Here is a 70,671-nt window from a genome sequence, read left to right as displayed (position 1 = left end):
CTTCCTCACCTCAGCTTTTGCCAGGGGTTGCTGTAGCCTGGCCTGGCCTGGCCCACCCCTAAATCCAGCTCAGGTTGGTGGGGGCTAAAGCCTATCCCAGCCCAGCCTGCACCCAGTCAACAAACCTGGCCCAACCCACACTTTGTTCTGATGCTCGGATTTGCCATTGGATGATGTGAACTAGCCCTGCCTGATTTGCCCCCGACCTGCGCCAAATGTATGCTGCTGGGTACCGTTCCCTGGCCTAGTCTGGGCTGCTCCTTATTGTGGTTCTTGCGCCAACCTGCATGGACTGTGTCCCAACGGAGGAGTTTCCCAATCTCCTCCATCAGAACCTCTCCCAATGCCAGATCTCGCACACATGAGTGGGTCCATGGATCAGCCCTACTCAGTCTACTTGCTTACCTAGGAGGAACAATGACCTTTCCTGATCGGCCTTCAAACCATTCCAGTTATTATTATTAAGTGTTACAGCCCAGTCTAGCCTAGTCCACATGGAGACACAGCTCATACCCGACTCATTAGGAGCAAAAGCCTAGCCTAGCCTGTCCTGCACCTACTCTGGTCCTCCAGAGTACCAGGTGGTGCTGGGGTCTTGCCCAGTCCAGTGCACCCAGCCCCAACTCACACTTGTGCCAAGGTACACTACAGCCATAGCCAGACAAGAATGTGTCTCCCATTCCATCCCTGTGCTTACCAGTGGGAACCACAACCCAGCCAGGGTGTCTCCTTAGCTCCCCAACCAGGTCTGTTTCCAGCTATAGATCTTTCATGTATCAGTGGTTGCTCCAACCCAGCTCACCTGTCATGACCTTTGCCTTTGGATGCTATAGCCTGGCCTGACCCAACCTATTCCAAGTCCCACCACTCACTGATGAGTGCTAGAACCTGGCCTTGCTCCATCTGTTCCCCTCCAAGGATCATGCATCCTGGTAGGTGTGGCAACCTAGCTGAGCTTGACCTGTTCTCCAGCCTGGTTTCTGCTCTTGACAGTGAGGTAAGGTTGACTCCGCCCTGCCCAGTCACCCCCCTCCAAAACCAGCCCACACATTAGCCAATAGTTGGAGATGCCTTCCTCTGGCTGCCCAACACCCAGGCATGAAACACATGTTCACAAGGAGGAGCTGTGACCCCCTAATAGGTTCCCCAAGTTCCCAGGCTCCCCCAGTCAGCCTACTTCCTGACCCAGAGCTCTTATGCTTCAACAGGTGTTAGGTGCTTGCCCAACATAGCCTGCCACTCCATCTTGGCCTTTCTATGAGCTGGAGGATGGTGCAACCTGGCCCACCTCATACCCTGTGGTAGGATGCACGTGCGGGTGCTGCAGTTTGGACCTGCCCAGCCTGTTTCCAACTCCAGCACCCATGAGTGTGGGTGGATTCCAAAGTTACTCCTAGCTCAGCCCATCACCACCCCAACCCTTAAGCTAATCAGCGGGACTTGCATTTCCACAGGGTTGGGCCCATTCATCCCCTCCAGAATCTACCCCTAGACCTGGTTCCCTCACATGCTGGTTGGTGTCATGACCCTTCCCAATGTGACCCATCCCCTGTTCCAACAGTCAGTCAGGTACTAGGATCTAGCCCTGCCAGACAGGCTCCCAGCCATAGCTTTTGTGTGGACTAGCATGTGGCAGTCAATAATGTTCTATGCTAACAGCCCATCTCAGGACTCCCATATGGGCTGGTGAATCGGTCTGACACAGATATTATGGACTCTCCCCTCTAAACCACCAGGTATCAGTCCCCACGCTTGCCAGCAAGTTTAGTGACCCTGTCTCTGGGAGTCACACAGGATTCTTCCCTCACCTGCACTCACATTGGCCTTATCCATGGATGTACCTTGGCAGCAATTACACACCCTAAAAACCCTAGAGCTCACCACAGCATGGCCAGCAGGTGGAACCTGGCACCACTTGGCACTCTGGCCTCCCAAAGCCCAGGACTCGCTCACTGCATGGCAGCAGTGGCCATGGCCTAAGTCCCAAGCATTGGGTCTGATCTGGCTCAGGTACTCTCAGCAGCTGAGGGCTCCTTTCACCCAAGCCCTGCGGCTGAACACCTCACAAAACTTTTAACCTTTAAAGAAGTAGAAGAATTTTTTAAATTAATTTGTTGTTTTTATTGAAAAATCACATTTACGAAGAGAGGGCGAGACAGACAGATACCTATCTGTCTTTTAGGAATCCATCCACTGATTCATGCTCCAAGTGGCCAAAATGACCAGAGCTGGGTCTATTTGAAGACAGGAGCCAGAGCTTCCTCTGGGTCTCTCAGGAGGATACAGAATCTCAAGGGTTTGGGCCATCCTCCACATCTTGGCTTCGGATCAGCTCAGCTCTGGCCATTGCAGCCGCCTGGGGAGTGAATCATCAGAGAGAAGATCTTTCTGTCTCTCCTCTTCTCTGTATATCTGACTTTGCAATAAAAATAAATAAATCTTTTTTTTTAAAGATTTATTTTTCTTATTATTATTTTTTTATTGAAAAGGCAGATATACAGAGAGGAGAGACAGAGAGGAAGATCTTCCGTCCGATGATTCACTCCCCAAGTGAACGCAATGGCCGATACTATGCCAGGAGCCAGGAGCCTCTTCCGGGTCTCCCACGCGGGTGCAGGGTCCCAAGGCTTTGGGCCGTCCTCTGCTGCTTTCCCAGGCCACAGGCAGGGAGCTGGAAGGGAAGCGGGGCTGCTGGGATAGAACCAGCGCCCATATGGGATCCCGGGCGTGCAAGGTGAGGACCTTAACCACTTGTACCACCGCACCGGGCCCAAAATAAATAAATCTTTTAAAAAAAACACTATATACACATTCCAAAACATTTTTTGTGTCTAAATGCTTTTATTTATTACCCTTTCCCAGACAATTTTTAAAGATTTAGTTTAAATCTAAACTTTTATAGGTTATTTCCTTAAAACCTTGGGAATAGAAATATTAGATTGGAGAGTGTGTACATTTCTTGGGTTCCTGATATACTATGTTTGTTTATAACCATTACATCAGACTTGATGATCTTTTCTCCTTCAGGTATACTCTGGATAATGATGTCCTAAGCCTGGAACAGAGGAAATTTTATGAAGAAAATGGTTTCCTTGTCATTAAAAATCTGGTGTCAGAGGCTGATATTGAACGTTTTCGGTACAGTACTGTTGTTTGTTCCTTGACAAAATATGTGCCGTGTCCTGGGAACCGAGTGATGGCCAGCTTCCACACAACCAATGTTGGTGAATGAGTGGGTGTGTTAGGAAGTAGGAAGAGGTGCTGGGCCCAGACTGGTGGCTTGGTTCTCAGCCTTCATACCCACTGCCCCTGGTGACTCCATTTGCTGTTACTGCCAGCTTCCATCTGAAGAGTGGCGATCATAATCAGCTGATGTCCTAGCATGGCGGTAAGGAAGGGGTAAGGTAGTGCACCAGGGAGTGCTCTAACCAGGGCCTGGCCCACGGGAAGTGCTGCCCTAATGCTGGCTGTGCCACCAGCAGTGCAGAATTGTCTTATATGGTTTTGCTCAGATGAGGAATGTTTTCACTCTAGTGGCAATGAGGAGGCTAGGACTTCTGAGTTGGTCATGGCCCCTGGCCATCATCAGCACTATCCTGCTGGAGGACTGAGGCCAACACAGAATAGGGGTGGGGCACCCTGAGATCCACAGATCCCTGCCAGGCCAGACCTGGCAGGTGTCGGGAGGCAGCGGTCCTGAGGGTATTTGCTGACATTCTTTTTCTAGGATGGAGTTTGAAAGAATCTGCAGGAAGGAGGTGGAACCAGTGGGCTTACGGATAATGAGAGATGTGGCCACTGTGAAATCAGAACACGGTGTGGGGGAGAAAACGATTTCAAAGATCCAGGACTTCCAGGAGGATGAGGAGCTCTTCCGGTACTGCACCCTGCCAGAGGTCAGAGACCACCCTGCGCCTGCACGCTGTGTTTTGTGTGATCTGAGTCGCTAACAAGCACATGGCCAGGAGGTGCAGGCTTTACTGCCTCCACCCTCTTCTGTGTGCAGCTCTCTTTCAGGGTTTAGTGGCTCTCTGGATTTTCATGGTTGTCACACAGTCCTGGGTGGGGGCTAGGTCACTGCAGGAATGAAACCCAAAGCAGTGCCCTCCCCACACAGCATTATCACACCTGCAATGCCAGGGGTCCCAACGCCATTGATCTTTGATCAGAGAAGGACCAGAATTCTGTGCAAACAAAGGAAACCCCTTCTGGGCCTGGGCGGGGGTCCATTCTTGAGGCAGTGATTTGGACAATGTGTAAATCTGAATTATTTTTTTGGACTGACTTATTTTTATGGGAAAGACTTTTTTTTTTTTTTTTTTTTTTTTTTACGGAGAGAAAGTAAGACAGATCTTCCATCTGCTAATTCACTCCCCAAATGGCAAGAACAGGGGGAGCTGGGCCAGTCTAAAACCAGGAGCCAGGAGCCTCTTTGAGGTCTCTCAACATGGGTGCAGAGTCCCAAGGACTCGGGCCATCCTCTGCTGCTTTCCCAGGCTACAGGCAGGAACTGGTTCAAAAGTAGCCAGGACTAGAACTGGTGACCATACGGGTCACTGAGGCTGCAAGGTGGAAGATTAGGCTATTGAACCCAGCACTGACCCAGTGGATCCTTTTTTTCTTTGTTTTGGGAGGTCTGATCCATAGACAGAAGAGTGAGTTTTTAACATTCATTTCATTTTTAAAATATTATTCTTAAGAATGAGCCCATATTTATGAAAAAAATATCTAAGCAGTACAGAAAGACATAAATTGAATGGCTGCATCCTCAAGTGCCCTGTCACTCAGTAGCTTTTGGTGTGTGTGTGTCAGGGTGACCTTGTCTGTGTGGAGTGACCTTGTGTAGCCTATGACCTGTTTCATAGTACAGAAACATTTAGCTGTCACCTTGTGTGTTTTGCAAGCACAGTGGGCCCCCAACATCTCTCCATATCCATCCCATGCAGGGATGGACTTAAACTAACATATAAATGTGTCCTGATTTGCAAGCTATTTGTTTGGGATGATCAGGAAGGAGACTTTTCATAGAGTTTGGACTTTAGAGCTAGGGTCTGTGAGAAAGCTCGGTTCACAGAGAAGGACTGTGCAGTCATGTCACCCTCCACCTGTCATGTCATGTCCAGCTTCCAGGACAGAGGATCAGGGAAGTGACCCCCTGGACCATCCATGCTGTCCTGTGATGAAAATGGAGGTTTTGCTGCTGGACTGTGGCTGAAAAGCTTAAAATCGGAAGCAGTCCCTGGTCCATGAAGCATTCCCCATGCCTTTCAAGATCCTCCATCTTTCTAAAGTGGGGAGCCAGTGCCTGGACAACCTTGCACTGTCATGAGGAGGCACATGTTACACCTGTGATGGTAGTTGCTGCTTCTTGGATGTGCTGAGAACCATCACCAGCACATCCTGCCCACGGTCTGAAGAATGCTGTCATTTGGCATGCAGTTGAGAAGCAAGCTGAGTTGAAGGAACTGGTTGGCTAAAGCATAGTGCAGTAACAGTACAGTAACAGGGCTTTCTAAAATACAGGTCCAGGTGAGTGCCCTTAATACCAGGCTTCATATAGGAATCAGAAGTGTGAGGCCTGCCTCTTAAGCTTCTTATAGCATTGTGAGTATCTCACACTTGAATTGCTTGTGTCTGTTAGGCATGAGAGAACAGGCTGTATGGAAGGCTATGGAACATGCTTCATTGGTTGGCATCAGACTGAGTCCTAGCTGGCTTTGCCACCTTGGGTGACTTCTGAGTCATATTGGATAACCTTTCAGACTTGAATTACTTTGCTTGAGACATTCTTTTGTTGCTGTTGTTTTAAGATTTATTTATTTTTTACTAGAAAGACAGATTGATATATATAGAGAGATCTTCCATGGCTGGTTTACTCTACAGATGGCCTCAGAGACTGGAGCTGAGCAAATCTGAAGCAAGGCACCAGGAGTTTCTTCCATGTCTCCTACATAGTTGCAGGGGACCAAGGACCTGGGCCATCCTGCCCTGCTTTTCAGGCCAGAGAAAGGAACAGGGTCAGAAGTGCAGCACGGGGACCCAACTATTTGAGCCACCAATTTTTGCCTCCTAGGGTGTGCATTATCAGGAGGTTAGAACTGGAAGTCAAGCCAGGGATGAAACCTAGACCTTGGTTTGGGATTTGGGCATGACAACCAAATGCCCACCTTAAGCCCAGTTTTGCAGGGTCTTTCTTGTGCAGGATTTCCAAGAAGAAAAAGAAGACTTTCTCACTGAGCAGTCCTCCATGTAAGAAAGCCCTCTCAGTGACCAGAGGCTGTTCCTATCTTCCTGCTGGGAGCTTCACAAATGTTTTACTATGTTACTTCCTGTAACATAGAAACAGGGTACATTCCCTGAAGCTCAAAAAAGCCTGCTTAGTTCAAGAGGTTGTAGATCCAGAGACTTCCAGTTTCTGGATCTTTCCATTCTTGATTCATTGTGAAATACTAACTAAACCCTACTAAGCAGTAGGATTTATTGCCCTTGTCCATACTTATGATTTGCCATGAGAATATATTTGTCTTTTCTTTTTTCCCTTTGCCTTAGATTCTGAAATACGTGGAGTGCTTCACTGGACCCAATATTATGGCTATGCACACAATGCTGATAAACAAACCTCCAGATACCGGTAAGGAACAATTCTTGTTGTTGTTGTAGAATTATTTAGTTATTTGAAATAAGAGTAATAGAGAGGAAGAACTTCTATCTTCTGGTTCACTCCTCAAATGGCCACAATGTCTAAAGATGGGCTGATCTGAAGTCAGGAGACAAGAGGCTCCTCTGGGTGCCCCACATGGGTTCAGGGGCCCAAGCATTTGGGTCATCCTCTGCTGCTTTCCCAGGAGTATTAGCAGGGAGCTGGCTGGGAATTGGAGCAGTTGGGAATTGAATCAACGCCCACATAGGATGCTGGCAACACAGTCAGTGGCTTTATGCACTGTGCCTCAGTGCCAACCCCAATTCAGCTTTTCAAGAATCCCAGAGAATGCTGTTCTATGTGTCCACTTTGGAGTGTCAAACAGAGTGTGACAGAGACAAAGGTGTAAGTGTGACTAGCCAGTGTGCGGAAAGGCCCACCTAAGAGTAATGCACAAGGTAGTGTAAGGTTCGAAACTCATGTAGATCTGACCTTCAGTTTCTTGCTTCTCTCTTGACGCTGATTCTCTATAGTGTCATTTCATTTACTGGGTTTCTGCAGGATTAGGTCATTTTTGTGTATTTTTCAGGCAAAGGAGAAGGAATTCTGAGATTGGACATCTGTGTGTTTTTAAAAAACAGTTGATTTTATTGGATTATTTACTCAAACATTTTGTTAATTTGAGAGAGTGAGGGTGAGTATGAGCATGAGCGATCCAGGAAAAACTCTGTGTTCTGTTTCTCTCCCCAAATGCTTGCCCTGCCTGGGCTTGAGAGGCTGAGGCAGGGCACTAAGTGCAGATGCCCATGAAGCTGGCAGGAACTCAGAGACTTAAACCATCATCAGCCACTGCCTTCCAGGGCACAGACTAGCTGGGAAGTGGAGTCAGGAGCCAGGGCCAGCTGTTGAACCAAGGCTCTTTGATGGGGGCCGCAGAAGTTCTCACCTGTGTCTAGACCACCAGGCCAAATGTCAGCCCTTCAAGCATCTTTTACCAGCAGGTTTTGTTTCAGGAAAGAGGACAAGCCGTCACCCCCTGCATCAGGATCTGCATTATTTCTCCTTCCGGCCCAGCAATCTCATTGTGTGTGCTTGGACCGCGATGCAACACATTGACCGGAACAACGGCTGCCTGGTTGTGCTCCCAGGCAGCCATAAAGGCTCCCTGAAGGCACATGACTACCCAAAGTGGGAGGTAGGTCTGTCCTGGAGCGGGATCTCCCTCATTGTTTCTGTTTCCCTAAGCATGCATAATGAGGGGCATACAAATGAAGGGATATTACCTTTCTTCAAGTTGCCCTGAGCTTGGCAGGTGGGACCAGGGAGAGTGAAAAGATGTCAGAGCAAACACCTATCATATTTGCCCCTTGAACACATGTTGGCAAACCAACCAGAGTGGAAAATGAGCAGGTGCTGCTCAGCGTCTTAGAAGGGAAGGCCTAGTTGTACAGGAAGATATAAACCATCAGTCTTGGATATGTGTGATCCAGGTCCTGCAAGTCTTTCTCGCTGATGGATGACTGGAAGAGGGTGAGATTGTTGCTCACCCTTTGGTTAGAGTGCAAACAAAGGTTCTGGGGAGGGCTGATGAAGCATAATGTCCCATAACAAGGAGGCCTGGGTGACTGTGTGAGCATACATAGGGCTAGGGAGCTAAGAAGCTCCATGGGAACTCACACTCATGCTACTTTGGGCCAAGGGATGCAATTGCTGACCAGGTGAGGAAATGAGCCCAACAGACCCACCAAGGCTGGGTTCTTTATTTTGATGTTGACAGACTGTTGTTAGTCTCTAGTTTATGGGAAAGAATGAAGAACCTTTTTTTTTTTATAAAACTGAAGAAGCTTTAATATCTTTTTAAAGATTTTTTTAAAGATTTATTTATATAAGAAGCATTGTTAGAGAGAGAGGTCTTCCATCTGCTGATTTTACTTCCCAAATGGCCACAAAGCCTGGGGCTGGACTAGGCTGAAACCAGAAGCCAGTTGCTTTCCCAGGTTTCTCACACATGTGTACAAGGGCACAAGTACTTGGACCACTGCTTTCCCAGGCATATCAACAGGAAGCTGGATTGGAAGTGGAGCAGCCAGGACTGGAACAACTTCTCATATGGGATTCTGGCAGTGCAGGCAGAACCTAAAGATGCTATACCACAGTGCCAGTCTGAAAAAAACTTAAGTTTTTTAGAAATATTGTTTTATTAATATGCAAATATAAGGTCAAAAGTGGTCGTATTTGTTTAGACATACAGTGAGCGCTTTAATTATTAAAATTTGTTTGAAAAGAAGGGAGACAGAAAGAGACAGATCTTCTGTTTGTGGGTTCACACCCCAAACGACCACACAACAGGTGGGCCTGGACCAGGCTGCAGCCAGGAGTTTTGTCTGGGGCTCCCATGTGTGTAATAAGGGCCCAATGACTTCAGCCATCCTCCACTGCTTTCCAAGAGGTGTGTCAGAAAGAAGCTGGACCAGAAGCAGAGTAGCCAGAACTCGATCCAGGCTCTCTGACATGGAATATGGCTTTCCCAATCATCTTGACTATTGTTCCAAATGGCTGCCCCCAAATCTGCATATTTTGAGCATATAAAACCTGATCAGTTTCTCTCTCACACAACACACACACACACACACCTGTGTAGTCACTGCCACAATCAAGTCAACCATTTCCTCCGCCCCTCCTTGCTCCAGTTAAACAGTGGCTTTCTTTCTGTTAGTGTACCATAGTTAGCACTTTCTAAACATAATAGAAATGTAATCCTGAACGATATGCATTTTCTGCCCTTGGTCTGATCCTGTTCTCCTGGCATGGTTGTTTGGGGAAGCCTTCCTGCGACTGAAAGGTCTTCTATTATGTGGCTGTTTGTGTCCCATGCTATAGATGCTGAGGGAACTGTGGAGTCCTTTAAGCCATGCCCAAGGACATCAGAGAGGTCCGTTAGGGACAGTAGTCTGATCATCTGACGCAGGAAGCGCTGGAGGTGTGGACATTCAGAGGCCCAACAGGCAGAACAGGGACCATTGGCACTTTAGACACAAGATGAAGACTTTGAAGCCTCAGAAGGTGGCTGAGCTGGGCACCTGTTGCTGAGTAGGTGGGAGATGTATGGTCTTTCCAAAGTGGAGGACTACTGTGACTGGCCCTGTTAGTCAGAGCTCTTCTTGCTCTGGGGATGAGTGCTCAGTGAGGATATTACAGCCTGGATCTTGTTATAAAAGCTTGGCATTATGAAAGCATCAGAGCTCAGAATTCGGTTGCCTAATGCAAGGAAGAAACAGAGCAGGCTCTGGATGCCTTAGGCCAGAGGAGACAATCTGCCATGTTTCTGGGGCCCAGCTGGGGTATACGCCAGTGTGGGGCTTCCTAGAGGTGGCAGCTGTTGGAAGGGGAGGAGGGTCTCACTTGTTCAGCCTGGGTCACATATCTACCTGGACCAAGAAAGAAGGGCATCGAGTCACAGGCTCACCACCCTCCAGTAGGCAGCAGGGCATTTGGAGCACCCTTGGGAAGGGGTTGGCATGCTCTAGCCACCCACCCCTGACCCATGAAGACTTCCAAATTGTAGATTATGGTTTTCATTGCTTCGTTCCTTCTTTCCTCATTTCCTTCTTTCTTTTCTCCCTTCCTTCCTCCTTCATTGATTCCTTCGTCCCTTTCATTGACCCATGCAGAACCCATGCATGAGCTCCCAACTGCTGTTTAACTCACAAATACCTGAAATGGCAGACAAGAAGGAACTGGGACCTTAGTCCAGGTCTCCCACACGGGTGGCAGGGACCCATTTATCTGAGCCATCACTGCTGCCTTCCAGGGTCTGCCTCGGTAGAAAGCTGGAGGTGGGTATCAAATTCAGGTCCTCGAGTAGGGTGTGCGTGCATCCTAAATACTAGGTCAAACTCCCACACCAAGACTTTCAAACACTTCTCGCCCGAGTTCCTTTAGTAAAAACAGTAACTAACTTTGAAAATAGTTTTAAACAAACACAATCTTTGAATTTGCTGCCTTTTTTAGCCATAAATGCTTTTGATCAACAAAAACAGAAAATGAGTTTTTTCTTTCTGTCCCCATATTTGGAGAGACAAATTAGTTTCTCAGAGACACTCCTGAGTAATGAAGAAATGACTGAGGAGTTGTGGAAGAGAAGCTGTGCTTGCAGAGCTTGTTAGCACAGTCAGCTGCGGATGCCTGGCAGGGTGGAGAAAGGCAGAGCTGATTGATCTGGAGCTTCCTTTTTCACTTAGTGATTTTTAAAAAAGATTTGTTTTATTTTTATTGGTAAGTCAGATATACAGAGAGGAGAAAAGACAGAGAGGAAGATCTTCCATCTGTTGACTCACTCTCTAAGCTGCCACAACAGCCAGGGCTGAGCTGAGCCGAGCTGAGCTGAAGCCAGGAGCCAAGAGCCTCTTCCGGGTCTCCCATAAGGGTACAGTGTCCCAAGGCTTTGGGCTGTCTTCCACTGCTTTCCCAGGCCACAAGCAGGGAGGTGGATGGGAAGTGGGGCTATTGAGATTTGAATTGACACCCATATGGGATGCCGGTGCATTCAAGGCAAGGACTTTAGCCGCTAGGCTACTATGCCGGGCCCAGAGCTCAGTGATTTTTAACAACAACTTGTGGACCCTTCAAACCTGACAACCAAGAGGCGTTTGCATGTTGAAAGCGTCTTGAAGGCTCCAATTCGATGTGGCTTTTTCCTGGAAGAATGCAGAGGGCCGAAGCTTCCTTGGTGAGCTTGGCCGTTATCACCAATGCCACTGCTTCCTCAGGTGCAGACCCTGCCTCTCTTGTGTGTTGCAGGGGGGAGTTAACAAGATGTACCATGGGATTCAGGACTACGACGAGAACAACGACCGTGTGCACCTTGTCATGGAGAAGGGGGACACGGTCTTCTTCCATCCTTTGCTGGTCCATGGATCGGGGCAGAACAGAACTCCAGGCTTCCGGAAGGTACTCATTCACATTGCTGCCTACCCCAGAGATGAATGATTTAGAAACAAAAATGTTAAGATATGTTACAATTTCACCAGCCTGAACTTTAGTCCAGTAAGTGAGTTAACCAGGAAATAAATTTGTGACCTTTGTGCCTTTTTGGCTGTTCTCACTTGTACTCCAGACGACCTCAGGATCCTAATCATATATCAGTGTCACATGATCTTGGAAAGGCTTGCTTACTCTGGAGTACACAGCCCATGATTTACCAGGCAAGGACAAGGAGTATGATGCAGTGGAGTTTGGAATTTGTATCGATGTTCAAATAGTAACAAGAGTGAACTTAATATTATTGTACTGTTGGGAAAAACAGTATCGATCTAGAACAAATTTAGCAATTCTGAATCAAATGTTCTGAAGTCAGACTGAGCAGAAACCGTATTTATTTTTTCTACTGTTTAGCTTAGCGTTAGAACATTTTAAATTTAAACATTTCCTTCTTGTATTTAAAATTGAGTGATATTCCATCACTGTTCTTGCACTTCTTAATCCAGCAACCCTGTCAGTCCTGTGGGTACGCATTTTCCCATGATAGCAGAGGTACACACTCAGTTACACAGTACACACTCAGTACACACTCAGTTCTGTGGCTCCTTCGGTCCAATGGATCCTTTCAGTTCATCACAAAGTTTCCACCAATCCTTGTTGCTTTTCTGATGTCAAGGGTTCAGGGGTCAGATTTCATCTTCCACTTAGCAGGGTCCAGATTAGGCTGAGGCAAGTGAGGCAGTCTTTCACTGGGGCCTAATTTAAGGGGGTGCGTAAGAAAAAAAATAATAAAATCTGAAAATATTGTGGAAAATAATAAAATCTCTCATCAAATCAGGGTCCCTAACATTTTCCTCTAGTCCCAGTGAATGCAGATAGCCGATCGTGTAACAAGCCAAAGCTGAAATAGGAGAAGGCTTGGCCCCTGCCCTAGCACGACTCTTAGAGTCACTTGAGTGAGGAGGGATGACAACAGTGGTGCGGAATGCTGTGAATCTTTTTAATTCTTCTTTTCCATCTTAAAATTTTGCGGCATAGGGCTTTTGCCCTCTCCCTGCCTCCATGCCCCTCTCTTCCCACATTCTCCCCTGTGTTTTGTAGTAAAATAATCTATCAGGTGTAGTCTTGACTCCACCATTCTGCTGTTTTATGTGGATCATGACACTGTCTGGCATAGGCAGTGGTAGAACATTGAATATTTTGTTGTCTAGGTATATTTAGAAGTTTCATTGGGGGCCTACTTTTATGCAGCAGTAGAAAAGCGTTCTGTTGATTTCATCACGTGAACTGTGCATTGTTCTTCCACAATATTTTCAGTGACTTTAATGCCCTGGAAAATGTCATGACATAGCAATATGGATACAGGAATGCACTTGTCTGTTTTCCCCTGGGGCTCTGTCAGGACTGTGTGTGACACACTGGAGCTTAACCTAAGAGACTAGAGGTGGAAACGCCTCTCTCTAGAAGCTGACTGCATAGAGCAAAGTAGAAAGTCCTCTTTAAAGATATGGTCACCTTAAGATAACTGACTTGTGGTGGAGAAAGTGAGTTGTCATGTTGCTTTGCCCCTGTTGATAAGTTTTTCTAACTGGGAAGAACCATGTAACTCTAACCTTGACCTCGAATGCAACAGTGGACAATAGTTTCAGTGGACTTGGCCTTGAGCATTCCCTTTGGTTTGAGAGGTGGTCTGCCTGATTTTTCTTTTCAAATTGCCCTCAGCTTTTGTGTTCTATTGCCATTGAAATAGTAATGTCTGAGAAGGTGTTGGAACACAGGGAAATACATTGCTTAATAGGACTTTGAGACAGCCACAGTTTAGGAAAATCACATGGAAGAAGTTCTCTCACTTAAGATTCTGTTCTGTTTCCATCTTGTTTTTTTTAAAATTTTCTTTCCTTTGTTTTTAAAGATTTATGTATTTTTATTGGAAAGCAGGTATACAGAGAGAAGGAGATACAGAAAGAAAGATCTTCCATCTGCCGGTTCACTTCCCAAACGGCTGTAACAGCCAGAGCTGAGCTGATCTGAAGCTAGGAGCCTGAAGCTTCTTCCGGGTCTCCCACTCAGGTGCAGGGTTCCAAGGCTTTGGGCCATCCTTTGCTGTTTTCCCAGGTAATAAACAGGGCGCTGGGTGGGAAGTGCAACAGCCGGGATTAAAACCAATGACGATATGGGATCCCGGGGTTGCAAGGCGAGGCTACCATGCCAGGCCCTGTATTTTACTTTCTTAAAGATTTATTTTATTTGGGGCTGACAGAGTGACAGAACAGGATATCCTCCACCTGTTGCCCTGGCATCTTATATGGACAACAGTTTATATTTCAGCTGCTCCTTCCCATCCAGCACCCTGTTTATGCCCTGGGAAAACAGGAAAGGATAGCCCAAAGCCTTGGGTCCTTACACTCATGTGAAAGATCCAGAAAGAAGCTCTAGATTACTGGCTTTGGATGAGCTCAGCACTGACTGTTGCATCCATTTGGGGAATAAACCAGCAAATGAAAGATATCTCTCTCTCTCTGTGAATCTTCCTTTCAAATAAATGAATATTTTAAAAAAAACTTATTATTTGAGACACACATACACAGATCTTTCATCTACTGGTTCATTCCCCAAATGGACACATCAGCCAGGGCTAAGTCAGGTGAAGACCAGAAGCTTGGAAGTCTGGAGTGTGGCAAGAGCCCACATGCTCTCTGAGGTTCATGTGCAGGGAGATGGGTTGAATGCAGAGCAGCCTCACTTGAAACTGCACTCCCATATGGGTATGGGTGCGACACTCTCCTCTCCTGCATTTATACCTTTTTAAAAAGCATGATCACAGCTGCTAAAAATCTTTCGTAAATTTTCAATCAGCCTTTGACTGAGGTCCTAGGGGTGAGAAGAAGCTGAGCTACAAAGAGACTGATTTTATATTGTATCCCATGGAGCAAGCTTTCACTGTGGAAGTCAAATCTGGAACAAAGTGACTAGCCATGTAAAAGGACTCCTGGGTTGGTTGGCTGCTGACATGAATGGGATTGTTTGTCTCAATTTTTTCTCTCTGCGCAGTCCATTTCCTGCCATTTTGCCAGCTCCAACTGCCACTACATTGATGTGAAAGGCACCAGTCAGGAAAATATCGAGAAGGAGGTTGTAGAAATAGTGAAGAGATTTCTGGGAGTAAAGGGTGACCTAAACTTAAAGGTAAGCTTGTAAAAATGATCAGGTGAAGATGTTAAGGTTTTCCCCCAGACTCTTTATCCTCCTCATCCACGCCCCCCCTCCCCCGGCTACCTGGGAAGTACAGCATGCTTGGATTCAGAGCTCATTTCATAAGCACTTCAGAGCCTTGCTGCCCATGACAATGGACTTAGAGTTGGCAACCCACTTGGGCACATCCACCTGCTGTTTCAATGCCTCTGGGAGATCCTACAGTCTGTAGATAACCCTGTTCCATATAGGACAGGCAAAAACAAACATAAGGAACAGTTTTAGGACAAAATGAAGGACAAAACACCACCTCCTGCTGTGTGACCCCAGAATCAGCATCTGTGCATCAGCAAGTCCAAGAAGACTGCCAGAGAACAACTCCCAGGCGAGTTTTTCTTTTGGCCAACTTGCCTCTGTGGGTTTTATGAGAGGCTGAATTTGCATACAGCAGGGATTTAGGGATCCCTATTTATTGATAAGGGCCATGAAACAATAGTTCATATACTTTCTTTGTTGACACATATTACATGTAAATTAATGTTTTCATCTATTGCATGCACACGGCCACTGAAGAGCAATAGACAAATTATAGGTCAAGGCAAAGACCCCAACATCTGTATTTCATACATTCACACATTTTAGCTGACCTTATTTTTTAATTTCTATTGTATCATCCCAAATGCAAGTCTGGCCCTGAAGGATACAGGGTATGATGGCATCTTTGGGCTGCTGAGTACATTGTAGGTCACTGCATGTCAATGGCATCCCACAAACCATTGCTAGTTGGCTCCTGAAATAGCCCCCTGCTTCTTCCTTCAGAATGTGCAGGCATGATGGCCTGTTTTTGCATTTGCTCCCCTCAAAATCTCCTTTTCCTTCTTTTCTGGTAGATGAAATGCCTCACAGGAACAACACAGTCTGTCAGCTGGAACCTCTAACACCTTGAATTTTAAGACAGGATAATAGCAAGAATACATTCAGTCTTCCTTAACTGTAGGTCCTGCATCTATAGATTCAGCCATCCAAAATATATTTTTTAAAAAATTGGAAACATAAAAAAAATTCATGTGTCCTGAACATGTATAACATTTTGCATATTAATGAATATTCAGTGTTACCAATAAGCAGCAAACTATCCATAGTCTCTAACCGATACAGCAGAACAACGGTTTACACTGTATTGTCATTGTAATGATTGTGAATAATGTAAAGGTGATTAAAAGTAATTCAAGCACTGCACTGATTAGATTCAAATTTTATATGCTGCTTGATTCTTGTAGAAGGGACTGGGGCATCCTTAGGATTTGGTGCCCCCTAGGGAGCCAGAGAGACCAAGGTACAGCTGTTGGATGTTCTGTTTAAGGTTTGGCAAAGCTATCTATTAATTTAGTTACCTAGTAAACACTGGTGTTTGGGCTTAGTTGGAAAAAAATAATTCATTTTTTAAAAATTTATTTATTTTTACTGGAAAGGAAGATTTACAGGAAGAAGTAGAGACAGAGAGGGAAGAATCTTCCATCTGCTGGTTCACTCCCCAAGTGGATACAACAGCCTGAGCTGAGCCAATCCTAAGCCAGGAGCTAGGAGCTTTCTCCGGGTCTCCCACATGGGTGCAGGGTCCCAAGGCTTTGGGCCGCCCTCTCCTGCTTTCCCAGGTCACAAGCAGGGAGCTGGATGGGAAGTGGAGCAGCCAGGACCCAAACTGGCACCCATGTGGGATGTCAGCACTTCAAGTTGAAGGATTAGCCAGTTGAGCCATGGCATCACGCAGAGCAGTACTCATTGTTATGATCTACAATATGATTCTCTGTCAAGGATAGAAGCACTTTCATGTTCCTTCTCCTGTTTAATTCTCCGAAACCCAAGGGAGCATGCCTTTCACAACATGCTGTGAAAGACATCCAAGTCCCAACGGTTACCCCAAGATTTATAAATTATAAGGTAAAATTTCAGAGTCAGACCTAATCCTAAACTCATCCCTTCCATCACACACAGCTTGCTAGTTGCCCAAAAATAAACAATTTACAAGGATGTCTAAATTGTTATAATCAAGGAAAAGAAAATGAAAAGAAACAACAGGTAACTCAATAACCCTAGATACTAGTTCTCTCTTTTATGATCTATTCAGGAGTAGAACATTCTAAGTGGTTCCAGTAAGTGGCAGAAAGGTCAGCAGGAAGGTGCAAAGTAAACTGTCTTGGGACCAGGAGACATTATCTGCAATCAGCAGGTGCATCAGATCAACCAGGGCTGACGATTTGGGGCCCCACTGGCTTCATATCACGAGCAGTATTTTACATGTTAGACTAATTGGAGGCTCAGAATATGCTTTATTTTACTTACTAACCAGTATAGCTCTTGTGGGAATTTCCTGCCCTATTTAACCCTTCCTAGATGATGCCTAGGTGAATAGACATGTTCTTTAGACTCATTCTGCTCCACATTGTTTCTAGGATATTTGGATGTTTCGAAGTCGACTTGTGAAAGGAGAACGCATCAACCTCTGAAACAACTACTCACAACTAGAAGGAAGGAAGCCAAACCAAAACCAGGAATCAAAGGAAAATCTTTTCTGTGAGATTCAATCATTTCTTGTTAACAAAATCAAAAATCAAGTAGCAGGAACTCAATTTCAGGCAGTTAATTCTACAAAGCCGTGATGGTGTTGTAATGGAAGTAAAATATTAAAACTAATTAGTATGGTCTTAAGGAAAACTCCCAGAGTTACAACTAGATAATAAAGCTGATTGGTGTATAACCCAGTGTGTTATGTTAGTTTATTTCTCTTTCTTAATTCTTTTTCCTTTAATTTCACTTTTAATATTGTTCACACAGCTGAGAGGGATGCACGCCCATGTGCACACATGCGGATGAATGTGTCTGCGGTGGGCTGGCTGGGCTGGGTCATGCTGCACACTCCAGTGTGGAGGGTCAGGCACAGAGGAAGGCGGCTGGGACACATGTTTCAGTCTTTCTTTCTCCTATGTCCATAGGGGAGGAACAGAGACAGTCCTTTGATGATGCCCTTGAGACCGTGATGTGACGCGTGAGTGATTTTGATAGTTCTGAGAAATTGTTGATTTTTGTTGCTCCAGAGTTGAGAAAATCCTTCCAAGGTTTACTGGTTGACAAATTCCACCTTAGTGTATCCACAGACCCAGGAACATGCTGCAAAGCTCGGCCAGGGGGAACTGTCCATTGTGTGTGTCTTTTTTTTTTAAGATTTATTTATTTTTATTACAAAGTCAGATATATAAAGAGGAGGAGGAGAGAGAGAGAGGAAGATCTTTCATTCGATGATTCACTCCCTAAGTGAGCACAATGGCTGGAGCTGTGCCAATCCAGAGCCAGGAGCCAGGAACCTCCTCTTGGTCTCCCACACGGGTGCAGGATCCCAAGGCTTCGGGCCATCTCCAACTGCCCTCCTATGCCACAAGAAGGGAGCTGGCTGGGAAGTGGAGCTGCCAGGATTAGAACCTGTGCCCATATGAGATGCCGGCATGTTCAAGGCGAGGACTTTAGCCACTAGGCCGCCGCGCCGGGCCCTATTGCGTTTTGCTTTCTGTACTTTGACGAGGCAGCTGATGTTCCCTGCTGGTCTAGATGATCTGGCCATCAAGTGCCCCTGTGTGCATCTGGACACATTGTCCACACTACCCAGGCATCAGCAACTGAGGAGGTCCAGTCCCAATACATGCGCTCCAAGGTCATATCTTGAGATTTTCCCTGTGACCAGGATCAGAATTCAGTGGTTCAGTCACAGAGTCTCTCAAGAAACATCACCTGGAGTGACCTCAGACTTGACTTTTATGTGCACCAGCCAGTGCAAGGTCATGTGTGATCTATCACATGCAGCAGCCAATACACATACCAGCGAGTGCAGCTTGGTACATTCTGCTTCAGCCCCTTATCTCACTCAAACCAATGGATGATGCAGCATGATCCAGCCCAGCCAGCCCACCACAGACCCATTCATCATGTATGCCAGTGGGTCCTATAGCCTAATTGGGGTGACCTCTAAAACTCCCACCAAGCCCACCCTTAGTGCTGCTTTTGTGTGTACCAGCATTTACTGCAACCTAGCATGGAGCCATACTAAATACCATCTGGCTGTGGTGCTGTGGCTTAGCTCAACCTGACTTGTACCAAAAGGTATGACTGCCTTGTCCAGCCTGGCCTTGTTCTAGCCCTGGTTCCTATGTTCACCAGTGGTGGGTATAACCTAGCAGGAGAATGTCAAGTGTTCCTCTACCACATGTTCCCCTCAGTGCTGAATCTTGCACCTGTGACGGGATACCATGATCCAGCCTGACATGACTCACACGCAGTCTTAGCACATGCCAGCTGGCACCATGACCTAACTTGGCTGGCCGGCACCCATTCTGGCTTTCACGCATGCCAACAGATGCAGCACCTAGGTAGCATGGCTCACCCCCAAGACCAGCCCACCCCCAGTCCCAGCTCTTGCAGTCACCCATGGAAGAAGCAATATTCCAGAAAGGAAGTGCCCATGTTCCCCTACCTGGCCCACTTCTAGCCCTGGTTCTTGTGTGTGTGTGAGTTCATGCTGTGGCTCAGTTTGAGGTGGTCCATTCCCTGTCTTGGCACTTGCCAGCAAGGGCTACAGCCTGGCTTAGCCTGGCCCACCCTGATCCTAACTCACGCAGTTGGGTGCAGCAGCCTCTCCCAGCCTTGCCACTGCAAGTCCTCATGTGAACTGGTGGATGTTCAGATCCAACCCAACCTTGCGTGCCTCCTGTCATTGCTCTTATTCATGCCAGTGTGTATGCTGTGGACTGACCCTGCTTGGTCTGCCCCCAGAACCAGCTCACACATGTGCCAATGGGTGCTGCCTAGCCTCATCTAGCCTGCTCCCATCACCAGCCCTCAGGTTTACCAGTGGGAGCTGCCCCTAGCAGGGCATTTCTCTCAGTTCCCCTCCTAGGCCTGTCCCTAGCAATGGATCTCACAGGTGCAGGTGGGTACTGCTGCCCAGGCTGACATGTCATGGCACTAATTGGTGGGTACTACAATCTAGCACAACTGGCCCATACCCATTCTAGCTTTCACTGATGAGTGGGTGCTACAGCCTAGCCCAGCCTGGCTCACTCCTTGACCTGGTTCTTTTGTGACCTGTGGATCTGTCTCACACATGTTCTGGCCTATCTCACACATGTTCTGGCTCGTGTAAGCACCAGTAGGTGCTGGAGCCTATTCCACTCTGGCCTACCCCCAGACTAAGCCCACACGCATGCCAAAGGGTGCTGCATCCTTACCTGGCCTGTCCTGCCCACAGCCCTGGCTCTCACAATCACCAGTGGGAGCTGCAGCCCAGCAGGGGAGTCCCATGCGTTCCCATACCAGGGTCTTATTTATGTTGTTGGGTGCCTCAACCTAACCTGGCATGGCCCAGTTGCAGTCTCAGTTCTTACTTGTGGGTGTCAGAATCTAGCCCATCCAGGCATGACCCACATCCTGTCATGCATGCCAGTGGGTGCTAAATCCTGGCCCAACCTGCCTGGGGTACAGACCTGGCCCACACAAATGCTAATAAGTGCTGCAGCCTTGCCTGGCTTGGCCCACCCCAGCCCTAGCTCCTGTGCTCCTATTGGGAGCTGTGGACTAGTTAGGGAGTTCCCCCAAGTTCCCCCACCAGGTCTAATCCTATCCCTGGATCTTACACATGCCACTGGGGACAGTGACGCTGCTTGGTATGGTCTGTCATCAGTACCAGCCCTTACATGCACCCACAGGTGCTGAAGCCTGGCCCTCCCCTGCCTTCTCCCAGCTACAGTCCGTGCCAAGTGTCAGGTGAATTCAGTGGTCCAGCCTGGCTCAACTAGTCACTGTCCAAGCTTGCCTTGTAAATGATCTGTTGCTGCAGTCCTCAATGAAGCAAACCCATAATTCCCTTACAGAATCTTTCCCCAAGTCCATTTCTCTCACATTCTGGTGGGTGCTGTGGCCCAGCCTGATGTAGCCCACTTCCTGCTCTGACACTCGTGGGTAGGTACTGTGGCCCAGCAGAGCCAGGCATGACCCCTAGGCCCAGCTTTTTTGAGTGTCAGTGGATAGCAGGTGATGATATTTATCCCAGCCCAGATTTCCCATGTGGGTAAGTGCCTTGGCCCTACCCAGCTCTGCCCTCCAGTTTCCCTTCTGTAAATAACTCTGACTTAGTGCTTTGCCTACTTGTAAGTGTGGTGATCAAGGGAAGACCCCAGAAATCATTCATTCCTTATCAAACATGCCCTCAGCCACTCCCACACCAATACATCCTGGCGCCTTTCCCCAGGCAATATGTAGCCCCCAACCCCTACCACCTGGGGCAGGGGTGGCATGTCCCTGCCTAGAGTTCCTTGCCCCTGCTTTCGCCACTATCTTTAAAACACACACACACACACACACACACACACACACACACACACACACACAGGGAGGGAAGGAGAGAGAGAGAGAGAAAGAAGAAATAAAAAGAAGAAGAAGAATAAGCAGCTATGCTGGCATACTGGCATAGCTAACACAAATTTGGCATTAACCATGCCTAGCATGCCTGCCAGCTACTGGCTGCATTTCTCCCAGCAGTGTGACAATTGCATAGTTACAAGGCAACATAGTTAATTGCCTATAGCTGGGGTGTTGGTTTCATTGGATTGGCTCTTTGCCATAGCAGAAGTGAATACTTTGAAACTTGGGTTTGACATAGCTCTGTGTTCCTTTTCTGATAACCCAAAGCCATCCAATTTCATGTCATGAGGTTTTCTTCTCTGATTGAGAATCATGGAAAATGCATTGATTATTCCTGGAAGGCATAAACAGGCGACATGGGGTCAAAGTAAAGGTAACATCCATGCTCTGACATAGGCCTCCTTCCACGACCTTCTCAACCCAACCATCCTCCACACAGAACGGACCTGGTAGTTCTAATCCTTTTCTTTGTTCTGGTATTTCCTACTGGGCAGGGCAGTCAAAGGCCTTGAATTTCGTGAGTGATGTCCAACTTTCTTTAGGGTTCAGAGAAATGGTTTGGCACTTTTGCCTGGATTTGTAGCATTAATGGAATAGAGGGAATTCCAACACAGCCAGTATTTTTGTACCCGCAGAGGGCCACAAGGAGGCATTGTTGCGTTGTTGAAATTCTAGTTAGAGCTCTGGTGAGAAAGTAATAACAAAGGATTGCTTACGCGCCACTCTGCTAAGCACAGTTCACCTAGCCTCACCTTGTTCACTGGGTCCTTTGTAAGCATGCCCCATTAGGCTCTCTTCCTGATGGAAACTGGACATTCCCTGGGAGCATCTCAACAAATTGGATTATAGAGTGATTGGATCAGGGCTGGAGCAGTGGCTCACCTAGCTAATCTTCCACCTCCAAGCACTGTCACACAGAAAGGATGCTCCAGTTCAAGTCCAGTTGCTCTAAATCCCATCCAACTCCGTGCTTATGGCCTGAGAAAGCAGCACAGAATGAATCAAGTCTTTGGGCACTTGACTCTAAACAGCAGACCCAGATGAGTTCCTGGATTTGAATCAACTCAACTCTGGCCATTGTTGGTATGGGGTAGTGGGTGGAAGACCTCTATTTTCTGTCTCTCTTCTGTAAGATTTGCCTTTCAAATAAGAATAAATAAATCTTTTTTTTTTTTAAAGAGAGTAGCAGAAGAAAGGGGGAACTGGGCAGGGGGTGGCCCTGATGCTCAGCGGAATGGAGGGACGCCTGGTTTCTCAGCAGCTGAAGGGGCCGAGCTCTTGTTCACATTACACAAGACTAGAAGGAGCTGATGCTCAAAGCACAATACAAATGATACACCTCTGCTTCTGTGACCTTGGGAACTCATAGCTTAGGAAAACCAGAGCCTTTGCTCACTGTGTACACTGCCACCACCCCCCACTCACCTATTGTGTTCTGTTTTGTTGTTGTGGTAGTGGTGGTTGTGGTTAAATATACAGAATATAAAATCTACCACATCCACCATTTTTAGGTGCACCGTATAGTGGCATTCAATGCTTTCACTTTGTTGTACAGCCATTAGCACCACCCATCTCCAGAGTTTTTAAAATGCCCCCAGAGTTCCCTGCCATCCCCACTCTCTTTAAAACACACCAACAGACACAGAATGAGAGAGAGAGGAGAAAGAAAGGAAAAAGCAGCTATGCTGGCATACTGGTATAGTTAACGCAAATTTGGCCTTAACCAACCAAATAAAGTTTTATTTATTTCTTCAGAAGGCATAGTGACACAAAGGGAGAGAGCTTTCATTTGCCAGATTACTCTCTAAATGTCTCTTACATTCAGGGCTGGGTTGGGCTAAAGCCAGGTGTCAGGAGCTCCATCCAGGTCTTCATGTGGCTGGCAGGAATCCAATTGCCTGGGTGATTATCTGCCACCTCTCAGGTACATCAGCAGAAAGCTGAATCGGGAGCAGAGGTGGGATGTGATCACAGACGCTCCATCGTGGGATAGAGGCATTCCAAGCAGTGATAATCCACGGTACCACAAGGCAACTCGTTCACTTTCTGTTTCTATGAATTACACTCCTCTAGAAACCTCATGCAAATGGAATCATGCCATATTTGTCCCTCTGTGTTTGGCTGATTTCACTTAGCACAATGTCCTTAGTGTTGGTCTGTGATGAGGCACATGTCACAAACTTCCTTTTGGGAGCTGAGCAGTATTCCATGGTATGGATGGATCACATGACTTGGCCAGCCCCCCATATTGTGCTGGTTTTCACCCTTTGAGTTATGCTGAGTAATGCTTTGAATCTGATGTGGGTGTACAATTATCTCTTGAAGAACTTGCATGCAATTCTTTGGGTATCTTTGGATTTCAATTCCAGAAGCTAAATTGCTGGATCATATGGGAGTTCGTTATCAAATTTTGGAGGAACTGCTGTGCTGTTTTTCATAGTAGTAACACAATTATATATTCATACTCACAAAGCACAAGGATTTAATCCTTCCATATTCTTGTCAACTTCTTGGGATTACTTGTTTGATACTCATCCTAATGAGTGTCAGGTGGTGTCAGTTCAGTTTTTCAAAGATTTGTTTTTTTTTTTATTGCAAAGTCAGATAATACAGAGAGGAGGAGAGACAGAGAGGAAGATCCTCCGTCTGATGATTCACTTCCTAAGTGATAGCAATGGCCAGTGCTAAGCCAATCCGAAGCCAGGAGCCAGGAGCCTCCTCCAGGTCTCCCATGTGGGTAGAGGGTCCCAAGGCTTTGGGCCAACCTTGACTGCTTTTCCAGGTCACAAGCAGGGAGCTGGATGGAAAGTGGAGCTGCCAGGATTAGAACCGCCACCCATATAGAATCCTGGTGCGTTCAAGGTGAAGACTTCAGCCACTAGGCTATTGTGCTAGGCCCTAAACAAGTAAATCTTAAAAAAAAAAAAAAGGAAAGAAAAAAAGAGGCTTGGAGCCATGTTTCATGGGAGGGGGTGTGCAGGCCACCCATGGGATAGGCGAAAGTGTCCCCGTGAGCATCACTAGGGTGGGATTCTGGTCATCACAGCCCCTCTTTGCCTGACCCTTGAATCGAAATCCCCTCCTCCGTTACTCCCTCTGAGGACAGCTTAATGTGCCTGGAGCAGCTGCAAAGGGCTCTTAGAGACACACCCTGTGTCTCTAAAGCCTAACTCAGGCTGAGCAATTCTCAATAGCAACTCACCAGACACAGGTGTCGGGAAAGTCACTGCCACCCTGTTCCACGCAGGGGCTCTGAGGTTTTACAGGTGTCAAAAACACCTCCAGTGCTCTAGCCAGGAGCAGCCAATAGAAACCACAGTCAGGACCCCTCCCACTCTGGCTTCATGGGTATCCCAGTTTCCCATGCTGCTCACTAGTCTCTCTCTCTCTCTCTCTCTCTCTCTCTCTCTCTCTCTCTCTCTCTCTCACTTCTTGGCTTGTCTGACTTAGAAGTGAGGACCTTGGTCAGACAGCAGCTGTGGGGTGGGGTGGGGTGCAGGCTACACCATCTGACTTGGGGTGCTCGGAGGGAACTCAAGATGACTCACAGACGGGTCCTCCTCCTGTGTTGCCTCTGGGCTGTTTTGCTTCTGTCCGGTGAGTAAGGGAGGGGCAAGGGTGGCGGGCCCTGGCTACATCACAGGACTTGCGCAGGTCAGTCCGCTTAGGTGGGCACAATTACAGATGGAAAGGGAACACACATTGTTATGAAGCTTTGCTTGGTGTGTGTGTGTGTGTGTGTGTGTGTGTGTGTGTGTGTGTGTGTGTGTGTTTGTATGTGTGTGTGCACGCGCGTAAGTTACAATAGAAAGAAAAAAGAAACAAAAAATCCCTTCCCAGCTGGTCTGGTGGGTTCAAGTCTGCAACTGATATGCGAGGGCCAGACCGTCCCTGGTGCGTCCCTGAGCCTAGAGAGGGCCGTGGCAGCCCCTCTCGGGGGTCTGCTGCCCTGAGCCTTCATCCGCACCTTCATCCTGCAGCGCTGCAGGAGGGCTCCGGCGCATCCGTGGGCAGCCGGCAGGCGGCCCCAGAAGAGGCTCAGAGAGGTGAGTGGGGGCAGGGCGGGGGCAGGGCGGGGGGGAGGTGAAGACCATGCCCATTGCATGCTCCGGTCCCTGTGTTTGCGGGTGACAGCCCCTCTCTCGGGCTTCAGGTGTGAAGCAGAAGATTTTTATGCAGGAAGCAGACGCCTCCAATTTCCTCAAGAAGCGCACCAAACGGTCCTCCAAATCCCGCGAGGAGGCCAACGGTAAGGTCGCGGTCAGCCTGCCTCTCCCTTGACCTACAGTGGGCAGGAGGACACAGCGGGTCCCAGGGGGATAAGCCTGGGCCTTGGGCTATCCCAGTGACCGGGGCTCTGAGTGAAAACAACACACCCGGTTTCTACAGTTGTGGGTCAAATGTTGGAGCAAATGCCTGGTTGCTCTAAGGAGCAGATAGCAAATGTACAAAGCAGCTGTAAGCTGTATCCTGATTTCAGAGACAAGCATGGAAGCAGAAAGAGAAGTGAGAGGGTACAAAGCTGTAGTGTATGTTTTTTTTAGAATAGTGCATAGTGCCCCCTCTAGTCAAGGGCAGTGGCTTTGCATGTGAGAAAGAGAAATGCGGCTTGAGTGACTGCCCTGCTGTTAAATGACTCCAGACGCTTCCTGTCCCTCTGGCCCTCAGGCCTTATTTACAAACCTCTGCAAGAGCTGTGTTTGGTCAGCGGAGTTTTCAAGTTTTCATTTCCAGCCTATTTGGGTGAGCCTGTCTCCCGCTCAGCCTGCTGTTATTTCCTGCAGTCCCATGGCTTGCAGGGCACTTGGGTTCCTGACCTGTGACCCGGGAAGGTATTTCAGTGTTCTTCCCCTGCTCTTGATTTTTCCAAGACTCAGACAGCCGAAGCTGGACCTTGATCCTTTCCCTGGGTGTGTGTGCGTGTGCGTGTGCGTGTGTGTATGAAATCGTTGTGCCCATCAGCACTCAACTCAGTAAAAAATAACAGGGCTATTTCCAAATGATGGAATAAGAGCAGAGATGGAAATGTGTGTCCGTGAGATTCCCTTTTATTATTGCAATTGACTCGGAGATGAATAACAGTACTAGGAAAATGTCCAGGTCTCCCACAATTTGGCATCGGAAAGTTGGCCAGTGTCAAAGAAACACTGAAAAAGCTGTGGGTGGAAGGAGCTGGGTCGTTTGTGATTGAAATCAGAGCAGCAACATTCTGGCAGACATCCTGGGGGTAGAGGGGGGGGGGGTCAGGTGCAATTTCAGGACAGGCAAATACTTTCCATCCTCGTGAGCTGACTCAGAACAATGAGGTCCCTCATATTGGAGAGGAGTGGGGAGTGACAGGAGTTGTGAGAGGCCCTGGACAGCCTGGTGACCACAAAGATTGTAGCCATGTCCTGTGGATGTGCAGGTGGAGCAGAGCCCAGGGATTGCTCAGGACAGGGCTGGGTGACACTGCAGGTAACTTGGACTTGGAACCAGGGTGCTGGCATCTGACACCTCTAAGCTTCTGGGGGAGAGGCACAGGTGCTGTTTGGGTGGGAGGAAGAAAATGGATGGAATGCTCACATGTCAGAGAAGTGATGTATTTAGTGCATGGCAATGATACATGTGACAAAGAGGCCTTCTTGCTCTGAGAGTCTAATCACTGTTACTGCTCTGATTAAGATTCCATTTATGGCACTCTGAAAAGGCAACTTGTCTTTACTGCTGTTTATTTTTTTTTTTCCCCTGAGAGTAGAGAAGATACAAAATACCTCCTTAGGATTCCATGTGGGCTCACTGGCACCTGCTTCATAAACCCTCAGCCTCCCTCCTTTCACAGTAGCTGTCTGGTACCTGGACAACACCAGGGCCTTGGCCCCCGTCTCGTGCTTTTGGAAGGAGGCTCCTGTCATGAGAATGCCAAGTGATCCGTGGGGCTTGTTCCTCCTGAACTGAACATCACCTACCTGCTTTCACAGCTTGCTCCAGAGGCTCATGGCAGATGAAGTATCTTAAAAGCGGAAGGGCTAGTACTGTGGCCTGCAGGCTGAGCTGCCTGTGACACCCGAGTCCCATATGGGAGAACTAGTCCGAGTCTGCTATTCCACTTCTTACCCTTCTTCCCACTAGTGTCCTTACCATCCCCATGGAAGACCTGGATAGGGTCTTGGTTCCTGGCTATGCCTTGTCCAGCCCTGGAGATTAAGGCCATTTGGGGAATGAACCAGCAAATTGAAAATCAATCTCTCTCCTCTTCCCCTACCCGTTACTCTGCTATTCAAATGAATAAAGGAATCATCTTAAAAAAGAAATATCCCTTAAAAGTAGAGCACTTAAAATAGTTTCTTCAGAAGATTATTTCTTTTTAAAGATTTATTTCATTTTCATCAAAAAGTAGATCTACAGAGAGAAGAGACAAAGAGAAAGATCTTCCATCTACTGGTTCACTACCCAAGTGGCTGCAATGGGCAGAGCTGAGCTGATTCGAAGCCTGGAGCCAAGAACCTCATCTGGGTCTTTCATGAGAGTGCAGGTTCCCAAGGCTTTAGGCCATCCTCTGCCTCTTTCCCAGGGTACAAAGAGGGAGCTGGATGGGAGTGGAGTAGTTGGGATATGAAACAGGATACAAACCATATGGGATCCTGGCATATGCAAGGTGAGGACTTTAGCCATTAGGCTACTGTGCTAGGTTCCTCAGAGACTCTTTTTAAAGATTTATTTATTTTGCTTGAAAGAGTTACAGAGAAAGAGAGAGAGAGAGATATTCCATCTGCTGATTCATCCCCTAGGTGACTGTGTGGTCAGAGCTGAGCTTGCCTGAAGCAGGGAGCCAGGAACTTCATTCGGGTCTCCATGTGGGTGTATGGGTGCAAGGATTTGGGCCATCTCCTGCTGCTTTTCCATGGCTTTAGTAGGTAGCTAAATCAGGAGTGGTCTCAAACTGGCACCTGCATGGGATGCTAGTGTTGTGGGTGGTTGCCTAACCCACTGTGCCATACTTCTGGCTTCTGAGATAATCTCTCAGGTCCTTTGGGTGTTAAGTCTGTAACCTCAGTGCCCTCCTTCGTGGGGGCAACTCTGACTCTTTTCACAGCGGAAAACAGGCAGAAGCTACGGGCTGATGAGCTGCGGAGAGAATATTATGAGGAACAAAGGAATGAATTTGAGAACTTTGTGGAGGAACAAAATGATGGTAAGAGCTCTTCATTAGCCTCTTCAGGGAGAGGATTTGTGGGAAAATCATATGACTTGTCTCCACTTCTTCCTAATTTTTATTTAAGTTGTTTTATAAAGAAATTGATTAGCAGTGGTCTCTCTCTCTCTCTCACACGACACACACACTCTCTCGCACCTCTCGTCCTCTTGTTCACTCTCCCTCCCCCCTTCCAAATGTGCACAATCGCTGGGACTGGATTAAAACCTTTATCAGGAGCTAAGAACACAAGCCAAGTCTCCCATGTGGGTGGCAGGAATCCAACCTCCTGAGCCATATCTGCTTCCTTTCTGGGTTACCTGGAAACTGGATTCAGGAGCTGGAGCCAAGAATTGAACCTCAGGCATGGATATGGGATGTGGCCATTTTAACTATTAGGCCAAATATCCTCTCACTTCTGCAAAATTAACTGGAAGAGGGGGGCATGGGCAGACCTACTTTCAATTTATATTCTTGGGAGTCTTGAAAAGCAATGAGAAAGCCAGAGGAATGGCTATACAGAACTTGGGAAGACATGGGAGAGGCTAGGATGCCTGTGTTAGCACTGCCTTGGGAGAAGTGGAGATGGGAACTGTTAGTGGACTGAGTGGATGCACAACCTTGTACCTCCCTCCTCCTGCTAAGGGATCACTGCAGTGGTCTGGGTTTTCTGCCCAAGCAACAAAACTTACTTTTAGGCTTAGTCCTGCTAGGCTGTGCTAAGCAGAATTCAAACTCAAATTCAAGTGCATTGGATTTAAAGAGTGTGAGAACTCTCGGAACCACTTCATTCTGCACAATCAAGACCTCCACTTACCTTCGCTTTCACCATCATCTTGTCTGAGTGGTAGAAGCAAAAACTGAAGCATAGCAAGCATACACAAACCCAGAAGGTGCCCTACTAATGGAACATGCCTGAGATTGTTTGCCAGCAGAGCTTCAGCTCTTGAACATCATAGATGACCAAGTGTTGTGGAGGTCTTGGAGATCTTTGGTGCAGGAACTGGTATGCATGATGGATGAAGTGAGTAAGATAAAGCACTGCAGGTAAAGGGTGGCCTCCCTGGAGTTTGACAAAGGTGCTAAAGCAGGGAGACTCCACTTTAAACAGGTGCAAATCATTTTTGTGTCCCTCTTTTTTTTTTTTTTAGATTTATTTATTTTTACTGGAAAGGCAGAGGAGGAGAGACATAGATCTTCATCTGTTGATTCACTCCCCACAATGGCTGCAGCTGAGTCAATCCAAAGCCAGGAACCTGGAGCTTCATGCAAATTTCCTGCATAGATGCAGGAATCTGTCCTCAACTGCTTTCCCAGGCCACAAGCAGGGAGCTGCATAGGAAGTAGGGCTGCTGGGATTAGAACCAGTGCCCTAGAACCAATATGGGATCCCAGCGCATGAAAGGCAAGGACTTTAGCTACTAAGGCACTGTGCTGGACCCTGACCCTATCTTTTTAAACTTGCTTGTAATCCTAGAACTTCAGTGGTACAGTGGGCCAGGTGCCTAAGATTGTAGTATTGGGCTCTTCTCTGAGGCTCGGAGTTCAACCAGGACTGTGATCTCAGCTATTTAACGAACCTCTCCAAAGGCACTTGGTTAGACATTAACGTCTCAAATTGCTCTGCCAAGGGTGGCAAATAGCAGTTGGCCTACTCTGCCAGAGGAATATCTATAATGGCTCACGGCCAACACCTAAAGCTCCAGGCAGTACCTGGGAGCCAAGCATCTCAGGGAATTTTCAGCACCAAGGGGAGCGCCAACTCCATGCTCTCTTTCAAAGGAAATGCTGCCAGCAGCCAGGGCATCTGTAGGCAGTGGTAGACTCTGCCCAAATATCTGGCTCTCACAGGTGGAAAGGAGCATGGGGGACATCTGTTTCCCTACACCCTAAAGCCACCAGCATCTAAAACAAGGTCACAGATGGTATTAATTGCACTGTTGTGCCGGTTTTTTGAAACCCCCAGATAATCATCAAGTCTGAAGTCGGTGCTAAGGCAAAAAGGTGGTTTATTCAGGTTAGCCTAGGTAACCCAGCGACCTCCCCCAGCCCAGCATGGCTGGGCGGGGGAGGGGCAGCCGCAGCCAAGGCTGCAAGGATCCACAAGGAGGACAAAAGAAGCGCGAGCCAGAAGAGCCAAGGGAAGGGGCCCGAGAGCCCAAGCCCCCCAGTTCTTATACATTTTAGGCTATTAATTATACAGTCATGACTTAGCAGGCTTCTATTGGTGGATTTGAAACAAGCAACTTTCAAAAAGTACAAATTGATAAGCTATTGGGCTGTGAATCTTATCAAACACCAGGTACCTCCTTCCTGAGGAGTGGTCTGCTTACGTAACCTGCCAGGTGTCCTGCCGGGTGTCACGTAGACTATCAGGCCTGAGGTTCACACAGCCCCCAGCCAAGCCATTAAGGCAGAATCACAAAAGGCAGAAAACGCCTAGGTTCTTCAGCACTACCACTAAATCAGGCTGCACAGGGTTTTTGGTGGAGTTCAAATTTGAAAAAACACAGGGAAAGATGTGGTTTAGTCCTCAACATTGTTATCTTCTGTTAGGTACCACATTCTCCCAATGCTTTCTTTCTTTTCATTTTTTTTAATGTGATGATTACTGTCATGGTTTTCTTCTTTCTCTTTTTCTAAAAATCCATCTGTTTGAGAGACAGAGTCTCTCTCATACACACACACACACACACACACACACACCTAGAGACAGACAGAAAGAGATCTTTCATTTACTGATTTACTTCCCACACATCATCAATGGCTCAGGTTGGGGTAGGTCAAAGCCAGGAGCCAGGAACTCCATCTGGGTTTCCCACATGACTGGCAGGAACCCAAGTGCCTGGGTCATCTTTTATTGCTTTCCCAGGGAGCTATATTAGAAGTGGAACAGCTGGGACTTGAACCAATGTCAATATGGAATACCGGTGTCACCAGCAGTATCTCAACCTGCTGTACCACAACACAGACCTCCATCAGTTAGTTTTAGGATCAGAGCTTTGTGTTGAAAGCTTACAGGATATGGACTAGTCCAGGGGAAAAAACTGCTCATTCTCTATTACTGCACAACATCAAGGGTTCGCTGCACTCTGTGTGCATGCTTTGTGCTCTTTGTTGCATGATGCTGTTGCTTTGAGACTGATTGTCCTAGGTGCTATCTCTGTAAGCTGGCCACTGTCTAAGGTTTCTTCCCCACTCTAGCTAGGCATGGACAAAACATGTAAGATTTCTAACCATGGTCTCAGTTTTACTTACAGCTGGTTCTGCAACCTGTGTGGTTGATCTACAAAAACCCTTTAGACTCATGCCAAGGTTCTATGCTGCTCTGACTTTCTATGTCTCATCCAGGAGCTCACAAGCATGCGTGGCTCCTGTCACTACAAGGCCACTGGGCAGTGTGGGCTCTGGGCAGCTGGACTCATGCCAGAGTCCTCTTCATCCTTACAGATGACTGTCTTTCCTCCACAGAGCAGGAAGAACAGAGGCGGGAGGCTGTGGAGCAGTGGCGGCAGTGGCATTATGACGGGTTGTATCCTCCCTACCTCTACAACCGCCACCACATCTGACATCCTACTAAGGCAAGCTGGGAAGGAACCACAAGATAAGCATCCCACCTCCTCCAGCGCACACCTCCCAGCCCTGGGAAACACATTTGTCTCTCCCTCGATGCCTCAAATGGCCCAAGTTTCTGCTTCTTTTGTTGTGATTTTCTGGGCGTGCCCCTCCCTGCGATGCCTCCTGAGCACCAAACTTACAGTTTCCACCGGCTTAGCCATTGTTCCCAAAGCAGAATTCCTGTCCCATAGACAGTACCTGTGCCAGCTGAAGGAGAACAACATGGGTACATGCTTGCTTCCAGCCTACCAATAAAGATGATGTGTGCCAAGCGTCTTAGCCTCCCAAGCCTCAGACTGAGCCAAGGCCCAAGTACCCCACTGAGCGATCACATTCCCCTTTCCTGCTTGGGGGTGTGACACACCTTGCGTCCAAGGAGTCCTTCCTGTTTGCTCCTGCTCAGTGTTTCAGGAGCTGGACAGAGGGAGGAAAATGAAAGCAAATACTACTAATTTGGTGACTGAGCCAAGTGCTTCCTTTCCACTGGTTCTGGCAAGCAAGAGAGCTCAACCGTGATCTCTGAATTGCTGGCCAGTGTGATAAGCCAGGCCAGCTGCAGAGACACAACTAGAAGTGGGGACATTGAAGTTTCGGTGCCATCTTCGCTTCTCTTCCTAGTGCTCGTGTTCATTCCTCAGGGCTGTAGCCACACAGTCCCACAGAGCAGCGGGCTCAAAACAGTGGAGATCCATTCCCTCTCCATTCTGGAGGCCACAGGTCTGGATTCAGGTGCTGGGAGGCCCACGCTCCCTCCGCATGCCCTAGGGGAGCCTCTGTCTCTGTTCCTCTGGTTCCTGCTCACTCTGGACACTTCTCAGCTTGTGACAGCATCAATGTTTTGGCTACTTGTTTATCTTCACATTTTCCCTTTTGTATATGTTCTTTCCTTGTCAGAACACCAAGAATGTTGAATTAGGAACCCACCCTTCTAACCTCATCCTAAATTGGTAATATCTGACAAGATTCCTCTCTTCACATTGTCCTGGGCTGGGGGGTACACAATCCCACCCATCATGATGCTCCCTTTTCCTTCCCACCCACTTGGCCTTCTGGTCCACCAGCTGTTCTTTTTCCACCCTTGCTCTTCTCTGACCTTGAGGAATCCCACACAAAACTGCAGGCAAACCCAGAACACCTTCAGCAGGTTCTTCTTTGTGCATCCTTACTCAGTCTTTCTCCAAATATGACACTTCCACTGTAAAATTATCATTTTACTTACAACCCATGCTCATGGTAGTAAATTAGAGCAATATAGGAATCTCCTGCAGAGGAGCAAGGTCTCTTGACTCCTTCCCTCTGTCTACTTAAAAGAGAGTGAAGTGAGGAGGTGTGAGAGAGAGCAAGCACAGGTTTTACCTTCTGTCCAGTGGATCCCCCAAAGCTAGGGGCGGGGCCAAGCCAAAGCCAGAAGCCTACAACTCTGATTCTCTCACATGGATGACAGAATTAAAGTGCTTGGGAAATCACATCTCCTATGGGGATTCATCTAGGTTTCTCATGTGAATGTCTGGGGCCCACTGCCTTCCCAGGTGCATTAACAGGGAGTTGGAAAAGAAGCAAGGTATCCAGGACTCAGGTCTGGACATGGAATGTGTCAGAAGCAGCAGCATGACTTGCTGTGCTAGTACTCTGGATCCTGAATTTTATGCCCAGCTTTGCAGGAAAGTTAAGGAACTGGGCTTAGCAATCAGGTGAACGGCAGCAGTTGGACTCTGACTCATGGTCATACCACATGGCCAGCTGCCTGCTGTGTGTCCACAGAAAGGAATGCCGGGACTGCACAGATGTCAACAACCAAAAACAGTGTGGTTGCGTGGCCGGTTTGAGAAAGCAAAAACAAGAGCCTGTCCTTGCCTGCTCACTGGCCAGGATTCTGGAAGAAGGGACTGGATAAGAATACCCTCACCTCGTTCTACCTCAGCCATCACAAGGGCTCCATTGTCCTTCAGGGTTTTCAAGTACGGTCCAGAATTCCTTCACTAAAAGCCAGTTGCAGGCATTTACTCAGCAGGGACAAGCATGCCAAAGGGAACAGGCCCCAGAATCTGGGCAGCGTCCTTTAATAGGAAGCTTGTGACAGAGCAATGTGTATTTTTGGAGTTGGGCCTTGTCAGAAGTTTGGCCTTAGGTACCTTCCTGGTCTCTCTCCTCTCTTCTGTCATTATTATTTTCTGATTCTTAAGTGGTTCCAGTAAGTAGCAAATTTGTCAAAGGACATATTTGTGCTTCATTTTTAGTTGCCAGTGTTGCCTATGTTGGCACTTTGTTTTTAGGCAGAAAACAGAGGAGGGAAAGGGAGAGGGTGAGAGAGAATAAATCTTCCACCCTCTGGTTCACTTCCAATAACCCCTCCTCTCTCTTGCACTGTGGGCTTGAACTTCTGCTTGTTGTCATGGGTTGTTGCTGGGAGGTGGGCTCACTGACCTTGAACTTGCCAGTCTCTAGACTGTGAGGACATCAACTCTTGGTAAATCAGACAGCTTCAAATCTACTGTTAAGAGCAGTGGAGAGTGGATGAAGACTCAAAGGAAACCATTATTCCTGATGCCCTGAGTGACACCTATTGTTTATGAAACCAACTTTCTACTGCTTGGAACCTGTGTAGTTAGTTCACAGTTAAGCAGTTTACGTAAAGCATTCTGAAAGAGGAAGTCTCTTATTGAAGTGGCAATGTTTGGGAGGTAAGGAGACACATCTGCAAAAGAGCTCTTATTCAGTATGAAAACAATATTTCTTTAGATAACTTTTCATTAATTGACACTCTAACCTGCCCCCCTTAAACATTTATTTGATTGGAAAGGCAGGTTTACACAGAGGAGACAAAGAAACATCTTCCATCCACTGGTTTACTCCCCAAATGGCTGCAACACTGAGGTTGAGCTGATCTGAAGCCAGTAGACAGGAGCTCCTTCACGGTCTCCCATGCTGGTGGAGGGTCCCGAGGCTTTGGACCATCCTCTACTGCTTTCCCAGACCACAAGCAGAGAGCTGGATGGGAAGCGGGGCTACTGGGATTAGAACTGGTGCCCATATGGGATCCCAACACATTCAAGGCGAAGATTTCAACCACCAGCCTTGCACCAGGCCCAACTGGTCTTTTTTTTTTTTTTCTTAAAAACTTAAAAAAAAATCATATTGGATGTTTACATAGTTGATCAGGGTGGGAAGGATCTAGGGTTAGTGAGAAGTGTGTGTGATTATTGTTTCCAAACTTTCTGTTTCTTCTCCCACTTCTAGGGGGCGGGAGGAGATAAAGGGATAGCCATACCCAGTCTTCCAATCATCCCAGTACCCGAGGATGGGGAACGGCCACCTGCTATTAACCCAGGGTCACAATGCAGTGCATGTTCCAAGGGTTCTGCCCAGGTGGATGTGATAGTTCAGAAATACTGTCGATTTCGCCAATCTACCAATCTAAGAATGAGGAACCCCTTTCAATGTTCACTGGTTGACACAGTAGACCTTAGAGTCTCCATTTGCTCAGATATTTGCTGTCATCGTTTGGATGGGGTAGCTGTCCATGTTTTGTTCTCATTCTCTGCTATGGTACCAGACGTCCTTTGCAGGCCCAATGGACTACCTCCATGTGCACCATGGTCTGCCATCCAGCACTCCATCCTTTACACTTAGAGGAGGACCAGTTCTCATAGGTGGGCCCATGCAACATAGGACCTGGTAGATCCCCTGCCCCCAGGGCTCACGGACCTGGCACTTACCACACAGGCGGGTAGCCACTTATCTCCTGGACACAGAAAAATAGTTTCAGGTGAGTGCTGTGTGGCACAAATTTTGTGGTTAAACTGCCATTTGGGATACCCACATCCCTACTGAAGTACTGACTGCTTTGTTTCCAATCCAGCTTCCTGCTAACTCACCTGGAAAGGTAACAGATAGGGGTCAAATATGTGGGTATCTGACACCCAAGTGGGAGACGTGGATTGAGTTCTAGGCTCGTGGCTTTGGCCTGGCCCAGCCTTGGCTATCATGGGTATTTTGCCAGTGAACTAGTTAGTGGATAGAACACTTTTCTCTGCATCTATATGGCTGTCACTCTGCCTTTTAGGCAAATCAGTAAATCTTAATGAAGATTATGACATTTCAGAGATCCTCAACAAAGGCCATGACCAGTATTTGCTAATTTAGGTCACCGAGTGCTTACCCTGTTCTGATGGCCCATGACCACACAAATCCCACATTACCTAATAGAGGTTAAGAAAAAATAAACACACATAATGAATTCGTGTGACTCAATTTAATAAACACTGATAAATGATAAAGAAGGTAAGATTAAACACTCATTTTTCAATGTTTTCAATGTAAACAGATAAGTTCTCTAACCCCAATCTACTTGCCTTTTTCATCTTGATATCTCAAATAGCCCTCTTAGACTTATTACAACTAAGAAATGACTCAATTATATTTTATATTTAGGAATTTCACAATCAAGGGCATCCAGATTCAATTCACCACCAATCTTTACAAATATATCACACAATTTTATTATACACTATCCACCAACGCCCTCCACTTAAAGAACATATTTTCATATAGAAGGGGTCTGACCAACAGAGGGCTATTTGCCAGTTCAAGTTCTATGTGACATATTTTATATATATTGCTCTCTTTTAACTTTATGGGACTAACACATCTACTCTAAGTGAGCCATTAAAACATGAGTTTTAAGTACTTTTTGGGTCTTAATAATAAACACTTTTTTCTTTGTTAGGAAAACTTCTTTAAAAAGCAAGAATCTTCTGGAGAGTTCTCTAAAGTTTAATTAGCACAAAATCTCACAGTAAACACAGGAGTCAGCCACAGAATCACTGACCTGTGCAGAGTGGAGTTGCAGGAGAGAAGGAATGGACACTTTATTTTTGGCTGTTGAAAACTCAAGTCAGTCATCTCTCACAACTACTTCCTTTAATATTTTACCAAATTGGGGGAAATCAAATTTCAGAACACAAAATCCTCTGCCCAACACTTGGGTGCTGCCAGCATCCACCTGAGTCTGTTTGTAGTCAGGTTAGCAGAGGATTCACTGCTGGTCATTTACATAGGACTTGGTCTTTAATGTATGATGAATTAATAAAATGCACACTCAAACCATGGGATTCTGTCCTTGCCTACAGAGCATTTCTGCTTGTCAGCCATGCATCACAGCACTTTAGATTTTGTATCTGCTTCATTTAGAAGTACACTAGCTCCTTTAGATAAACCACTTAAAATGATGAGATTTTCAGTATCTCCATGGCAACCCTCCGAATATTGTAAGACTAGAGAACTGTCTCACCCTTTATAAACATAACTAAATGGAAGTGCAAAGTAGTTCAATCTTTATACCAGAAAGGAAACCTGGCTTTTAATTTCAGTTCATCAAGACCATGTGCAGGTGGGAAACCAGTATACTGTTCGTAGACCCTGAGGGTTGAAAGATACACTGCAAAATCACTCGGACCAATTGTCTTCAATTCACAGATAAGGACACTGAAGTTCAAAAGCAACACCTTAATTCTTTTGCTTTTGGGTATCCACATAAACACTAGCTCTTTATTGAGTGTATGCTTTAAAACCAAGAGATCCAGAGGCCCAGCTCTCAGCTCATCTCCCAGTGTTTGGAGAAAAAAAAATTTGTGTGAATGCAGTAATTTCATCATCTCTAATTAAACCAGCAAAGATGATAGACTCTTAATCCCCACCCCTTTAAATGTCAATGTCACATTTCATACCAAGCCAACATAATGGAGGGAAGCAAAGAGGCAAAACCCGAGGGCTTAACTGGAATCTCTTCTTTGAGCAATCCAGAACATAGGAAGCTGGCTGGGTTACTTCAGGCTGTTCAGAAATTTGGCATGCTCTTCTCCTCTGGGTAACAGGGTTTCTCCTCCTATCTTTGGACCAGTCTTTTCCTAGCAGAATGGAAACATAAATGAGAAACAGCTCAATATTATTGGCATGTGTAACTAACATTAGTTATAAAATGGTATGCAAAGGACATACCTTTAGCATTCCATCCCGTTCCCATTTGTAGAGGCCACAGTTACTGAAAAAGAAGAGATGGTTTTATTCAGTGGGAAAGTGTGAGCCCATACACATGGACAATGGTGCTTACTGTGCTTGGGACAGAATCCTCTGGGGTTCACACAAATCCTGACATCATGGGCCAGATAGGAGGTTATGCTCTAACTCTTCATTGACTTGAGACACTACTTTCAAACTCCTAAGAGACCAGAAACATGGAGTGTCAAATGATGGTTCAACAGGGCTGTGAGCACTACAAGTGATGTTTTCATTAGTGATGCTGAGATGAAACAGACAGAGGGAGCCAGCCTCTGATGCAAGGTGGTTCATGGCTTCGTATTTGGAGCTAAAAGGCAGCGATAAGAAAGTCTCTGGTCTGGAGCTTCCTTCTCCCTTTTTCTCCATAACCAGATTTTACTTTTACTATTCAAAGGGCCTAAAGACTCTAGCTTGCATTTTCAAAGCAGTGGGCAACTTTGTCCCTGAGAAAGGATGTGGATATTGCCAGGGAAGCTGCCCATCTACAAGGTCTATTCACTCTGAGCGGGAAGAAAGGAAGAAGACAACCCAGAATGCCTTTTGGCACCCCTGGATTTTACAGCATTTGGGCAGGAGCCAGGGTTCTCTTCTCTGTTTTGCTAGGATGCTGTGTCTGTTCTGAACATCAGCATCCAGTGACTTTGGCCCTGGTCCTCTCTGTAACCACTTTCCCCTGCTGCTGACTGTCTCATAACCTTCCAGGCTTGAGTAGCTCACCTGAAGGTCAATGACAGCATTACTGGGGGTGGGGGTGTAATAGGGAGAAAAGAACCTTCTCTAGTCAGGAGTCAGCCAACCAGGACCCAAATGCAGCCTGCTATATGCTTTTGTAAATAAAGTTTGAAAAATACTTTTATTTACTATTTTCAATTATTTGAAAGGCAGAGAGACTGCGTTTCCAGCTGCTGGTTTACCCCCTGAATGCTTACAGCAGCCAGGACTAAGGCCAAAGCCAGGAACTCCATCCTGGAGTGGGAGGCAGGGACCAAAATTGTGTGAATGTATCGTCTTCTTGTCCCATGGTGCACACGAGCAGAAGCCGCAGTCAGAGATCAAATGTGGGTGTCCTAGTCAGCATCTTTTCTCTCTTTGTTTCTTTCTTAAGATGTATTTATTTATTTTTCTTGGAAAGTCAGATTTACAAAGAGGAGATAAAAGATTTTCCATCTGCTGATTTACTCCCCATGTGGCTGCAACAGCTGCAGCCAAGTTGATCTGAAGCCAGGGGTAGGAGCCTTTTCTGGCTCTCCCATGTGTGTGTCAAGTCCCCAGGTTTTTGGGCCATCCTCCACTGTTTTCTCAGGCCACAAGTAGGAAACTGGATGGGAAGTGGAACAGCCAGGACATAAACTAGCAACCATATGGGATCCCAGCATATGCAAGGTGAGGATTTAGCCACTAGGCTATCCCATTGGGCCCCCAGTCAGCATCTTAACTGCGAGGTCAAACACCTACTACTGCAAATAAGATGGAGTTTGAACACAGCCATGCTCATTTGTTTGTGCATTAGCTATGGCTGCTCTCCTACTAGCTGAGCAGTAGTGATCGATCTCCTGGTCCTCAAAGCCCATTGCAGTTATTATCTGGTATTCTACAGATGGCCCAAGTCCTTGACACTGAGATCTGAGTGAAGTGTCTGGCTTCAGCTTGGCCTGGGCAAAGCCAATGGGCCAACTTGGGTATTTAGATGGAAGATCTCTTTCTGTAATTCTGCCTTAAGATAAGTAAATCTTAAAACATACAATTATACACACAAAACCCCACAAACCCACGAAAAACCAAACCAAAAACTGGCAAGGGAAAGTCCCTAGGAGATGCTGTAACAAAAACAACACTGCACCCTGCTGACTGAAAGGCACCTTGCTTCCTTCTCCATGTGGGTAGGACTTGAGCCAACCTGGACTACTTTCTTAGGCCATAAACAGGGAGCTGGATCAGGTGAAGCAGATAAGACTCCAACCAGGACTCATATGGGATGCCAACACTGTTGGTGAAGGATCAGTAATCTTTGCCACTGTGCTGGTCCTCAGATTTTCTAACTTCTAAGAAATAACTGTTGGAGTCACTGTAGTAGTGAAGTATGTTCACTGAAGTGGTGAAGTTGCTGCCTGTGACGCGGGCATCTCAAATGGGTGCTGGTTAGTCTCATCTGCTCCACCTCTGGTCCAGCTCCCTGTTAATGCACCTGGGAAAGCAGCGGAGGACCTCCCCAGTGCCTGGGCCTTGGTATACGACTGGGAAATCAGGATGATAGCCCTGGCTATTGTCAATATTGGGGCTGAAAGAGTAGATAGAGCTCTCTCTTTCAGATTTCTTTCTCTCTGTCATTCTGCATTTCAAATAAATAAATCTTTTAAAAAGTATTTAATATGAATTGTTTCTGGAAGCTGTCCAATTCACTCTATGAGGCTCAAATAAACCTGGTTCTAAAAACCAGGTGAGGCCAATGCAAGGAAGGAAAATAACAAGTCTAACATGTGAGAATATACAAACGAAAACCCTATTTATCTTTCTTTTTAAGATTTACTTATTTGCAAGGCAGAGTTACCTACGTACAGAGATGGGAGTAGAGTGAGAAGGGGGTGGAGGGAGAGAGATTGCGCTTCCATCAACTGGTTCACTCCTCAAATGGCTGCAGTAGCTGGCACTGAGCCAGACCAAACGCCAGGAGCTTCTTCTGGGTCTCCCAAGTGGGTGCAGGGGCCCAAGGACTTGGGTCATCTTCCACTGTTTTCCTAGATGCATCAGTGGGCAGCTGGATTAGAAGTGGAGTGGCCAGGACCCGAACCAGTACCCAAATGGGATGCTGGCATTACAGGCTGTGCTTGTACCACAGTGCTGCTCCCCTCTTCCCAATGCATTAATTCAAGGAATTTGCACATTGAAAGAGGAAATCACCATGGCATGACTGTCCAGTGTTATGAGGGCACAGCCTTGTACAACAGACACTTGCAAAAGAGGGGCACGAAGCACCCCCGGTGGTCCTCATACCTGCAGTGCTTCTTGGGGAGTCTGTCGAGGGAGATGCTTCTGTTTCCACAGGGACACTTGAAAAACCTCTTCAGACCATCATGCCAGTGGTAGTCGTGCTGCTCGCTGACGCAGGTGTCCAGAGGCTTGAAATGGGTGTAAGAGCACTGCACATACACACACATCTGTGAGGAACCTTCCAGAAGCACCATTACCTGGCTCTGTCACAAATCTACTCTGGGACAATCTGTTCCTTTTGCTCCTGGCCAGAACCTTGCTGTGGATTTGACCACTTTGTCTTCTAGCTGCAGTGACCTCAGGGCCTTCCTCAACTTTTCCTGATACTGTAACACTTTATCTCATGTTTGTCTCAATTTCAGGCCAGGTCTGGAGACACACAGTAAAGACAGAGGAATAGAAGTATTAGAAATCTTGAAAAAAGCTGAGGTTGGTCCATTAAGGGCATTCGGTGATTACATAGTAGCTCTTTCTCTTACAAGATCTTCGAAAAGGTTATAAACCAAAACAGACATACTCTGTAATTAACTTTTAAAGACAACAGAAAGAGGTGGGGGTAGGCTGTACCAGGTGCCAGGAGACTGCCAAGTGATCTCTGCTAATTATGGTGAGTCTAGGTAAGTTACTATAGATCTTGGTAAAGTCAATGACCCAGGAACAGGGTCATGTGGCCTGTGGGTGGCACAAAGATCAGGTCTGGTCTTGCCAAGGCAATTACAGATGGGACTTGCAAGTCTACAGCAAGTTAATTTTTAAATGGATAGTCTTCTATGTCATGTGAATGATTTCTAAATATCCAAAAGGTCCTTGGCAAAAACAAGGTTCCCATCTTGATAAGGAAGAGTCCAACATTCTATTCCCCGGAACCTCTATCTTAGCGTTACGTGGTACAGGGGAAGGAATGTGTGTAGCAGAATAGAATCAAGAATGCTTATCAGTTGAACTTAAGACAGGGGAATTACTCTGAGTTCTCTGGGTAGGGGCCCAGTGCAACTTTAAGAGTCCTCTGTGGTGGAAAGAAGACAGGATGGGGTTGGCTGGCAGGGGTTTGATGTGACAGCTCAACCTACACCATGGCTGGCTTTGCAGATGGGAGGAGGGCGAGGAGCACAAAGGAAGCTGAGAAAGTGCCACGACCAAGGCGCATTCCGCAGTCAAGGCGGGGAGCTGGGAGTTGTAGCCAAATGAAGGTACTCTCTGCAGCGAACACTTCACCAACACTTCACCAACAGGACTCGGCAGCCAAGCCAGGCAGGGAGCCAGACACAGACGCAGGGTTGTGCCACACTGCCTGGCCTCCAGCCTAACAGGAGTCCCAGGGTCCTGCTGAGTCATCCCAGTGTGAAATGGGCGTGGCCTCACTCACCGTCTTGCACGTCACGACTCGGCACTTCACTTCCCTGATGCTTCTCATCTTTTCTTCCATTTGTTCTTTTTTCACCAGTGGCTCGAAGTAGCGCTCCTGCAGCTCAGCTTCTGCCTGGAATGACAAGGCATAAAGGGGATCGCATCCTGATTCTGAGGTTTCCACAGGCCATTCATTAAGGCTAATGTAATACAGTGACAGAAATGATTCAGTAACAACCAAAACCAAACTGAAGAGGCAAGCTAAAAGGTTCCAGACAGTACCTCAGTGTCACCAAAGATGGTGGATGGTAAGTGTGGGGAAAAAAAGGCCCTCAAAGAACACACAAAAGCACTGGGTGAACACTACACAGCATTGTTCAGCGTCACGGCACCCAGTAAGTACCACAGGTAGTTATTTCTGATGCTTGAAGTAGATGGAACTTTCATACACATGGAAGGACTGTAAGGCCTTCCCAGCGACAACTGCCCAGTCTTTCACTCGTCCTCAGATCATAAATGTGGCAGGAGCACGTCCTGGGCATTTGGAACAACAGGGAATAAATATGAAGACAGTCTTTGGGCAGAGCCCAGGTGCAGCTAAGTGAGTTAGCACAGCCACACAGGGCCCAGGGCCTTTGGTTACAAGAGGCACGGAAGAGGCTCACTCCTACCTCCCTTTTAAGTCTGGTGAAATGATACGATATGCCACCCTCATCAGTTATCTGCTAAGTGACAAAAGAGACGCTTATTGCCCCTACAGAAACACTACTACCTGGGCTGCTGGTGGGGACGAGGGATGCTGTGGGATCTGCATTTATGGACCATCCCGTGGACCTTCAAGGGGGTACTGCTTGTTGCATGTGACTTCTGGGTGCTACTGCTTGGGTTATGTCAAACAAATGGGTTCTTGGTCCTAATAACGTACCCTGGGGTTGAGGGTGTTGATACCATCCTATGTGTTCTGGGCTCTTACCTCTTTCATGATGTCACTGTGCTTCGATTTAGCTTTGAAAATTTGCTGAAATTCCTCAGATTCCAAGTAGGCAAGCTGCTCTCTCCTTTTTTTCACGGCAGGCTCTAGTTCATCCTCTGCTACAACACAGAAGAATAATGTTAGCTGATAAGGCACTTATATTTTTTTAAAATAAATTCACTCTTTATTTGCAAAGGGTATACATATATATAAAAGATTTATTTTTTTTTTATGGAAAGACAGATTTGCAGAGAGAAGGAGAGACAGAGAGAAAGAGCTTCTGTTCGTTGGTTCACTCCCCAAGTGGCCACAACAGCCACAGCAGAGATGATCCAAAACCAGGAACCAGGAGCCTCTTCTGGGTGTCCCATGTGGGTACAGAGTCCCAAGGACTTGGGGTCACACTCTACTGCTTTCCCAGGCCTCAAGCAGGGAGCTGGATGGGAAGTGGAGCAGCCAGCACAAGAACTGGCGCCCATATGGTATCCCGGCGCATGCAAGGTGAGGACTTTAACTACTGCACCAGGCTTATAAGGCACTTTCGGAAAGTCAGTCTGTATCAATTCAACCTTTCCCCCTTTCCTTTTCTCTCCCTTCCAGGCCCTTAAAACTTGGAACCAGCAGGAGAAAGCTCTCAAGCGAGCCAGGAAGTAGAGCCTAGAATATGGCGTGATAGGCTCAATCCTTAGCATTGGACTAGCAACTCTGACATTAAAATAGGGAGCAGTTATAGTACACAGTAACAACATAATTCTGATTTTAAAATGACACTGTCAACTTCAGAGACAATCAGTTCCAGCTGCAGAAGTTCTGTTTAGGTGTGCAGAGGAAGAAGGCAGTCAAATAATGGCTTGATTCCGGGCCCTGACTGTGGTTCAGGACACTTCCCACATCAACAGTCCCTCTTCCCCATGGCTCACTTGGAACGGCAGTACCTTCAGGAGAGAACATGGTGCTCCTTTCCACACGCTCCTTTACCTCCTGGATGTCCTGGCAGTCTTTCTGTTTCCTTTTAATGCTGTTCGGATCTGTTTTTGTAAGAACCTGGCCTTTTGTCCTCAACTTCGCAATAGCAGCTAACTAGCAAAAAAAAAAAAAAAAAAAAAGTAGTGTTAGAAATACAAAACAAACTAGAAATATAAAATTCTTTAGCCCTATCCCTCATTCTATTTATGAACAAGAGAACACTGGCTGTTCTTGGAAAGAAACAGGCGGAACATGTCTTCATTCTGGGATGGGTGTTGTGGTATAGTGGGTTAAGGTTCCACCTGGGATGCTCAAAACCCACACTGGGTGCCAAGTTCAAGTTCTGATTACTCAGTCTTCTGATTTAGTTTGCTGCCAAGGTACCCTGGATCCCAGCATGTGACAGTCCAAGTACTTGAATTCTTGCCATCCATGTTTGAGACCTAGATGGGGGCCCAAGCTGGCCTCACTTGGGTATTACAGGCATATTAGGTAGGAGTGGAGGATATCTGTCATTTTGCTTTTAAAATACCCAAATAATTCTTTATATATACACGTAGGTATGTAATATGCACACACACACATTCATTTTACCTAGCATTAAAACAATTATTAATACTTAATAGCATGGGAGATAGGTCAACTCCTATAAACTGACGAATAAAGTCTCAGCTTATTGAAATAGTTTAACAGATGAACTGTAAGCTCCTAGATCAATAAAGTAATAGTAATAGCATGTGGAAGCTTTAGACAGACTGAATTAGGACAGAATTCTAGCTCTGCTGTGACTAGTTTGTGATCTCAGGGAAGCCACTGCACTTCTGAGTCTCAAATGGGATATTTCCAAATGACTTCTCTTCCAAGGTCATGGCTGTGTGGATGAAATGATACAGGGCATGCTAAGTATGTTCCTGTACACAGTAAACAGCTTAGCACACATATATCCCAAGGAGAGTAGTATTAATCAATATGTGCAATTGTCAGTACTCATAACACTATTATTACTATTATTGTTATAGATGAGTTTTAACTTAGACTGAGTCTTAATTGGGTTATGCTGCTATCTGGAGGAGGGGAAGCAAGCCAAAAGCCAGGGACCACAGGACGTGCAGAGATGAGGCTGCGTGCCCCCACACTGGCCAGAACTACTGAGCTACCAACTGTCAAAACACTGGAATTCTGTGTAAGATTTGTTTCTTAAATGTTCATTTATTTATCCTCACATACTTGAAAGGCAGAACAAATGAAAAACAGCGAGAGAGAGAGACAGAGAGAGAGAGAGAGAGAGAGAGGATCTTCCACCTGCTGATTTACTCCCCAAATGCCTGAAATAGCCAAGCTGGATGAGGCTTAAGCCAGGACTCAGGATAGCCATCTGTCTCCTCTGTTGAATGGCAGGAACCTAAGTGATTGAGTCTCCACCAGCTGCCTCCCTGGGCACATTAGCAGCAAGCTGCATCAGAAGTAAAGCCGCCAGAACTCTAACCAGCACTACAATGTAGGGTGTGGGCATCACAAGCCACAGTTTAGTGTGCTGCACTACCATGCATGACCCAGGAGACTTCTTTCAAGGACACGTTAAACTTCTACTATATGGTCTCACCTCAACAATCCCAACAACTTTTTCCTAATGTCAGTGTTTCCACCCGAAAATCAACATCTTCCCTGAGGATGCTTCCTTCAGCCTGGTAGGAAACTGTGGAAACAACAGCACTAACTTTCCCAGATTAGAGTAATGGTGGTATTTAACACCATTGTCATTCTACATTGCTTTGACTGTAATGACCATGGATTGCTAAATAGTTAATAGGTGACCACCTTTCCCAGCCATAAGTACCTTGTGTTTGAAACTCAGGGATGTCTCACAAGAAGCAAAGTGTTAGAGCAGATGCTAGGACCAGCACTGTGGTGGCACGTAGAGCTGGTGTCTCTGATAATGGCATCCCATTTGGACTCCAGTTTGAATCTCACCTACTCCTCTTCCAATTCAGCTCCCTGCTAATGGACTGGGAAAAGCAACAGAGGATAGCCTGACTGTCCCCCTGCCTCCCAGATGGGAGACCAAATGAAGCTGATGGCTCCTGGTTTGGGCCTGGTCTAGCAGTGGCAGTTGTGGTCATCTGAAGTGAACCAGCGGCTGGAAGATCTCTGTCTCTACTGCTCTCTCAGTAACTCTTTCAGAATAAATTAATAGAGCTTAAAAGACACACATACACACAAAAGAAAAAGAACACATGCCATTTACCTTTTTGGCTTCTGCTAAAGCACTTAGTTTTGGTTTTGGAGGTGGTGACTCGTCAAAAAACAGAACATCATCTCCTTCGGAGATGCCCCGCCCAAGTCTCGGCGTCTGTGTGGCCGGGACTCCTTCCAGCCGTGGGAATTTGGCCTCCACCCGTGGAGACTGAGCAGGGGGCTGTTGGGACGAGGATGGCACAGCTGGGCTCGTGACCTCACTTGAGCTTTGGAGAAAGCTTTACAAAGGAATAGGAAGTGACGAAATATGCAAACAGCGCTTCACAAATATGAAAACCACCTCTCCAGGACTCAGAATGAACCGGGAGAATGTAGGCCACACGTTGGTGACCAATAATAATTAGCTCCTGCTGTTTAGATACAAATTCAAATTAGCACACTATAAGATCAGTAACTCTGGTCATTTAATTTTCCACTGATTAAGCTCTAACTGTTCTAGCACGTTGGAACTGATTACTGCTTTACCAAGTAGTTCTACAGTGGAAGCTATCTATAGCCCACATGCCAGAGGCTGGGATGTGTAATCAGTGCTAGGACTTCAGGAATTCACTAAATCTCTCTGCATTTCAATTCATTCTATGCAGAGACCATACATATGATCCAGTTGGAAGTCCTTAACAGGGAAGCACTGTAACCTGCACCATGGTCATTTTATTCTATGCAGTTTTAAGGGTTACTTAAAAACAAACCTTCAGAAATCCTCTCAGTATAGATGAAGAATCAAGGCCCAAAATTACAACATTCTTGAGTGACAGACAAAGGCCCAGTGTCAGGTGACCCTAGCCAATATTCTTGACATGCTCTATTGAGCATGTCAACTGCCCATCAATAACAGACAAACTAATATCCCAAGCTCTATTTTTTTGATCAGGAAAATTATGAGAAATTTCAAACTGTAATTCTTTCTGACAAAGGGCTCCCTTTTTCTCACAATACCCACATCCCATATGCATTTTATGTCCTTATATATATCTGTGGCATCTGGAGGCACATGAGAAACCTTAGATACCTAGAGATATCCTATCAGCACTTTCCACTAACTTACTGGACACTCATTCTCTCTTTGACTTACAGTTGACTTTCCCTTCCCTGGAACCACCTGCCTCTCAGGAGGTGAGACTTGGGACAGCATGGGGGTTAGACACTGGAGTCAAACTGGAATGAACTTGAACCTGGGTGACACAGTTGTGTTATGAATATACACAGGTAACAAACTCACAAGTGTTTTCGTAAGGGCCCAAGAGGATGCTGTATTATGGCTCACAGTACACAGTGAGCTTCTGCAAGCAGCAGCTCTTACCAGTATTCAACTTGAATGCAAGAACCTTTGTCACCTTATGCATCCATTTCTACTTGACTCTGTCTCTAAAATGACTTCAAATTTTTATCACCTTATTTTAATTTTTCTGGTTTTAAAATATTTATTTATTATTTTTATTGGAAAATCAGATATACAGAGAGGAGGAGAGACAGAATAAGATTTTCCATCTGCTAATTCACTCCCCAAGTGGCTGCAACGGATGGAGTTGAGCCTATCTGAAGCCAGGAGTCAGGAGCTTCTTCCAGGTTTCCCATGCGGATGCAGGGTCCTAAGGCCTTAAGCCGTCCTCAACTGCTTTCTCAGGCTACAAGCAGGGAGCTGGATGGGAAGTGGGGCTGCCAGGATTAGAACCAGTGCCCATATAGGATCCCAGTGTGTGTAAGGTGAGGACTTTAGTCACTAGGATATCATGTCAGGCCCCTACCTTATTTTTAAAAAATATTTACCTGAATTGGAAAAATGAACTTAAGAAGAGACAAAGGTCAATAAATGCTTTTCTCTTTTACAAAAAGCCTCTTCCTATTTCAGTCTTTTTCCTTTACCATAATGGGGCCAAGTACTCTATCCTGTATCATTTGGTTTCAGCAGTCACTAGCCTAAGTAGAGACCTGCATTAACAGAAAGTTAGAGTCAGGAGCTTGTGCCAGGCATTGAACCTAGGGACTTATAATGTGGAAAAAGGGCTTCAAACAGGTGTCTTATTTGCTAGTCCAAATGCTTGCTCCAATATAGTCTTAAATGCTATTTGGGTTATGAAAGAATTATTTAGCAATTATTTAAAATTAAAAAAAAAAAGTAACCATGGAGCTGGTGTCATAATGCAGTAAGTAAAGCTGCAGCTGACACCTAAAATGGTATTGCTGGCTCAGGTCCTGGCCACCATAGTTCCAATTCAGCTCTCTGCTGATGTACCTGGGAAAACAACAGAACATGGCCCATGTGCTTAGACCCCTGCCATTCACATGGAGACTTAAATGGAGTTCTAAATTCCTGGCTTTAGCCTGGCCCAGCCTTACCTATTGTAGTCATTTGGGGAGTGAACCAGAGAACTCAATGTCTGCTGGATAAATAAATACATCTTTAAAAGACAAAAAATTAAAAAAAAAAAAATCCAAAGCAATTATTTTCAAAATCCACAAAGGTTTTCTGAGAATAATCAGTTTATTATTCTTACCGCTTTTGTATTTCCTCTGATTTCCTTTTCCTCATTTCCAACATGTGCTGCTTCTGTTGCTTTAAGAGAGCTGAGGCTGAAATCGACTGGATGGCTGGTTTGGGGCTCCCCATGATCCCTGTAACACAAGTCCACATCTGCAGGGACCCCCGAGAGGCCGAGGGAAGCCAGGCATCTACAGGGCAGCCACACAAGCTGACTATACCTGAAGTCGTGGCTTTTGCAAAACGCTGTTTTAAGTTCCTGGCGCCAAACGTTGGCAGGTCCATCAACTCCCTGAACTCCTCAGAGCAAGACAGGCTCTTCTGGGGTATTCCTGAAATGCATAAACATTACCTTCAGAGGATTCGACTCAGAGAGCCTGACATCATAATTTAATCATCTGTAAATGAAAGACATGGAATATCAAGATACCAAAAAAAAAAAAAAAATCACACCAGCAGGATATTAAAGATATCATAAATATGAGGGAATTTTTTTCATGTGGGTCATTTATTTTCAAGATTTTACTCCCCAAAAGACTATAGTAGGCATGGCTGGGCTGTGCTGAAGCCAGAAGCCAGGCATCCCAGTTGAGTCTTCTCCACGGATAGAAGAAACCTTAGTACTTGGGTCATCATCTGGTGTTTCCCAGGCACCTTAGCAGGAATTACCGGGTGCTCTGATGTGGGAGTTCCAAGTTGCTGCTCAATTCTTTGTGCTATAATACCCACCAGAGTCACTTCAGGCACTGATCTAGAATATGCACTATGGATGAGAGCACATGCTAAACTGACCACAAGTACACATGGTTGGGGGAGACCTTCTCTTCTTCTAATGCTGGGCATTAAGAATCTGACCCAGGAGTATTTAGAGTACCAGTGAGGATGAATTTATCTCACATCAGAATACCTAGGTTTGATCCCCAGCCCTGGCTCCTCACTCCAACTTCCTGCAAATGTGCTTTCTGGGACACAGAGTGATGGTTCAAACACTGAGTTCTTGTCATTCACATGGGAGACCTGGGTTATGCTCCCTACTATCAGCTTTGGACCGTGGCCTCGCCCTTGGTGTTGTGGGCTTCTGGTATATGAACTGGTAAATGGGAGCTCTTTCTATTTATATCTCTCAAATAAACCATAAAAAATATTTAGCCAAGATACGATAGGAAAATTAAACTTTGGGAATATAAGTTGTTGATATTTTCAGTCCACAAAATTGTACAGAGGAAGACATTTAGTATGGAGGAACAAAGTTACCAAGCTTTTGTTGTGTTTCCTGAATGATCAAGTCTGAGCCCTTCACAACCAGATTGGTCAGCGTGGTCTGAATCTTCTTCTTGGGAGCCACAGCAGCTGCCCTGAAACGACAAAGGTCACCCACTCAATGTCAGCGCTCTGCAGAGGCCCAAATGCTCAGTAACTGTCAAATACTCAAAAGCCCGAGTGCTGTGGCCCTGTAGCACAACTGCTTTATGCACTGTGACCCAGAAGAAAAACAAGAGAGCCAACGAATAAATGTGAGGCTATCCTAAAAGGGCAAAAGAATAAAAAAATATTTAAAAAGAATTTAAAAAAAAAAGAATTAAAAAAAAAAAAACCAATAATGCTTGATTTAGAAGTCTAGGAATCTTTCTCAAAACAATTCAAGACCATGCAAAAACTTATTAAGCTTAGCATATAAGTTAGAAATTCTATTCATGTATATCCACAGAGAACTGTTTTAAGTCATGACATGGAATGTTGCGAGGGCCCATCTTATGGGTTACACTGTTGCCTATGATGCCAGTATACTGCTCCTTCCCTGTCTTTCTGCCTTCAAAATAAATACATCTTTAAAAAGAAATATTATGGGTGCCAGCTTGTGTCCTGGTGGCCCCACTTCCCATCCAGCTCCCTGCTTGTGGTTGGGGAAAGCAGTGGAGAATGGCCCAAAGCCTTAAGACCCTGCACTCAATTGGGAGACCCAGAAGAAGCTCCTTGGATCCTGGCTTTTGGATCAGCTTAGCTCTGACCATTGCTGCTACTTGGGGAGTTAATCAGCGGATGAAAGGTCTTCCTCTCCATATATCTGACTTTCCAATAAAAATAAATCTTTAAAAAATTATTATGTAGCCACTAAAAAAGTGAATGTTTTACAAGAAAACTTTTTTCTAAATTGGAAAGTCAGATATACAGAGAGGAGGAGAGACAGAGAGAAAGATCTTTTGTCCACTGATTTACTCCCTAAGTGGCTGCAATGGCCAGAGCTGAGTTGATCTGAAGTCAGGGCCTTCTCTGAGTCTCCCATGTGAGTGGAGGGCCCAAGGCTTTGGGCCGTCCTCAATGGCTTTCCCAGGCCACAAAGCAGGGAGATGGATGGGAAGGGGGCTGCAGGGACATGAACCCGTGCCCATATGGGATCCTGGTGCACGCAAGGCGAGCATTTCAGCCACTAGGCTACTGCCCTGGGCCCTACAAAAATACATATTATGTGAATAAAAACCCAAAGTTATAAAAAACAAAATAAAACAAAATGACTCCTCCCCCCAAAAAACCCACAAAAATACTTAAGGTGATAAAATATTGGCACATTGTGCTCACTTCATAGCACCAAAAACGTAAAAACCAAAACCAACAAAAACAAACAGAAACAACCCAAACAACTGGAAGAATATATTACAAGGAACTAACAGTTTTCTAAGTATAAGAATTATATAAGTGGTTTTAACTTTCTCTTTTTGATTCGGCTGTATCTTCTCTTCAGGAATTATTTTATTTGAAAGACAGAGTTACAGAGAAACAGAGATTCTGTCTTCCATCCATTGAATCACTCCCCAAATGGCCACAATGGCTGGGGCGAGGCCAGCTATAGTCAGGAGCCAGGAGCTTTCTCTGGGTCTCACATATGGGTGCGGAGCCCCGGGGATTTGGGCTATGTTCTGCCGCTACGTTCCAGGTACATTAGCAGGAAGCTGCATTGGAAGAGGAGCAGCCAGGACACAAACTCGTACCCATACGGGATATCTGCATTGCACTTGGTGGTTTAACCTCTTATGCCACAATGCTGGTTCCTATAGCCCCTTTTCTTCAAAGATTTATTTTACTTTTATTTGAAAGGTAGGGTTACAGAAAGGAGAGAGAGAATTAATCTTCCCATCACGACATGACTTTCTTCTCTGGTATTTTCTTTCTCCTCTCTGCCTGGGAATCAAAGAGGTCTTTTATCTACCCTGTTATAGGCAGTAGGATGGCATCCAATACTTGCAGGAAATCACAACCAAACAAAACCCTGCTCCCTAAGAAACACCAAGAATAGCTTACATCGAGGCTGCATACGATGCAGAGGAAACTCCTCCATAGTAAAAGCCATCTTGACACAGCCGTTCCTTGAGGCTGGAGCCTTTGCGGGCGAACTTCTTTGGAATCCGCCCTCCGGAGAAAGTGGACTGCAAATCGGCTCGCTTTGCACTGAGCTTCTTGTACTGCGCCTGGACGTGATACTGGCAGTACTCGCATTCGTTCTGTAAAAGGAAGAGCGGCTGCACTGGAACATGGGCACTGGACAACAGACAATGGTGCACATGCCTTTCCTGTCCGCCATCCTCACAGCGCACTCTTCTGCACCCACCTCCGAGACCAGCCCCAAGTGGAAAGGCTGTGCAGATACTGAGAGGCAGAAGCTCTTCCTGCCATTTCCTCTTACAGCACTGGTCTGATAAAAGAACATACCCTTCGCTTCTTTCGACAATGAATGGGGCAACCTTGCTGAGGAAGCAGAGGCAGAACCCTGCACTGCATGATTCTTTTTGTATGATATATCCACAGCAGGCAAAAGCACTGAGTAAAGCAGGTAAGAGGGACACCGGGCAAAGGGGAAGGCGCTGACGGCCTAATGAGTGCAGGGTATTTAATGAGGTGATGGAAAGTTGTGAAACTGACTGAACTGGTGGTTGAACACCTGAAACCCTGAATGGCACACATTACACACTGGGAACAGGTGTTTGGTGCAGCAGATAGGACTCCCACCCACATTCCATCTGTTTCCTACCCCTTTTCTATTTCCTGTTTACTGGTGTATCTTTTGGGAAGGAATGAGAGAAATCCAAACAACGAAACTAAAAGCTGCCCTTTCATCCTCTGGGGGAAAAACCTTTCAAAAACAGGTGAAGAGGAGCTATGACCATAAAAATATGACAGTAACAAGTGTTAACAACGATGTGAAGAAATGGGAACCCTGACATACTGAGGGTGAGAACTTAAAATGGTGCAGCATTTTGGAAACCAGTTGGGAGCACGTCCAAAGTCTAAACCTCGAGTTACCACATGACCCAACAATTTTACTTTCAGGTATCCGCTCAAGGGAATTGAGAACATATATTTATACAAAAACTTGTGTTGTGAATGCTTTTAGCAGCATTATTTCTAACAGGCAAATATCCTAATGTCTATCAACCAATGAATGGATAAAGAAAACACAGCATATGAATGCAATGGGAAATTAGCCATTGGAACGACTCAAGTACTTGATAAATGCAATCTAAACGATGAACCTTGAAAATATTATGCTAAGAAGAACTTAATCACAAAATGTCCCATACTGTGAATCCAATATATGAAACACTCAGGAAGGCTAGTTAACAGACACACCAAGTAGAGGGAGGGCAGGGAGAGAAGAGGCTGGGGGATGACTGTTCCTGGGTATGGAGTTTGGAAGGTAGTGAAATATTCTGAGATCATGTATAGTGACAATTATTGTGCAACTTTGAATCTGCTAAAAATTACTAGATTGAATATGTCCCAGTCAATAAGCAACAAAAGATCAACTTCCTGAGAGCTCAAAATCCCCCTGCCCATCCCCTGCCTCAGCTTTGTAAGCTGGTAGTTATTAATCACACTTTGAATAGCTCCAAATCAGTCATGATAGCTGAAGTACCACCAGTTTGTCTATGCCTGGTAGTTTTCTTCTATAATAATCCTAACAAGATTGAAACTAACCAAATTCACAGTCTGGGTGCATGGTTCTCCATTCTTCTTCTTTGCTTTACAGGTTCCCAGGTCAAGAGCTTCACCCATAATTAGGACCTTCTGGGGATGATCAATAGATAAGCACACCTGTAATGAAAAAAATAAAATGAAATAAAAGAAGGAAGGGTATGAGTAGGAGCAGAAAAAATTGTGGCCATGTATAAAGAATAGCTGGTGGTCACCTAAGAAAGTTACTGTCTAACTTAATTTGAAGCCAGTGCTCTCTGGTTTCAGAAATGGGAGTGCAGAGGGCTTGGTATGATGGCACATTGGCTAAATTCTTGCCTTACACATATGGATCCCATATGGGTGCTGAGTCATGTCCTCGCCACTTCACTTTCCTTTCAGCACAACTAATTTTCCGGAGGCAGACTAATAGAAATGCTTTTTAAAAACTTAGCTAATTAGCAAAGACACTTAACGAATCCCAGGAGTCACTTCTTACCTCCTCTGAGCCATCTCTGGACTTCATGGGGTTAGCATTGAGTAGCCCCACGACAGTGCCTTGCTCCGTTTTCCAGAGTTGTTTGTGAACTTCTCCAAACAAGAACAACGACACGCAGTGCGTCAGGTCACGAAGATCATTCAGCCGCCAGATGCTAAATGTTTTCCCCTAGAACAAATATTTACTCTTGATTGTTTTTGAACTATGGTTTACACTACCTCCCTTTAAGGTGCAAGGTTTTTAGTATGAAAAAATATATACAAATTAATTCTTCCTCTGGGCTCCCCATTTCAGAGAGGAGAGGCAAGCCTCTAGCCAACCAAAAGGAAAGGACGATCTGCTAACAATAACTGTCAGTGGAATAGTACTGTCCTTCTCTTTGCTTCGAAGACAACAAACATCATGTAATGAAAACTACTTAACTGTAACATGTCAGAGAGGTACTACTAAATATCCGAAGAAATACAACTCGAAACAAAAATCATGCACAACTTCTTTTGCAGGAATTGAAAAACAAAACCAAAATGACCTGAAAGAATGACAAGGTGAGCAATATTGAATCAAGCTATTTCAGAAGGGCATCCCAAGATGGCATGGCTATAGGTTCTGATGAACTACTGCCTGGACTTCAAGTATTATAATTATTCTTTCATCAATTTGTAGTTGTTTTTCTTGGATAAGATTTCATATCTATCATCTCAATGTTATTATAATCTCTTGTGATACAACCATTTACTTCCAAGGTAATAGAGTTAGAGTAGATCCTAGTTATTTAGCACTGACTTCCTGGCAGTGGGCATTTGGTCTAGTGGTCAGGATGCCACCAACCCATACCTGAGGGCCTGGGTTTGATAACCTGACTCCAACTGACTGCTAATGTGGATGCTGGAAGGCAGAGGCTGGCTCAATCACTTAGCGTCCTGTCAGACACATGGGAAACCAGGATTAAGTTCCTGGCTCCTAGAGTTAGCTCAGTCCCAGGCCAATGCGGCGTTTTGGAAATGAACAAACAAAGGGAGTTCTCTGTCTCTGAAATATAATGATGATGCTGATCATAATAAATTCTCTCAACTCATAAAAAACATAAGACTAGCTGATATCTAAATTTGAGCATAAAACCAGTACTGATTATGATTAATTATAGTGTCTTGGAGATGGGAGACATTTCCAATATAATGAAAATCAGCTCCTTCATATTACAGATAAGGAAATGAGCCCTTTGCAGGGTCAACTTAAAATACATACTGTTTCAAGTGGGCAATAATGCTTCAAATCCAGGTTCTCTGACTTGTCAGGCAACTAAACATTCCCAGTATGCCTCAGTCAGCTGTGCTTTTGAAACTTACTAGATCCTTTTCAACAGTCACTAAACATACTCCGTTGGCACAGGCCAGTGAGTTCAGCACTTTTGTGATTAGCATTTCACATCAATGGGACTCTCCAGAGACTCTATGAGCTCAGCCTGTCTGAATACCTGCTCCTTTCCTGTGCAATGGGGACTATTATGTTTCTAAAATAACCATGTGTCACCAGAGACAATGACAAATGGAACGTGATCGGAGTGATTTAGACAACAAAAAGCCCCTACAGGACAACTAGATGTTCTCTAAATAGCACATTCTTTACACAGATGCCTTTGGATACCAACCCTATGCAGCAATTTTATAACAGAAGAGAAATACTTGTGACTAGCATTGTGGCACATCAGCTTAAGCTGCTGCCAGGCAATGCCAGCATCACATATGAGCACCGGTACCAGTCAGTTCTAGGTGCTCTACTTCCAATCTAGATCCCTGCAGAGGTGTGTGGGAAAGTGGTTGGTCTTGGTTTCTTGCACTCATGTGGAGACCCAAATGGTGTTCTAGGGGCTGGATGATACTCCCACCTCACCCAGCCCCAGCTCTTGCAGATGGAAGAACTTTCTCTCTTTTTAAAACGAAAAAGGAAAAAAGAAAAGAAATACTGACAGGTCGTGGGTAACAAATTAAAGAAAGAGTTCCTACTGTTGGACTGCCATGAAACAGCTAAGAAATGAACAAAATGGCTTACGCTGTTAGCACTTTGTGGGGTGACTTTCTTCAATATCACCCCAAATGTCACCCAGTCTATTTCTTCCAGCTTCTCACTTGTCATCTTTTCCTTGATCTGGGACAATCTGATCAGTTTTCGGCCAGTCATCTTCTTGGTCATTTCTGTGGAGGATACTCGAGGTTTCCTGGGTCAAGACACCGGCAATTAGTAGATTATTTTTCCAGTTGAGATTACATGGCACTTTACCAGGTAGTAAGGAGCAGTACTATGGCAGAAACCTCTAACCAAGTTTAGAGAACTTAGTTATAGAGTACAGACAGGCAGATTTTTAGAGCAGATGAACAGAAAGTTTATTTTGAGAAACTGAGAGAGTTCCTAACTACTAGTCTGCTCCACAAGTATCTGCAGCAGCCAGCAGGCGGGATCTGGGAACCCAGCCTCGCTCTCTCACCAGGGTAACGGCTTGAGCCATCATCACCGCCACAAACACAGGTACTTCAATGCAGGACGCAAGCATCCCAATCAGTATCTTAACTGTCTGTCACTAATCATTTTAAAAACTAGATTTACTCTGCCTTGGATGTAGATATACAGTTTACACAGTAAATAAGAAAGATCACACAAGTTCTTTAAGGTCTTAGAAATTACACATCATAGAATATCTTTAAAATAATCTCTTTGCTTTCATTACAAAATCACAAATCCATCCATAAAAAGACACTTAAATTTTATCTGCACTGCAGATATTTCATAGTTCCTGCTATTTCTAATTGGATGTCCTTAGCCAATATTTTAATCTGACAATAGGGGTATTTTGGAGCTAGTCATCAATTACTACATTCTTATTCGTAATGACTGGCCAAAATCTGGTGAATTTTCTTTTGCTTTTCTCTGTGCCACCTTTGAAAATTTTACATAGTCAGAAAGAAGCCTGAGTAAACCATGCTTCTTCACTGTCTCAAACATCTTCTGAAGAGCAAGGCCACCACCGAGTTGAAAGAACACAGGATCTTCAAAGGTGAGTGTTGAGCTGGATGTAGAAATTCTCTCTGCCTGACTTCCAGGAGTTAACAGTCACTTTTTGCATCTTTTTTCTTTCTTTCTTTTTAAAGATTTGTTTATTTACTGAAAAGTCAGATTTACAGAGAGAAGGAGAGACAGAGAGGAAGCTCTTCTGTTCACTGTTTCACTCCCCAAGTGGCCGCAATGGCTGGAGCTTAGCCGATCCAAAGTCTGGAGCCAGAAGCCTCTTTCAAGTCTCCCACGCAGGTGCAAGGTCCCAAGGCTTTGGGTTGCCTTTGACTGCTTTCCCAAGCCACAAGCAGGGAGCTGGGTGGGATGTAGAACAGCCAGAATATGAACTGGCACCCATATGGGATCCTGTCATGTGCAAAGCAAGGACTTAGTCACTTAGGCTATCAAGCCAGGCCCTGGATCAGTCAATTTTTGATGAAGTATCTTTTTAGTTGCCTTTTTCCTTTCAACAGAAGCACACTGTTTAGTCATTATATAAACAAGGAAAAGACCCCCTTAAATATTTTACTTGCAATTATACTGAGCAAAATTTAATATATAGCAATATGCAACAGCCTACCTGAATGTTAAGTTCAGTTTAGTAATGTTAGTTCTCAAAGGCTGCTAGTACTGTGCATAAATGCTTTACAAACTCAGCATTTCTGAAAGAGTTGATCTTCAGAGAGGAGTTGATCTTCAGGTGCACCTGGAGGTGCACCGCAGTGGAGTGAGAGGGTGGTAAGCTGCTGACCTGAGCCGCAAGCCTGAGAAGGCTTCTGTGGAGACAGGCATCTGTGGAGTTGCCTCCTGGGGACGTCTTGGAGCCTCTGTTCTCTGATCTCTTGTCATCCCGTTAGGCTTATTCCCAGGAATAGCTTGGAGTGGCTGGGAGGGAGCAGTGGGCATCCTAGAAGTTGGTAAGGTTTTGGGCTCTAGAAAATTAACATTAGAAAAAAAATAAGCATAAGAATTAAATAAATAGAAAAATCATACACAGAAAACAGCATTTGTTTTCATGGAATTTTTTTTTCAGTCAACACTAGTGATAATTAAATCTGGAGCAAATGAAGGAATTCCACAAAACATCTCTGTCCTATACTCAAGATCTGCTGCAGTGTGATCTATTAGAAATTTCTGTGAAAACAGAAATGTTTTACATCAGTGCTATCCAACATGGCAATAGCTGCCAATCACATTTTAGGTGGCCATTGGTCACCTAAAACTAACAAGCATTCCTAATGAAATATATTTCTGATATACATAATCACATGTGGCTAAAGACTACTGTATTAGCACAGTTAAAACAGTTACTCTTTGCAATGGATATAACAAACAGTTTGGACAGAATCCTTTACATACAAAGCAAATCTTACTTCCAGCAAATTCAAAGCTGGCTCCTCTTTCTTTTCTTTTTCATTTTATTCTATTATACTTTATCTCTGGGGTGGGGGCACCAGTGTATTCTACCAACTATTGTTAGCATTAAATATCCTTGAGGCAGTAATTTTTTTGAATTTTAGTAGTGTTTAGGGACCAACATATTGGTGTAACAAGCTAAGCCAGTATCTTATACGCTGGCTGGTTTGAATCCTGGCTCCTTCAGTTCTGATGTAGCTCCCTGGGAAATCAGTGGAGGATGGCCCAAGTCCTTAGGCTCCTGCACCCATGTGTGAGATACAGAGAAAGCTCCTGGCTTCAGATCAACCCAGCTGACTCTGGTCATTGAGGCCACTTGAGGAGTGAACCAGTAGATGGAAGTTTTTTGTCTTTACTTTTCAAATAAAAAATGTATAAATCTTCGAAAAAAAAAAAGTGCTTGAAAATGCTCCTAAGATCAGAATGTCTTGGGCATCCTTCTTAATGAAATCGCTTTCTTGGGCCCAGCGTGGTGGCCTAGCAGTTAAAGTCCTTGTCTTGAACATGCCAGGATCCTATATGGGCACTGGCTCTAATCCCAGCAGCCCCACTTCCCATCCAGCTCCCTGCTTGTGGTCTGGGAAAGCAGTCAAGGATGGCCCAAAGTCTTTGGACCCTGCACCTATATTGGAGACCTGGAGGAGGTTCCTGGCTCCTGGCTTCGGATCAGCACAGCACCGGCCATTGCGGTCACTTGGGGAGTGAATCATTGGACGGAAGATCTTCCTCTCTGTCTTTCCTTCTCTCTGTATATCTGCCTTTGCAATAAAAATAAATCATTCTTAAAAAAAAAAAAAAAAAAAAAAAAAAGGAAATTGCTTTCTTACATAGAGTCTGTGTTGTTTACCCTTCAAAGGTGAAGGATAAACAGCTTTGGATCACTGCTTCCCAACCAGGGGCTGGGACAACCCTTGACCTGTGGAACCTGTAAAGCATGTCTGCACTCTACTCACTCCAGCAAACTTTGGACATTGTATAATAAGAACTCTGACTGACAAAGGTCCCAACTTGGGAGGGACACAATTCCTAAATGGTAACATTGAATATAGTTTCTTGTCAATATCAACATCCCAAGGCTTCAGTTGTTTCCCCAACTTTGTATCATCGGCCAAGGCTATTCATGTGGTCCACCAAGCACTGCTTCCTTCAGGCTATGTTATCTCTAGATCATTTTGTCCTTAGGTCTTGATGGAATATTCACACTGGACAAACTGAGGCAACACAACAAAACCAATTCCAAAGACTTCTTCCTTCCTCATTGTTGTTTTAAGTAAGTTTTTGCTTAAAAAGGATTTCATTCTTCTTTTGGTAAAGAAGTTTCTTCTACAGGATGGACTCTGGTTTAACGCAACCTGGCTTCAGGCACTTTGTAAAGTGGATATACAAGCCTTAATCTCACAAGTCTAAAGTTTAAATCTCCACATTTATAGAACAAGAGTCCAAGCCACTGGTTACACTTAGTATAGTTCAAGTAAAACTGTTAAGACTATATAGATAAGAATTTCGACCAGCTAAGTAGTAAATATCTACCATGTACCTAAACATTACTATGTATTTTGAATTAAAGAGAAATGTCACAAAATAGATCATATGGTTCTCCTTTCCTTGAAACATACTTTTCTCTCCTCTCTGTATATCCGCCTTTCCAATGAAAAAAAATAATAAAAATAAATCTTTAAAAAAAAAATAAAATAAAAAAAAGAAACATACTTTTCTCAATGTAAACACCAGACAGAGCTAATGCATGAAAGTCACCCACGCCCACACCCAGCACAATAGCACTAAAAAGTATTTTAAACGGAACAGGATTGGGAAGGCCTTGAGACCACACCTGTCAAAGCCTTTGGGGTCCGAGCCACCCGCTGGGTTCTTGGCAGAGCAGGGACATCCAACTCTGCAGAAAAGCATGTTGACTCTTGAATCCTCCGAATTTTCTTCTCAAGAGGTGGGCGTGGAGACTTACCTACTTGATTTAAAGGAAAAGAGATTAGGAAAAGCCAATGGAGGAAGGGGATCGAAGGCTGTTTTGTAAGGAGTTGGGTACAGAAAGCAATGTTGCAATTTCGTAGTGACAAGAATGTATACTTTTACCAGAATCAAAGTCTTATTACCAGTGGATTTATGCAGGACTGGACTTGAAGGTTGTTTAATTGTTGCTACTTTGAGCTGCTCTTGTAAAGATTTCATTTGCTCTTGCAACTTTCTTAGTTCATCTAGGAAAGCAAAATGCACTTGATGTAAGAATTAGACCAGGACAACAACATGTGAGAAAATATTTGCACATTATTCAACGGATTCAGCACTATATCCAGGATTCATAAGGAACTCCAGAATGTCAACAACAGCAAAACAAACAATCCAGTTAAGAAATGGGACAAGGACTGTCATAGTGGCTCAACAAGTTGATCCTGCACTTGCAAGTGCCAGCATTCCATATAGGTGTCAATTTTAGTCCCGGCTGCTTTATTTCCCATCCAGCTCCCTGCATGTAGTCTGGGAAAGCAATGGAGGATGGCTCATATCCTTGGGCCTCTGGACCCATGTGGAAGACCCTGAGGAAGTTCCTGGCTCCAGGCTTCGAATCAGCTCATCTTTGGCCATTGCAGCCATTTGAGGAGTGAACCAGTGGATGGAAGAACTTTTTGTTCCTTCTCTCTGTAAATGCCGATGAGGTTGTGGGGAAAAATAGTATGCTAATCTACCTACCATTGGTGGGAATGTAAGCTGGTCCAACCATTATGTAAGACAGTATGGAAATTTCTCAGCTCTCTGAAAATAGACCTACCATACGACCCAGCCACCCCACTTCTGGGAATATTTCCAAACAAAATGCAATTTACATATTAGATAGCTATTTGTAGCTCCATGTTTATAGCAGCTCAATCCACAACAGCTAAGATACAGAGCCAACCCAGATGCCCACCAGCTGATGACTAGATGAAGAAAATGTGGTACATACATACTATGAAATATCCAGCCACAAAAAAAGAATGAAATCTTATCTTTTGCAGCAAAATGAATCCAGCTGGAAACAACTATGTTTAGTGAAATAAGCCAATGCCAAAAGACAAATATCGTGTGCCGATTCATGACAACGAATATACAGAGTTTTAAAAAATAATCTCTTCAAGTAAGATTAGCATACTTGCAATTAAATGCCATTCCTAGCTGTGTCTATACTCCCAAACAGTAGAACTTCCACTTATTTCTTTTTGTTCTACCTGCCACGTCATGACATCTTTACATATTGGAATGCTAAGCTTGCTATTTCAAAATGAAGGAATATGCCGCTGTACTACCTTGGGGTAAAAAAAAAATAAGGGAGGGGAGACAGTGGAGGGAGAAGGAGCCCCTGTGCTTCTAAATGTGTATCATGTAAAACATGAAATTTACTCATTTTATATAAATAATAAAAAAAGAATTTATCCAGGGAAAATGTTTCACATGACAAAAATGCTAGCAATATTTTTGTTGTATACCCTCTGCCCTCAAATTTTGATAGTGACAATACAATGACGTACCTGCTTTATTATTACCCAAGCTAGATAAAAGTCTGTGCTACTGGCAGGTTACAAACATTATATGTTCAGCACATCTTTAGGAGTCAAAGAATGATGTTTATTTCATAAATTGAGATAATGCAAGACAGGGGCTTTCAAAAAATTAATGAAAAATGTGCATTGTCTTTTACCTTCATTGTTCACAAACTTTTTGAAGTACTCTCATGTCTAAAAGCTGGTTCTTGAATTACAAGAAACAGCTAACCAGTGAATGTAATAACTTAAAAGTTAAGGATTTGGCCTGGCAATTAAGGTGATCCTTGAGATGCCCATGACACAGTGCCTGGCTCTGCCACTTATTCCAGCAGGTGATGGTTCCAACAGTTCGTTCGTTGCCACCTATCTGGGAGACCCATAATGAGTTCCTAGCTTCTGGTTTTGACCTGGTCCGGTGCCACTTGTTAAGTGAAGAAGCAGATGGAATTTTCTGTCCCCCTCTACCTGACTCTCAGCAAACAAAGAAAAAACAAAAACAAAGCCAAAAACCAAGAGTGAATCAATGGATAGAAGAGTCCTACCTCTCTCTTTCCTTGTTTTTGTCCATTTTTTCCTGGCTTTGCAGGCATATAAATCCCAAAACAGTAGGATGAAAAGTGTTAGGGCCATTCTGTGGAGAACCACTTACAGATGGTGGCACTGATATGAGGGTGCCCATGTACACTGGAATGCTGCCATTACATACTTCACCTGTCAAGTTATACACTTTCTATGTTTTTACAAAGTCATTTATCTCTACCTTAAGCCAGTAGCTATTCTGATGAAAATTCAAGACTGGTGGTCTCCATCCAGATTATCATAAACTAGAAAGAAGAGATTAATTGAGAATACCTTGTAGTTCTTGGTTAGTTTTCTCCTGACCGGGTACAGGAGCTGGGAGGACTTTATTTTCAGTTGATTGTGGTGTAGGAATTTCTTCTTCATCTGTTAAGTCCCCTACGTCTCCAAACAGCATGGCCACATTGTCTTTTTGGTCCTCTGTCCTTTCCACTTCCCCATCATCAGCTTCCTCTGTGTAAGACTCCCCGTCACCATCAGCATCAAAGAGCTCATCAAACGTGTCGGGTCTACCCTCCTCTTGGGGTCGTGAGTTCTCCAAGTTATAATCCAAGGCTGATTCATTCTCTTCCAGCAGGGCGGTCAGCACTGACAAATCATCTTCTCCTGGGGGTGGAGAGGAGAAGACAATCGACAGAAATTAAACCTACATTAAGAAAAACTGCTAATGACAAGCACAGTTAACTCAAACATTGGCAGGGCAGTTAAAATGACTGCAGAGTACAGAGTCGCTACTTTGCCTGATCTCTCTCTTCCCTCACCTCCCTTTCCCAGGTGCTTCTTAAAAGGCACTTTTTACCTGGACTACTTTAACTAGTGAGACAACTTCCATAAAAATTTAACTAACAAAGGCAAGGGAATACTTGAAAAAACACATTAGACATAGATTCAGGCCTTAGATGCATATATTCCCTCACTTTCTAATTGCCCGAATTTTTTTTTAATATAGAGAAGGGCATGTAAAATAGGACTACATCATCAGCCATCACTAACATTTTATCACACCTACTTCTTGCCTTTAATGTTGTTCAATTTACCGATACACTCAATCATGTCACATTTCACTCCAACTCCTTAGTATTGCTTCTGTTGTCCTCTGCCATCACTTTCAAATCTTAAGGTACCTGGTTCATTTTTCATGCTTTCACATATATAGACTGCCATAATCAGTACAGAATATTAGATTGTTCTAAAAATTCTTACACATGCATTCCAGATCTTCTGTATTATTCTGTGTAATGTGGTCATTTAACATTGCCTGTAAGATTAACCTAAACTGAGAGCCTGTATTGTACCAGAGGATTGAGCTGTCACTTAGGACATCAATCTTCCGTATCAGAGCGCTGGTTTCAGCCTTGGCAACTCTGCTTCTGACTTAGCTTCTGTTAACATGCCTGGGAGGACAGCAGAAGATGGTCTGAGAACTTGGACCCCGATTACATATGTGGGAGACCAAAATAGAGTTCCTGGCTCCTGGCTTCAGCTTGACCCAGATTCACCTGTTGTGTCTGTTTAGGGAGTGAATCAGCAGGTGGAAGATTTCTCTCACTCTCCATCACTCTGCCTTTCAAATAAGTAAGCGCACCTTTTAAAATAACAAATAAACATGTATTTTTCATTCTTTTTTTGTATTGCTATACTGTATTGCACAGTCTATCAACAGGGAAGCACTGAGGCTTGTGGGTTTAGCTGTGATGTTTGCATTCCACAAGAGAACCTGGTTTGAGTCTGAGTATCTCATGTTAATGTTTCCTGCTAATGTGTTTTGCTTTGCTTTAGAGATTTTATTTTTTTTTTACTGGAAAGGCAGACTTACAGAGACAAGCAGATACAGAGAAAGATCTTTAGTCTGCTGATTTACTCCACAAGTGGCCACAATGGCCAGAGCTGGGTCAATCTGAAGCCAGGGGCCAGGAGTTTCTTCTGAGTCACCCATGCAGGTGCAAGTTCCCAAGGGTTTGGGCCATACTCTACAGCTTTCCCAGGTCATAAGCATGGAGCTGTGTGGGAGTGAAGCAGCTGAAATCTGAGGCATGCAAGGCGAGAATTTAGCCACCAGGCCATTGCCCCAGGCCCAGTGCTAATGTGTTTAGGAAGCAGTACAAGATGGCTCAGTGCTTGGCTTCCTGCCGTCCACATGGGAGAACTCTACGGAGTTCCTGGCCCTTAGCTTTGATTTGGCCTATTTCAGTTTGTTGTGGACAGTTGGAGTGAACCAGAGAACAGAAAAGCATCTTTATTTCTCTTACAAAAAACTTCTGGGGAAAAAAAGAGTACATTGTATTAATCCATTTTCCAATAAAGGACACATGGACTATTTCCAATTTTTCCACTAATTATGCTGAAATCACATCTGTTCTTGCACATATATGCTTCTTGAATGGAATTGCTGGGTTATGGCATACACATTTTCCAATTTTACTAGATGTCAAATTGTCACAATATATACAGGTACCACTTTTCCCTACTACCTTGTCAGTATCTGATGTCACTTAGAAAACGCTGACCGTCTGATGGGATGCTTTAAACAGGTTTCTCACTGCTTTGACCTGCATTTCCTGGACTATTAGTAAAGTGAAGAACTATTTATTGGGGCCTGGCATGGTGGCCTAGTGGATAAAGTCCTTGCCTTGAAAGTGCCGGGATCCCATATGGGCACCAGTTCTAATCCCAGCAGCCCCAGCTCCCTGCTTGTGGCCTGGGAAAGCAGTTGAGGACAGCCCAAAGCCTTGGGATCCTGCACCTGCGTGGGAGACCTGGAGGAGGTTCCTGGCTCCTGGTTTTGGATCAGCGCAGCACCAGTCATTGTGGTCACTTGGGGAGTGAATCAGTGGTCGGTAGATCCTCCTCTCTGTATCTCCTCCTCTCTGTGTATCTGACTTTGCAATTAAGAAAAAAAAAAAAAGGACTATTTATTGGCTGGGGCCAGCACTGTAGTGCTGAACACTGCTGGAGTCCTGGCTGCTCCGCTTCCACTCTGGCTCCCTGCTGATGTGCCTGGGAAAGCAGTGGAAGATGGCCAAAGTGCTTGGGCCCCTGCCTTCTACCTGGCTTCTGGCTTTGGTCTGGCCCATCCCTGGGTGTTGCGGCAATTTGTGAATTAAATCAGCAAATGGAAGATCTAACTATGTTTTTCAAGTAAACAATAACAGAAAAATTTTTGTGATTGTTGATCGGCTCATCTGATTTCTCCTTTTTTGTTTTTTTAAAAGATTTATTTATTTTTATTGCAAAGTCAGATATACAGAGAGGAGAGACAGAGAGAAAGATCTTCCGTTCACTACCCAAGATTCACTACCCAAGTGACCGCAAAGCTGGTGCTGCGCTGATCCAAAGCCAGGAACCTCCTCCAGGTCTCCCACATGGGTGCAGGGTCCCAAGGCATTGAGCTGTCCTCGACTGCTTTTGCCAGGCCAGAAGCAGGGAGCTGGATGGGAAGTGGAGCTGCTGGGATTAGAACCAGCACCCATATGGGATCCCGGCGCATTCAAGGCGAGGACTTAAACCGCTAGGCCATCGTACTGGGCCCCGTCTGATTTCTTCTTAACTTAGGTTGTAAAATTTAAATTTTTGATACAATTTGCCACGAAAGTAAATCTTAAACACATCCAGTTTTAGACAATGAACTCAATTATGCAACCAGAAAGAATACACATTGGATTTGTCAGAGTCTCTTCATGGCCAGTGCAGTCACTTGTGCTGCTTCAGGCTAAGCTTGGTAATTCTCTTCAACAGGCAAACATTTTACACGTACCTCTGCAAAATGAAGAAAATGAACAAGGCAGGACTATTTAAGCTAAAGCTACTTCAAAAGACTCCAATATTACATGTGATTTCTGACTGCCTGGTTCAAACACTTGCCCTGATAGGTGGACATGACCATCACTGTTTTCCTGTCTCCAAGCTGTTTTTGAGGTTTCAATCCATTAAGACACGTAAGGACCCCGGAGCAGTAATCGGGTCACTGTAAGTACATATTAGTTATCATTATGAGATGGAAAGCTCTGTTGCTAGAAGGAGAAGCCTAAATAAAACAAATAACATTCAGTGACTAGGGTAGATTTCTCATGAACCACCTAGACAATGCCGGAGGGTAGAGGAGCAATCTGTGAGAACAGACAAGTTCATGGTTAGTTTTCCATAAAGCAGAAAGAACTTGGGAAAAGAACCAGGCCTTACCATCCATGTGGTCAAGAGAAGGATGCATAGGGAACTTCCAAGGGAGATTGGGGTCCAGGAGATGAGCAATGTAGGATCCAGGCTGTGGGGAATCACCATTGGAAAGGTTACCCTCGATGCACAGCACATATGTAACCCACCCAGCATCTCACAAGTACTCCACACACCAACCACAGGCGTCACCAGACTCTGATAATTCCTCACGTTCTAATATGTAAGCAGTCCTCTCTGACCTGTCTTTAAACTAGGGTCATGGAACTCACCAGAGGTACAGAGTAGTTCACGCTATACTAGGTAACGCCAACGAGATGAACCAAAATCACTGAGGTGGGCCTGGCACAATGACTCAACAGGCTATTCCTCTCCTTGCAAGCACTGGCACCCCATGTGAGCACCAGTTTATGTTCAGGCTGCTCCATTTCCCATCCAGCTCCCTGCTTGTGACCTGGGAAAGCAGTTGAGAACGGCCCAAAGCCTTGGGACCCTGCACCCACGTGGAAGACCTGGAAGGAAGTTCCTGGCTTCAGATTGGCTGGGCTCTGGCCACTGAGGCCATTCAGGGCATGAGTCAGTGGATGGAAGATTTGTTTTTCTCCTTTTCTCTGTAAATCTGCCCTTCCAATTGAAAATTAAAAACAAACAAACAAACTGAGGCTGGTCTGAATATGAGGATAGTATCCTTTATCGACTGTAACACATTAATGTTTATTTTTCCACACCAGCTTAGCATCTGATCTTACTCAGCTCTTGCCTTTGTTAAGATTTAATTGAACACCAGCTAGCAAAGCCCAGAGTAGTAGTCTGCAAAGCTAATTAAAATAGCCATGGGGGGACTCTGGGAACTGCCCCATTTTTCACACCTAAGAAATCGATTTCTGAAACTGTATTTGACCTAGTAGTCCAAAGTTCTCAGCCCCCCCAAGAGCACCCGGGCTTGACTCCCAGTTTTGGCTCCCAATTCCGACTTCCTGCAAATGTATGCCTTGAGAGGCAGCAGATGATCATTCCGAGTAGTTGGATCCAGGGGTCCTTGGCTCCTGGCTCCAGTGTCAGCCCAGCCCCAACTGAGGGAGGCATTTGGGGAATGAACCAGCAGATGGGAGCCTCTATGAAATACAGAAAATCTGTAAGCCTACAAGCGCTCTTGAAAATACGTGACCTTGACAAGCCCAAGGCTTTCCTTTTATTTCCATGGATTCCATCATGTGTTGCATCCCGTGTTATCTACCAGACAATCGGATGGACTGGATGCTCTTGAGATGTCTTGCTCCTGTCTATAAGCACCCTGCCCTGCCCCATGCACCCGCTTGCCCTGATACCCAGGGCCCGCCAACAAAGTGCACAGGTTCTACCTCTAAAACATCCTCACCCTTTCCACTCCCTGTCCGAATTCACTGCCCACTGTCTAGAGTAAGTCAGCACTAATCTTGTGTCTGAAGTTCCTTAGTGATCCTCCCCAGGTTTCAGAACGAAACACTTAAAGCCTACGGAACAAAGTGGGTGATTGCCCTCTGCGGCCTATTCCAACTTCCGTCTGTTACATCCACCTTTCAAATGGCGCTGCGGCCCAGCGGGTCTGCTCTCCACTTCCTGAACACGTCCATGCTTCCCTCGCCCGGGAGGTTACTGCCGACCCTCTCACCTGACTTCCCCTTAAGCAGAAGGCTCCGCCATTTCCCAGCCGCCGGCTGCTTTCAGATTTCGCCCACCCCGACCTCTCGCGCTCAGCCTCCCCCAGCCCCGCTCACGGACGCGCGAGGCGACCGCGCGCGCATCACTGCAGACCCCGAGCGCCCCAAGCTCACCTACTCCCGGCGCCAGCTCCTCTTTCTGATCTACAGGCGAACCCGCCAAAATTCCAACTGGACTCCGCCCCCCACCGCTGTCGTCAGACGCACACGACTGGCAGACCATCCTGATTGGCTACGTCAGAGCGACGCCCATTGGACAAAAATGCATCGCAAAGCAATCTGATTGGACCACGTCACCGAGCGCCCTCTTTATTGAGGGCAAGAGAACTTCCGGTTGGTCAAGGCTTGTCTTTTGGGAAAAAAGGAAAAAGAGGCGTCTGGCGCCTTCTAGCGCCGGGGAAGTTAAGTAGGTACTTTTCCTCTGGGACCCTGAGCTCTCTGAGGTGAAGGGGAAATGAGTGAGGCGGAGAAGTTTGCGCCTGAGCCGCGGGGCACTGTCCGCTCGGTACCGCTGCCCTCACAGGCGTGCCGAGGCGGGAGCGGTGGAGGAGGCTGCCGCGGCCCGTTCCGCTGAGCTGTGGCAGCTTGGTGTGCAATGGAGATGTTTCCACTCAGGAACAAACAGAACAACATTGTCTGCTTCTACTCTGAGGAAATTCCGTGCGTGTGGGTGCCCGCTTCACCTCTGTACAATGAGGTGAAAGCTGGGTGACCCGAAACGACTATTGTAGAATAATAAATCGTGGGCCTTCTATTTTGTTCATTGTAACTGGCTTTGGGCGCTGAGAACTCATCATATTGATTTATTTATGTATTTATTTTGGTCAAAATATTTTTTCCTAATACTAAAGCATGTGGTTTCAGAATTCAGGGTTATATTTAGTTCCTACATGATTTCTATTTTTTATTGGAAAGGCAGATATATAGAGAGGAGGAGAAACAGAGAGGAAGATTTTCTGTCCGGTGGCTCACTCACCGAAACAGCTGGAGCTGAGCTGATTAAAATAGCCAGGAGCCCAGAGCTTCTTCTGGGACTCCCACACTGGTGCAGGGTCCTAATGCTTGGACTGTCCTTGGCTGCTTTCCCAGGCCACAAGCAGGGAGCTGGATGGGAAGCGGGGCCGCTGAGATTAGAATGGATGCCCATATGGGATTCTGGTATGTGCAAGGCGAGGACTTTAGCTACTAAGCTACCGCGCCAGCACCGGGCTTTCCGCATGGTTTCAAAGCACCGAAGTAGAAGAGTTGTGGCATGACTTTATGGCATTTAAAGGTTTGTTTGTTTGTTTTTCCTGAGGCATTATTTAGGAACTGCTTTCTCTCACAAATACTTGCATGGTGTATAAGGCTAATCCACTGCATGTATTCCTATGTTCAGAATTAAAAGCAACTTTAGAATGAGTGGAAAGTATATAATCTTAGTGACATATATACTGATTGTTTTTCCTGAATGGAACATGAATGCTCCATTTAAGAGCACAAGCCCCGGCGCGGTGACGCAAGTGGTTAAGGTCTCGCCTTGCACGCCCGGGATCCCATATGGGTGCCGATTCTAACCCCAGCAGTCCATCCAGCTCCCTGCCTGTGGCCTGGGAAAGCAGTGGAGGACGGCCCAAAGCTTTGGGACCCTGCACCCGCGTG

General features: G+C 45.5%; 3 protein-coding genes across 7 annotated transcripts in view; 2 read left to right on the top strand and 1 right to left on the bottom strand.

Moving 5' to 3' along the window:
- The window catches only part of PHYH (phytanoyl-CoA 2-hydroxylase), a 22,196-nt gene extending 4,630 nt beyond the window's left edge, over positions 1–17,566 (top strand). The window contains exons 3-9 of one of the 2 annotated variants that reach the window (XM_040968086.1): positions 3,028–3,138; positions 3,728–3,896; positions 6,550–6,631; positions 7,654–7,835; positions 11,441–11,590; positions 14,672–14,806; positions 17,266–17,566. In XM_040968086.1, the coding sequence (XP_040824020.1) occupies positions 3,028–3,138; positions 3,728–3,896; positions 6,550–6,631; positions 7,654–7,835; positions 11,441–11,590; positions 14,672–14,806; positions 17,266–17,319 (883 nt within the window). In that variant the 3' untranslated portion in view covers positions 17,320–17,566. The remainder of the gene's footprint in view (positions 1–3,027; positions 3,139–3,727; positions 3,897–6,549; positions 6,632–7,653; positions 7,836–11,440; positions 11,591–14,671; positions 14,807–17,265) is intronic. The other variant, XM_040968087.1, reaches the window with a different exon arrangement.
- A 7,253-nt stretch (positions 17,567–24,819) lies between these two features.
- UCMA (upper zone of growth plate and cartilage matrix associated) lies at positions 24,820–32,023 on the top strand. Of its 4 annotated transcripts, XM_040968187.1 has the most exons (5): positions 24,820–24,877; positions 25,261–25,326; positions 25,434–25,529; positions 28,356–28,454; positions 31,926–32,023. In XM_040968187.1, the coding sequence occupies exons 1-5, from the start codon at positions 24,820–24,822 to the stop codon at positions 32,021–32,023; spliced, it is 417 nt and encodes a 138-aa protein (XP_040824121.1). The 4 variants fall into 4 exon arrangements, with proteins under 4 accessions (XP_040824121.1, XP_040824122.1, XP_040824123.1 ...); XM_040968188.1 differs by lacking the exon at positions 25,261–25,326; XM_040968189.1 differs by lacking the exon at positions 28,356–28,454.
- Positions 32,024–36,399: 4,376 nt separating this feature from the next.
- Positions 36,400–67,417, bottom strand: MCM10 (minichromosome maintenance 10 replication initiation factor). The gene is made up of 19 exons (XM_040968132.1): positions 67,340–67,417; positions 63,434–63,766; positions 61,157–61,258; positions 60,872–61,008; positions 58,381–58,559; positions 56,634–56,799; positions 54,585–54,752; positions 54,110–54,226; positions 52,436–52,635; positions 50,393–50,493; positions 49,360–49,470; positions 49,155–49,272; positions 46,649–46,877; positions 44,373–44,517; positions 43,438–43,556; positions 42,484–42,597; positions 41,121–41,266; positions 38,070–38,112; positions 36,400–37,978 (listed from the first exon to the last, which is right to left on the bottom strand). Exons 1-19 carry the CDS (start codon positions 67,365–67,367, stop codon positions 37,895–37,897), a joined length of 2,640 nt encoding a protein of 879 aa, XP_040824066.1. The 5' UTR covers positions 67,368–67,417; the 3' UTR covers positions 36,400–37,894.
- Positions 67,418–70,671: the final 3,254 nt, after the last annotated feature.

This window comes from Ochotona curzoniae, unplaced genomic scaffold (genome assembly GCF_017591425.1).
Source record: "Ochotona curzoniae isolate NIBS_2020 unplaced genomic scaffold, NIBS_Ocur_1.0 scaffold_4683, whole genome shotgun sequence".
Lineage (NCBI taxonomy): Eukaryota > Metazoa > Chordata > Mammalia > Lagomorpha > Ochotonidae > Ochotona > Ochotona curzoniae.
The sequence above is the reverse complement of the archived record's forward strand: the minus strand, read 5'-3'. Positions and strand labels throughout refer to the sequence as shown.

Excerpts from the sequence above, each read along its gene's own strand:
- MCM10 (XM_040968132.1), bottom strand. The coding sequence starts at position 67,367 with ATGCATCCTTCTCTTGACCACATGGATG. Across the intron at positions 63,767-67,339 it reads TTCTCTTGACCACATGGATG|GAGAAGATGATTTGTCAGTG; the intron begins GTAAGGCCTGGT and ends CTCCACCCCCAG. Across the intron at positions 56,800-58,380 it reads TTCTCAGGCTTGCGGCTCAG|GAAACCTCGAGTATCCTCCA; the intron begins GTCAGCAGCTTA and ends GTCTTGACCCAG.
- UCMA (XM_040968187.1), top strand. The coding sequence starts at position 24,820 with ATGACTCACAGACGGGTCCTCCTCCTGTGTTGCCTCTGGGCTGTTTTG. Across the intron at positions 25,327-25,433 it reads CCCAGAAGAGGCTCAGAGAG|GTGTGAAGCAGAAGATTTTT; the intron begins GTGAGTGGGGGC and ends CTCGGGCTTCAG. Across the intron at positions 28,455-31,925 it reads TGTGGAGGAACAAAATGATG|AGCAGGAAGAACAGAGGCGG; the intron begins GTAAGAGCTCTT and ends TTTCCTCCACAG.